Source organism: Symsagittifera roscoffensis, chromosome 2 (genome assembly GCF_963678635.1).
Source record: "Symsagittifera roscoffensis chromosome 2, txSymRosc1.1, whole genome shotgun sequence".
Taxonomy (NCBI): Eukaryota; Metazoa; Xenacoelomorpha; order Acoela; family Convolutidae; genus Symsagittifera; species Symsagittifera roscoffensis.
This window is the reverse complement of record NC_087063.1, coordinates 62,696,610-62,757,876: the sequence shown is the minus strand read 5'-3', so window position 1 is coordinate 62,757,876 and position 61,267 is coordinate 62,696,610. Positions and strand designations below refer to the sequence as shown.

The 61,267-nt window shown below is 40.3% G+C and overlaps 2 protein-coding genes across 2 annotated transcripts; both read left to right on the top strand.

Moving 5' to 3' along the window:
- Positions 1-35,423: 35,423 nt before the first annotated feature.
- LOC134840119 (ubiquitin-conjugating enzyme E2 S-like) lies at positions 35,424-38,579 on the top strand. The gene is made up of 3 exons (XM_063855810.1): positions 35,424-35,574; positions 35,666-35,859; positions 38,042-38,579. The coding sequence occupies exons 1-3, from the start codon at positions 35,424-35,426 to the stop codon at positions 38,405-38,407; spliced, it is 711 nt and encodes a 236-aa protein (XP_063711880.1). The 3' UTR covers positions 38,408-38,579.
- A 67-nt stretch (positions 38,580-38,646) lies between these two features.
- Positions 38,647-40,219, top strand: LOC134840118 (RNA-binding motif protein, X-linked 2-like). The gene has a single exon (XM_063855809.1). It carries the CDS (start codon positions 38,681-38,683, stop codon positions 39,416-39,418), a length of 738 nt encoding a protein of 245 aa, XP_063711879.1. The 5' UTR covers positions 38,647-38,680; the 3' UTR covers positions 39,419-40,219.
- The last annotated feature ends 21,048 nt before the right edge of the window (positions 40,220-61,267 follow it).

The following is a 61,267-nucleotide window of genomic DNA, read 5'->3' as shown; positions in this document are numbered from 1 at the left end:
TATCGGAAATTACAAGTCAACAAAGAATAACTCACTGCCATAAATTTCGGTATTTAAAAGCAGAATTCAATGTCATAAAATACGCAAAACGGAACATTAATAAATCAATTTTATATACAGCGCCTGAGCGATTTGTAATCTTGGTTTCGATCTTTCCGTTTTCGAATTTTTTCACACACTGTTCTTCATTCACCAGAAAAGTTCATTAGTTACAAGCTTGGTTTTTCTCGCTATGAATTCTAGCGAGAACATACTCGCCCCCCAACAGAAAGAGAAGAGTTGAGAGCTCCACGGTTAGCCGGGTCAGCTCTCAAATCCAAGAACTGCTCCTGTCCGGGTTGGCGGACCATATTTCTGCCTCGTTTCGGTTCTGAGTCACAAAAGAAATTTAGTGACCAAAAATAAGATCAAAGATATCGGGTGAACCCTGCGTTTCTTTATCAGAAACACGTAGAAAAAATCGACTGCTGGATATAAATATAAATTGCCTGCTGCTAAGTCTATCCTTATTGAGAACACCAGTGGTCGGATGGTACGGGGGTCTTATGGGGTAGTGACTACCTCGATGATTGTTAGACGCCCATCGAGACAAATCAAATAAAGAGTGTGAATAAACCAACCGAAGTAAAAACTAACCGAAAATTGCCAGAGCATATAAACCAGCCAAAATTTCATTTCATATGAATGAAAATTGCATCAGTTTCGTCAAAGTTTCATAATCGTTGAATAACTATTTATTAACTCTTACGTATTCTTGGCTAGTTTATACTTCGGCTGCTTTATACTTCAACTTCTTCGTACACTTCCAGAATAGATTTTGCTTTTACTTATCAGATTATTACAGAATAGAAAACTTGACTACTAATGAAAAAGTAGTACTAGTAGAAACTACTAGAACCCTGAATTGATCACTACTAGAAAAATGTAGCTGGACTCAGCTGTAAGAGAAAAACACTATGATTGCCTACGCGCAAAAATCGCCCAGACTGGAAGGACTGAGCCCGCTCACTTCAGAAACAGCGAGCTCAATAAAAAAACGGATAGATTGTCAAAATTCCAAAAAAAGGAGATAGAAAAGAAACAAAGATCAACGGCGGGACATCAACTGGGAATGCATTGGCAGGAAGAATACGCTTGCTCCATTTCGCTCTGCTGAATTTACGGCCGGCAGGAGAGGATTATGGCGCGTGAATCATTTTTCTCATATACTGTCTATTTCTGCCTCGTTTCGGTTCTGAGGCAGATCGCTTTAGGGTAGCTGGCTGATTGACAACATTTCATTTCATACGTAAATTAAACGTAATTATCGGAAATTACAAGTCAACAAAGAATAACTAACTGCCATAAATTTCGGTATTTAAAAGCAGATTTCAATGTCATAAAATACGCAAAACGGAACATTAATAAATCAATTTTATAAACAGCGCCTGAGCAATTTGTGATCTTGGTTTGGGATCTTTCCGTTTTCGACTTTTTTCACACACTGTTCTTCATTCACCAGAAAAGTTCATTAGTTACGAGCTTGGTTTTTCTCGCTATGAACTCAAGCGAGAACATACTCGCCCCCCAACAGAAAGAGAAGAGTTGAGAGCTCCACGGTTAGCCGGGTCAGCTCTCAAATCCAAGAACTGCTCCTGTCCGGGTTGGCGGACCATATTTCTGCCTCGTTTTGGTTCTGAGTCACAAAAGAAATTTAGTGACCAAAAATAAGATCAAAGATATCGGGTGAACCCTGCGTTTCTTTATCAGAAACACGTAGAAAAAATCGACTGCTGGATATAAATATAAATTGCCTGCTGCTAAGTCTATCCTTATTGAGAACACCAGTGGTCGGATGGTACGGGGGTCTTATGGGGTAGTGACTACCTCGATGATTGTTAGACGCCCATCGAGACAAATCAAATAAAGAGTGTGAATAAACCAACCGAAGTAAAAACTAACCGAAAATTGCCAGAGCATATAAACCAGCCAAAATTTCATTTCATATGAATGAAAATTGCATCAGTTTCGTCAAAGTTTCATAATCGTTGAATAACTATTTATTAACTCTTACGTATTCTTGGCTAGTTTATACTTCGGCTGCTTTATACTTCAACTTCTTCGTACACTTCCAGAATAGATTTTGCTTTTACTTATCAGATTATTACAGAATAGAAAACTTGACTACTAATGAAAAAGTAGTACTAGTAGAAACTACTAGAACCCTGAATTGATCACTACTAGAAAAATGTAGCTGGACTCAGCTGTAAGAGAAAAACACTATGATTGCCTACGCGCAAAAATCGCCCAGACTGGAAGGACTGAGCCCGCTCACTTCAGAAACAGCGAGCTCAATAAAAAAACGGATAGATTGTCAAATTCCAAAAAAAGGAGATGGAAAAGAAACAAAGATCAACGGCGGGACATCAACTGGGAATGCATTGGCAGGAAGAATACGCTTGCTCCGCTTCGCTCTGCTGAATTTACGGCCGGCAGGAGAGGATTATGGCGCGCGAATCATTTTTCTCATATACTGTCTATTTCTGCCTCGTTTCGGTTCTGAGGCAGATCGCTTTAGGGTAGCTGGCTGATTGACAACATTTCATTTCATACGTAAATTAAACGTAATTATCGGAAATTACAAGTCAACAAATAATAACTAACTGCCATAAATTTCGGTATTTAAAAGCAGAATTCAATGTCATAAAATACGCAAAACGGAACATTAATAAATCAATTTTATAAACAGCGCCTGAGCAATTTGTGATCTTGGTTTGGGATCTTTCCGTTTTCGACTTTTTTCACACACTGTTCTTCATTCACCAGAAAAGTTCATTAGTTACGAGCTTGGTTTTTCTCGCTATGAATTCAAGCGAGAACATACTCGCCCCCCAACAAAAAGAGAAGAAGTGAGAGCTCCACGGTTAGCCGGGTCAGCTCTCAACTCCAAGAACTGTTCCTGTCCGGTTTGGCGGACCATATTTCTGCCTCGTTTCGGTTCTGAGTCACAAAAGAAGTTTAGTGACCCAAAATAAGATCCGAGATATCGGGTGAACGCTGCGTTTCTTTATCAGAAACACGTAGAAAAAATCGACTGCTGGATATAAATATAAATTGCTTGCTGCTAAGTCTATCCTTATTGAGAACACCAGTAGTCGGATGGTTCGGGGGTCTTATGGGGTAGTGACTACCTCGATGATTTTTAGACGCCCATCGAGACAAATCAAATAGAGAGTGTGAATAAACAAACCGAAGTAAAAACTAACCGAAAATTGCCAGAGCATATAAACCAGCCAAAATATCACTTCATATGAATGAAAATTTCATCAGTTTCTTCAAAGTTTCATAATCGTTGAATAACTATTTATTAACTCTTACTTATTTTTGGCTAGTTTATACATCGGCTGCTTTATACTTCAACTTCTTCGTTTACTTCCAGAATAGATTTTGCTTTTACTTATTAGATTATTACAGAATAGAAAACTTGACTACTAATGAAAAAGTAGTACTAGTAGAAACTACTAAAACCCTGAATTGAGCACTACTAGAAAAACGTAGCTGGACTCAGCTGTAAGAGAAAAACACTATGAGTGCCTACGCGCGAAATCGCCCAGACTGGAAGGACTGAGCCCGCTCACTTCAGAAACAGCGAGCTCAATAAAAAAACGGATAGATTGTCAAATTTCCGAAAAAAAAGGAGATGGAAAAGAAACAAAGATCAACGGCGGGACATCAACTGGGAATGCATTGGCAAGTAGAATACGCTTGCTCCGCTTCGCTCTGCTGAATTTACGGCCGGCAGGAGAGGATTACGGCGCGCGAATCAGTTTTCTAATATACTGTCTATTTCTGCCTCGTTTCGGTTCTGAGGCAGATCGCTTTAGGGTAGCTGGCTGATTGACAACATTTCATTTCATACGTAAAATTAACCGTAATTATCGGAAATTACAAGTCAACAAAGAATAACTAACTGCCATAAATTTCGGTATTTAAAAGCAGAATTCAATGTCATAAAATACGCAAAACGGAACATTAATAAATCAATTTTATAAACAGCGCCTGAGCAATTTGTGATCTTGGTTTGGGATCTTTCCGTTTTCGACTTTTTTCACACACTGTTCTTCATTCACCAGAAAAGTTCATTAGTTACGAGCTTGGTTTTTCTCGCTATGAATTCTAGCGAGAACATACTCGCCCCCCAACAGAAAGAGAAGAGGTGAGAGCTCCACGGTTAGCCGGGTCAGCTCTCAAATCCAAGAACTGCTCCTGTCCGGGTTGGCGGACCATATTTCTGCCTCGTTTCGGTTCTGAGTCACAAAAGAAGTTTAGTGACCAAAAATAAGATCCGAGATATCGGGTGAACCCTGCGTTTCTTTATCAGAACCACGTAGAAAAAATCGACTGCTGGATAGAAATATAAAATGCTTGCTGCTAAGTCTATCCTTATTGAGAACACCAGTGGTCGGATGGTTCGGGGGTCTTATGGGGTAGTGACTACCTCGATGATTGTTAGACGCCCATCGAGACAAATCAAATAGAGAGTGTGAATAAACAAACCGAAGTAAAAACTAACCGAAAATTGCCAGAGCATATAAACCAGCCAAAAATTCACTTCATATGAATGAAAATTGCATCAGTTTCGTCAAAGTTTCATAATCGTTGAATAACTATTTATTAACTGTTACGTATTCTTGGCTAGTTTATACTTCGGCTGCTTTATACTTCAACTTCTTCGTACACTTCCAGAATAGATTTTGCTTTTACTTATCGGATTATTACAGAATAGAAAACTTGACTACTAATGAAAAAGTAGTACTAGTAGAAACTACTAGAACCCTGAATTGAGCACTACTAGAAGGATGTAGCTGGACTCAGCTGTAAGAGAAAAAACTATGAGTGCGAAAGTCGTCCAGACTGGAAGGACTGAGCCCGCTCACTTCAGAAACAGCGAGCTCAATAAAAAAACGGATTGATTGTCAAATTTCCGAAAAAAAGGAGGTGGAAAAGAAACAAAGATCAAGAGACCATACTGTCTTTGAGAATTCCGCTGAAGGCCACCTGCACTTGAAAATACTGTCCCAGAATGCGAGATCACAGAGGAGTTTTCACTTAACCCTTTGCAAATGCAGCACTAGTTGCAAAAATTTGATCTACAAACTCCTGATCAAAGAACTAGTGAGGTAGAGTCTATGCTAATGACTCAATCTTACCAGCCAACTTAAAAAAACGATAAGAATCGGGAAAAATACAAGCGACTGGATACTATTTGTATCAACAAAACTAATAACATTGTCGAAGCCCAGGAAATTGTATAAGTGGAAAAGAACAAAACAGCAGACTGATTTTGACAAGTTTTAACAAATCTGAATGAAAGCAAACTAAGATAGGATAACATAAAACTTCAGGAGCTGCTTGCTTTTTTGACCAGGACGGAAATTCATCAACCAAGGTCTGTAGCCACAAGTAATCCTGAGCAGAAGAAACGTAATACGCCGAGAGTGAACTTTTAGGACGACAGCGGACTCGATGCCGAACAAAACGTCCTCATTGTGACCAGAGCCTGGCCTTAACAGTACTCGAACGCCCCAGAAGACTGCAAACAGCTTCGGAGCTTCTCAAGGACGCTTGTCTGTTCGCTCTGTTCACTTGCCTAAAAATTTTTGCTCTTCCAAAGTTTCTTTCTATCCCATTTCTACCGTTTTTGCCATACCCAAAATGATGATATGAAGTCTCCTTAATCAGCTGTTCCTGTCTCTATCACTGTAATTAAGCGTTTTCTTTGTTATCGTAGGTGCTTGATTGCACTATTGAAGATTCAATGAGTCAGAAATCGATGTCAAGTGAAGGATTCCAACATCATGGCTCGGAGAACGGCTTCAGAAACCAAAAGGAAAGTCTCAAGAATGTTACGAACGGTTGTAATAGTAGATGGATTGATATTAGGATTTCCGTACCTTAATGAGGAAATCTGGCCGATGCTCAGGCTTACTGTACAACCATTTCCAGAAACTGAATTATGGGACACTGCTCAGTTGTGTGCTGACAAGACACTGAAAGACCGCTGTACCCCATATCTGATAATTGACGTACTGCTGAACCACTTTGTCTCGGGCTCGAAAGTTCATCAATTCAATGATTGCTTCCAGAACAGAGAGGTAAGTTGATACCATAGATAAATTCCTGGAAGACCTGGAAAAACTGCCCGGGTCGAGATCCCGCTCAAAAACCGCTCAAGATTTGAGCGGTTTGAGCGGTTTTCCAGCAAGATTTGAGCGGTTTTGGCGGTTTGGGCGGTTTTGGCGGTTTGGGCGGTTTTTTTGGAAAAACCGCTCAAACCGCTCAAATCTTGCTTGAAAAACCGCTCAAAAACCGTTCATTTCTTGCGGTGATTTTTGAACGGTTTTTCAAGCAGGATTTGAGCGGTTTTTGAGCGGTTTTTGAGCGGTCTTCCCGGGTCGAGGTCCCAGACTCAACGTTACTCTTCAGTTCCCCCCCCCCCCCCCCCCCCAACGTACCCCCCCCCTCAACGTACCCCCCATCCCACGACGTAACCCCCTCACGTTTAACCATCCCCCCACGAAACCCCCAACCACGGCGTGCCCCCTCTCTCTCTAGTTAGGGGACATCTAACTCTAGTAAGGGACATCAACTCTAGTAAGAGGTGAGGGGGGACATCAACTCTAGTAAGAGGTGGGGGGGGGGGGGGGTTGGTGTGCGATCTTATAATCGATTCTTTTTGTTATTTTGTAGAGACTGACAATAAAAATCCTGACAGTATATTTGTTGTGCATGTCTCAAACATTGAACATATTCAGTAGAGCAAATACAGCGAATATTAAGCTTCCAGCAAGTCCGCATAGACTAATGGATAAGTCGTCTGACTTAGAATCAGAAGATTGCGGGTTCGAATCCCTCTGTGGTCGAATTTTTATTATTAAATCTTGCGCGGTTTTTGAGCGGTTTTTTTTAGATAAACCGCTCAAAACCGTTCAAATCTTGCGCGGTTTTTGAGCGGTTTTTTCAGATAAACCGTTCAAAAACCGCTCAAACCGCTCATTTTGAAGCAAGATTTTGAGCGTAATTGTCTAAAAAAACCGCTCAAACCGCTCAAATCTTGCTTCAAATTAGGTGAAAAATCTCGACTCGGGTGAGGCTCAGGAGCAAACCGACAAACCAGCGAGCTTCTGCATAGCCTCGCTGAAATGAAACTGCGATGAAAATGAAACTGACACGTATGTATGGACGTCCGCTGGAGAAGGTTTTGAGGTATGTTTTGCTGGTTTGTGATATTGATACATGATACAACAAGAGTGGTTTATCGCAAGCTTAAAGATATTCAGGAACCGGAATTTATCGAACGATAACTATTTCCACACTGCAAAGCCTTAACGACAGCTGGAGGAGGGTGGAGAAGATCTCTAAATTCAACCAGGAAGGAATTTGATAACAGAGCATCTGTGAGGGGCTACATATTTAGATGTCAATCATTTCAGTTGATACCTATCATTATTTATATTCTTGAGAGTTTCTCATATCATTACCACGTGTTAGCTGGTACCTGCCTGTCAGTCAATCTAAGTATGTATAGTTGTTGGGGTCTGTATAGTTGTTCAGTGTTTTGCTGACAAAACACTGAAAGACCGCAGTACCCCATATCTGATAATTGACGCACTGCTGAACCACTTTGATAGAAGACACTGAACTATAACTGCGACCTCTAATTCAGTGTCTGAATTTTATGAGTTAGAATCAAGTTGAATTTAACCTTAACACTCGTATCGTTTTTACTAACACTTGATATGGCGCAGCCAGTGGATGGAGGGTTGAAAAACCCCTTGGTTTTGTTGCATTCTGGCCTCGGAATCAGACGGAGCCACAACTACTCTGGGAACATTGGACGCAGAGATTTCATTGGGCGATGGTGGCGAAACATGGATTAGTTTCGTCCGAGTACTACTTCGATGAGACTTTAACTGAAACACAAATTACTGCACTGGGAGATATTGGAGGAAAATTAAGGTAAGAGGGAGAAAGGACACTCATCTCCAATTTGTACTTATGTCTAGGACACGGGGGACATCGGGCACTGCATAATCAGCACCCACACTTGGATATCGAAACGATCCGATACCCGCGATTTTTACAAATTTGTGTAGCTCTTTTCAACGGAATGAGAGCGGAATGAGACATACGAGCGGAATGAGACCTACGAGATGTACCAAATATTGTCCAGGAAAAGAAATGAAAGAGAGAGTTTGAAGTCTTTCTACGCAAAATTCAGTGGAACTCGCATTCAATGGCAACAAGATGTAATGGAACGAAAAATGATGAGGGACACATTTATTTTTAAAATGCGGAACAGGGACGCACAGAACGAGCTTTACCGGGCAACAAAAACCCTCGAGGAAGCACTGAAGAACTTAATGTCATATGAACGAGGCGACAAATACGCCAATACGTACAAATGTGCCAGGATCTAGGGGAAGCGCCTACACGGCTCCCGGGGATTTTCTGCAAATCAAGGCGGAACCTGTCAGTAACATTTGTGGACCAAGGGGACGAGGAATCCAGAGGGGACGTGTAACATACCAGAATCGGGGGGGGGGGGGGGGTGATCCGAACGCCAGATCTGAGATGCTATAACTCCGACTAGCCGAATATCACTCCAGAGCACCGACAACGATGCCCAGCAAGATCCGTCACATGCAATTTCAGCAAGAAAGTGGGTCATTTCGAGAAGACTTGCAGGGAAAAGAGACTGTGATGTGGGGGTCAATCAATCGGACTTATCCAAGGGGATGAGATATTTGAAGGAGTAGATACTCCCTCGGATGAATTTGGTTCGCAACATGCTGCCAATTCGGTAGGGTTCGTGAAAAGGGAACACCGCCGCTGGTCAGCGGAGAGCTCCGATGATTATATGGTCATGGCAATAAGTCGTAAGAGTGAGACATTTTTAATGATTGCCGGGCCACTGCTATAAATCTGCATTAATGGAGACCCAAAAAATATCTGGATTGATAGCGGATCGCCTATATCCATACTAACACTGGAACACTTAAAGAAGACATTGAGAAGAACTGGAATTGACCTGAAACAGAACAACACGGAAGACGACGAATTTTGGGACTACAGTAACAATCGCATTATCTTGTTGGGAAAATTGGAATTGGAATTAGCATCAACGGGTGGAAAACACGAGCAAAAGTCAGAATCATCGGAGGAACCAGACCCTCAATCGTGGGACGCGACCTCATGGGGAAACTGGGCCTACAACTTATGTAGGCAAATCCAAGGGGAGCAGTTATGAGAATCCAAGGGGCGGGAAGCGCAAGCGGGAGTGAGCAAGCTTTAGAATCAGAGGAACAGGACATGGACCCCTGGCAACAATATTTTAGTAAGCTTTTTTCAAAACTATAAGGTCCAGGCCGAGTTTATCAAAAAGCTCGTACTGGTGCAACAAAAAGGTCGCAGAGTGCCGGTGACACTCCAAGACATAGTGGTTAAGGAGATCGACAAGCTACCGACCCAGGGGCACATAGAAAATTTGCAGGAATGTTCGGATCGATATTTTGTTTCGCCAATTGTGATTACCGTAAAAAAGGACAGCTCCGTAAAATTAGCTCTTGAATCGCGAGAACTTAAGAAACCGTTGAATAAAAATAACAGATGTCGAACAAAGAAGACCTTGTAGGTAAAATCGGACAACTTATTTCCGAGAAAAAACAAGGATACGTGTATTTTACCACAATGGACTTAATTATGCGTACGGGCAACTTCCACCCAGTGAAGAAACGAGCGTGCATCGTAATTTCTCACTCGTGGGCGGGCGATTGACCGGAACGTACCGGTTTCGGACGGGATGTTACGGATTAACGTCGTTGCCGGCCTAATTCCAGCAGGTAATGGACTCAACTTTAAACGAATATCCTCAAGCAAACGCTTTTATTGATGATATCTTGGTTACAACCAAAAGAACCGAAGTGGAACACATATCCTTGGTTGAAAAGATTCTTAGAAAACTAAATTGCGACAACAGATCATTGAAACTAGCCAAATGTGAGTTCGCCAAGCGAGAATGCGAGTGGCTCGGACACAGCATGATGGAATTGGGAATAACACTTTTGAAACGGAAAACGGCGACAATCAACGCACAGCCGGCCCCAAAAAACTATAACGCAATTGAAATCATTTATGGGCTCAATCTACAGCCTTCATAAATACCTACCGGCAATAGCAGAATCAAAACATTTTGATATTTATAAGTACATTAGAATTGTGTGTGACGCGAGTCATAATAATTTCGGAGCGGTACTTGAACAATTGGGTACAGAAGGGTGGCGCCCAATCTCATTCGCATCACGAATTTCAGACCCAGCCAAAAAGAAATACTCCACTAACGAGCTGGAAATGTTGGCAGTTGTGTGGGCCGAATACTTCAGAACTTATATCTTAGGAAGACCATTTACCATAATAACAGACCATAAAGCTTTATTTGCACTACTCAACGGAAATAATTAGAACTATTTTCGAGACTACTACGATGGCTAGACAGACTAATTCCGTGCAATTTCGTCATACAACGTAAACCAGGCGCAAAGATCAGATTTGCAGATTATTTGCCGAGACACCCAAGTGAAACCTCAAACTCAGTACGACAACTTACTCACCGTTGCTAAACTGAACTCTACAAGGGAGTGCCTTGGTTTCAAGTTCAATTTTCAACCCCTTGGTGAACGAAATCGCATTAGAACACAAGAAACTGGTTCTAATCAATGTAAACAGGACTCTTCCAATCAGAATCGAGAGCGGGAAACATGCATCCACGCATAAACATTCGAGCGCGGAAAGTCAAGCATAAGAAAACTGACCACTAAGAATCGATCAATTTACATACGGCATACATCAACAAAAATCAAGCGATATTCAGTGTGCGCAATATATCGCTCCCTTGGAAGACGGTTGGTTAAGCCTAATTTACAATAGACAAAATGGATGAAAGTTCATATTGTTCCTTTCCAGTCATCAAAATCAGTTCAAAGTTAAATTTTTCAACCAGACTAGATGATAATCTCGATAGGAGCGATGAAATAACTGTTTTAAATCCAGAAATTGAAGCCATTACTAAAATTACACGGGATTCGAAAAATAAAACAGTACTGTCCGTTCCTTCTAAATTTCCTGTTGAACTATTTCCAACTAAAAATCTAATCAACGAGTCATGTCAATTATTCCACGCAATTGTAAAATTATCAAGAAATTTACAGCTTTACCTGAATTAATTAACTTGGAATTGATCGCTTCAAACAAACTTTCGGATATCAACTGGTTTAAAGTCAAAGAAGCCTTACAAAAAAAAAACTTGAAGGAGGAGCTGATGAAGGTGGGGAAGTAGTGGGCTCAATACGCCAATGATCTCTCACTCAAGGACGACTGTGTTTGGTTAGGTGGACGACTGGTCATTCTTCTACCACTCTAAGTACCAATCGAAGCACGAATTACTTCTAACTCCATGGAAAGCGAAACATGTTCGAAGCGGCGCAGGATGTGTGGTATCGCTACATGTACCGTAGTCTGGCGGCGAAAGCAACGTACTCAGTCAACAGTGCACGTATGCGGGTAAGAACTTGAAAACGTTGCTACCCAAGGGAGATATTGGGAAGGTTCCCAAATCAAGAAAACCGAATGAATATTTACAGTTGGGCTTCTGGGGCCCCATGAGATCTTCAAATGAACAGAAAAAATATGTCTTGGTGGCGACAGACCGTTTTTGGAGGTGGGCATCGGCTCTGGTTACTACCACCAACAAGTCAGATGAAGTACTAAATTTTTTGGATAAGTAAATCTATCAACACGGAGTCCCTCGTAGAATCCACCTAGACCGAGGTCCATGTTTTACGCCCAAAACGTTTAAAAACTTCTGTAACAGCGGAGACATCGAGCTAATATACTCCCAGTAAACGATCAACGGGGTGCACCTTTTGAAGCAGACCACGGCCGAGAAGCAAATACCGTTTTACGTAATCTCACGAAAAAACCAAGTCCGAAAAACCTGAACTGGTGTACCGTCTTGGTAACATATCGTCGGGAAAAAAAGCTAGGTTCTAAAAACGACTGGCTAGCGTCTAAACACAGCTCTACATGCTTTTCACCGTCTCTGCCCAAGCCAGTTCTTTTGGTGGTCTTTCTATCATTGGCTCGACAAAAACGTTACTGTTTCCGGCTTCGATCAGAACGATCAGTTAACTTAATTATATGCAAAATAGCGAGCTCATGGCTGGGTCTCAGTATCCCCAGACCATGAGGTCACTCCTGAAAACAGGGCTACTACTTATATATTATATTACTTTTGTTTTTAATATCGAAAATGTATCAACCCTTTCCCTCAACTCCTAGCTTCTTATGATCTGAAAACGAATTTGGTATTAGTTAAATTCAACTCAAGACATTCCGGGAAGCTAAAAATTGTTAAAATAACGAGTTACAGTTCTCTCCCGAGACTTTCCGGATTCTGATATCCGGCAAAATAACGCTCTTATTTCTTCTCGGAAGGCTGGACAGGTCGTCCCAACACCCTTCCTTGTTCTCGTGAACTGCTCAGTAACAATTGTAGCGGCACAATCGTTACAACTCGGAGCGGTTTCTGACAATTACTAGTCACAATCTCAATTTTCTATCGTTTCTCCGTTGTTGTTGTCACTGGGATTTCACTCTTTCTGATTTCTCAGTTTCAGTTTGTGCAAAATAATAGAAGGTTACGTGTTTTTCACGTCGAAATCGAAAGTTTAACAACTAGCATGTCAGTCAAAACTAAACCTTCCCGATTTGTCTGATCGTTCAATTAACGTCACTAATTCGTAAAAACCATCAATCTTGCCGGTTAGATGTTCCAATAAAAATTCGATTGCGAAATTGTATTTTGATCATTCTGGTTGAATGTCTTATTTAAAACAAAAATTTTTGTGTTTAGTGAAAATGAAAAGGAGATGAACACTGTAGCGTACCCACAGCACTCGAACCAGTCGGACCTCGTGTGAGCCCCAGCACTAAGAAAGGCACCCCCGATTCTAGATAGAGATCAGCAAATGGAAGTCGACCAAGGGGAGGGTCAAAGACTAAGCCGTCTCACCAAGGGAGTGGGAGAACGGAGAAACCTACCACTAGCCGAACTCTAAACCGGTATAAACTATTGAAATCTAATGTAGTCTCTGAGTCTAAACATAACATCAAATTGAAAAGTGGGGCTGTGCTTAGGAAAAGTGATTTCCCCGACAAAACGTAAGCAGACGACAGTGACAGAGATGCTCGCAAGCGCGAAACGAGTGGTGATTCGAAGCCCTAAATCGAAGCGGCCTAAAACTGTAAATACTAAGCCATCAATAGTCGCCGAACCATCTGACAGCTCGGACAGTGAGGATTATCTGCCATTGCATTCGCTACCATTACGACTACCAGTCAAACTTGCGGCGCGGGAGGAGGCAATGGCAGCGGGTCGAGGGACAAGTGGCACGATGACACAAGAGGAACGGGAGCTAAAGTAAAGAGTACAAAATCAAAACGGGGAAGGAGAGCTAAAACAGGCCGGTATTAGTCGCTAGACATTGCCTGTCGAACAGCAGCCAGGAGGAAAAGACACAGAGCGAGAGTTCGGGCTAGCGAAGAAGTACGAGGCGACAAAAACCTGTGGATAAGTTGGGATGAACCAGTCACTCACTGAAAATATCCACGGGGCGGCAAACAAGTGGAAGTATCCAGGGGAGGACAAAAAGTAAACCTCAAAAAACTCATACCCAGGGAGAGGAGTGGCCATACGCCTAAGACTCAAAGTTTCTTCGTGTTGCTAGTTACAACATCATATTTAAAGGTTACTACTTAAGTTAAATTAGTATGTGTTTAAATTTTACATCCTTAGGGAAATGTGAGGGCCTACATATTTAGATGTCAATCCAGTCAGTTGATACCTGTCAATGTTTATATTTTTGAGAGCTTTTCATATCACTACTAAGTGTTAGCTGGTACCTTCCTCTCAGCCAATATAGGCTCTTTTAGCCTAATTGTTGTGATAAACTTATTAATAGATTTGTTATGTTTGATGTTGGTGCCTGTTTGTGGAGCGCCCTCTGAGGGATTTTAGAGACAGGTCTGTCAAGTGGCTTTCTGTGGGGAGGTGTGAAACTGGAACTGGGTTGAAGAGTCTGGTGGTGCACCGCTGGACCTACTGAGCTCGGGTGAGATTGTTCCTTGTTTTTGATTTTTATAATTCGGTTTTAAAATTTAAATTAATTTAATTGTCTTTTAATTTTTTTTATCTGCTGATTTACAAAATTCCCACTAACCGCTTAGCATGGGTTAGTTCAGTCCCCTAAAGTCCAGTCAAAATCCTTTTTTTTACCTTTATGCTGCGTCAAGATGAGGAAAAACAACAAAGATGACTTGAACTGGATGACATAAATCATTAATAAGCTGTTATCATAAAACAAGTCTCTTCAATTTATCAAATGCAATTTTACTATCAGTTTCTCTCAATTCACCAAGCTCATGATTGTTAACATGTGTATCAAGAGTCATTTTTTTTACATCCCCTGTTTGGTTTCCTTCATTATGTTATATCCAAAAACTTGAAAGTTTCAATCGAAAGTAACTGAAATGGGTTATTGGCTCAATGCTCTATAAAGACCAGCTATTTCTCACGAAAAATCTGCGTATCTGTTACAAATTTTTTTTTAACGATGTGTTACTGTTTTACAAAATGTTACATGGTCTTACAGAGCTGCCATTTTCTCCATATTTTTTCTATGGTGACCACCATCCGGAAGTCCACCATCCTTTGCACAATTCGAACATCAAAGAAGTGGCAGATTGTGCCAGTCGGTCATATCTGGAAGTTTGACCTTGAGGAATACGAAATACGTAGTTTTGGGATGAAGTTTAATTTTTCAAAAATTCGAATTGAGCTTGTCATGCTCAATTTCTCGCGACAACTGAAAACATCAGAAATAAAATCAGAAAAACCGAATTGCAATTGCGGGAAAGTGGCAGATAAAACAGCGGGAAATTGCTATTCGCAATTTCCGGGATTCTAGTGAAAAACACGAGAGTAGAGCTGTCCTATCTTGATATAGAAGACAGAGTTATCAAGAGAGCAGATCGAAATCCAACTGAACCAGAGTGAACCTTCAGTGGAAAGGTGGACAATTGAAGTCTCCCAATGGTTCAGACCCCAGAAATATATTCTCAAGTCAAAACTCATTTCCTTTGATTGGAATTCATTGATAGCAACCTTCTCAAGTTATATTCAATCGTATTCATGCTAGAGTTACTAATTAGCCTAATTACTCTAATTCTCAAGTGTGCTGCTATGTAAGTACCTAAATTAATTTTCCCGAGTGTATTTTGTGATAGTTATGTTGAGATAAGGCAAGTTTTAGGTTGTCCTTTTGAAATGGATCAAAATTTCACTGTCCAATAAAAAGTAACTTAACGGATATTTCCGACCCTGTTTTTAACGGCGTTCGTGTATTTTGGGTATTTTGAGACCTAAGTATGGGGGTGTTCTTATTTTCTAGAGTGGGGGGTGTTTTGGTATTGGCCTTTAAGCTGTAACGGGTTTTAGTCTCATGTCGCAAGTGAACCGAATTGGCTCCGACCGTTTTGAGGTAGAAAAACACAAGATATAGTGTCCCTGACTCCTGAGCCAATAGTTATAGGGCCTATTTTTCTTAAGCCTCATATGTGACCGAAGTAGACGAATGTTACATAGTGTTTTTATGGCGCTCCTGGGTGTTTTTACGACATCATGACTACGGAGTCGAACCCACTTGACGCAGCTCCGGGCTACATGCCCATTCTAGAGTACCGGTGGTACGGTTCAGCGGGAACGTGTAAACCTTCCGATTGTACCGTGATAGCTTTTTAAGAAAACTCGAGAAAACTTCCTGGTACGCTCTCCGAACGAGGCTTAGCTAACCGAAAACGGGGGGGGGGGTAACTAGGGGGACAAAAACACGAGCAAAAAGGCAAAAAGCGAAATAAAAACAAGAAAAAAGATTAGAAAAAGGAACAAAAACCAAAAAACAAAAAATGACCGTGACTTTGACACCAGATTAGTTGGATCAAACCTCTATATTAGTTAAATAGTATACCCAAACTGTTTTATAAGACCGATCCTTTCGATCAACCTAGCAATCTAATCCAGCAACCTCAATAAGGTGCCCGAGTGGGGGGCGTTGTTAAGGGTTTTCAGATAGCTTGCAACTTAGCTGGACAACTAGGAGACTTGACTGGAAGAGGTGACCAGCTGAGTGGGAAAGTGGTTCACAAGGATTGAGCTGAACCACTAGGAGACTTTGACTGGAAGAGGTGACCAGCCGAGTGGGAAAGTGGTTCACAAGGAATGAGCTGAACCGCTAGGAGACTTGACTGGAAGAGCTGACCAGCCAAGTGGGAAGATGGTGCTGGTGACAACTGCAGTGCACGTCAAGGAGACAACCAGCACGGGACCGGTACAACAAGAGGAGGACGCGCAGGGGTGTTCTCAAGTTGGTCGAAACGGGTATCGTTGAAATCCACATTTCATTATAGGAGATAAGTGTAGGATTAGATAAGCGGAATCCCCCGGTTTTGAGGAACGTTTTTGCACAAGCAGGCCTGGAAACAGGTTCTATGGTTTTCTCTCGAGAGGTTTAGCACCCGGAGCTTAAGGTAATTTTCGGCTTAAGAGGGGGGCTAAAGAGGGGGAGGTTAGACGGGGGGCTGGTTAGGTTAGAGGTTGACGGTTGTAAAATGTAAAAAGGGAGGACACATTAGAGTAACTAATTGATCGACATCTTCGATTTAGTTACATTAGAACTTTAGACGCGTCAATTATAAGGAGCGGATATCCAAATATAAGATCGAATTAAGGTAGGTATCCCGGTCGGATCGGGTGGGGGGAACGGAAGTAGACAGTTTTTGGGATACCCTATAAGATCGCTAGCAGGGGGGAGGATAACGCGTGGCAATCAGGTACCAGACGTTTTTTTCGGACAAAGGTTGACATCTGTCAGCTTTGAATTTTAGGTGGGTTCATCTCTCTGTTTTTATAATTTTTCCTGTTTAAATTTTTACGTTTTGGTGAGAATTTGTTATTGGTATTTGAACAAACAGGTGATCACAAAATACCTGCGAAGAAGTTGGGTTTCAAATTGCCTGAAACAACGAAAGGGAGATAAATACAAAGGGGGTCAGTATTTGAAGCTTTTGGCCATTAAGATAGGGTTTTTGGGAAATTTTTTTACTAGAGCTCAAGTGGTGGTACACGGTACAGTTGTTCAAGAGTCCCCACAACGAAGAGGAAGAAATCCTACTATCCAGACACTTGGTGACGAGTCTTGGGACAGTACCGAAGAATTCCTGGGAAAGTGCAGTCTGGGGACGGTCTTGGGGCAGTGCAGTCTTGGGACAGTGCAGTCTTGGGACAGTCTTGGGACGGTGCAGTCTTGGGACAGTCTTGGGCCAGAGCAGTCTTGGTACGGTCTTGGGACAGTACAGTCTTGGGACGGTACGGTCTTGGGACAGTACAGTCTTGGGACGGTACGGTCTTGGGACAGTGCAGTCTTGGGAAAGTGCAGTCTTGGGACGGTGCGGTCTTGGGACACTGGTCTTGGGACAGTGGTCTTGGGACACTGGTCTTGGGACACTGGTCTTGGGACATTAGTGTTGGGACAGTAGTCTTGGGACAGTGGTCATGGGACAGTGGTCATGGGACAGTGGTCTTGGGACAGTGGTTTTGGGACAGTGGTCTTGGGACAGTAGTCTTGGGACAGTAGTCTCGGGACAGTAGTCTTGGGACAGTGGTCTTGGGACAGTAGTCTTGGGACAGTAGTCTTGGGACAGTAGTCTTGGGACAGTAGTCTTGGGACAGTAGTCTTGGGACAGTAGTCTTGGGACACTAGTCTTGGGACAGTAGTATTGGGACAGTAGTCTTGGGACAGTAGTCTTGGGGCAAGGGTCTTGGGACAGTGGTCTTGGGACAATAACAAGAAGTACTGGGACAGCACCGAGTAGTCTTGGGACAGTAGAGAGAAAGCTTGGGACAGTACATAGAAGAGTAGGAACAGTAACGGGAAGTCTTGGAACAGTATAAAGAAGTAGGGTGACGGTACTAAAGATACTAAGACAGGTTGAAATAACTAATCGCCAAATCAAAAGCAATAAGACTAGTCGGAACGTTAAATCGAGATTGATCCGGTACTGTGGGAATCACGAATAAATAAATCTTTCATAAAGCTTAAAAGGGAATAGGAAACGTTGTTTTTATTCTATTGTAAATTTCTTTTTACTAATTTTATCATAAGAGATTTTATCCTTAGAGTAGAATTTTGTATATAGTAATACTGTAAATAGTAATAATTGAAAATAAAAATAATGAGACGAAGTAGGGTACCGATAGCTGAAAAAAGAGCTACAACAAACACGAGTACCTGGACAGCTATTTCAACCTGGCCAGGGCAACAGAGGAAAAGCTTCCGCAGATGTCAGACAAGGTAGACGCCACTGACGAAGAACGAAAGAAGAACGTCAAAAAAGACTTGCAAGAAATGAAACAACAATATGATGCTGTCAACAGCCAGTTGGGAAGTCTGGAAACGAGAATGGACACAATGAATAGGGACCAGGCTGAGAGTTCATGTGCAATACAGGCAAAACTAGACGCCATCTTGAGAAACTCTACGTCACAGGAAAGGACGACAGCGGATCGAACGCAAGGCAACAGAGTTGACTTTGTGGAACCACAACAGAACAAACGGCAATTATCACCGTTACCATTACCCCGGGATGCGGCGAGCACAGCACCGGGGGGGAGCAAAACAATTACGAAAAGGGGAACAGCAAATACGACGAGTGGTCCAGGAGATTCCACGACTCACAATAACGTGGGACCGGATGCTATGACGTGGGCAAGCACCTGGGAGATGATGAACAGGACACTAGAAGCCTTCGCCCCGAGGAACACCGACTCGAGTGACAGAGGAGGTAGCAAATTCAGGAAAACTTTCAAAAAACCGAAAGAATTCAAGGGTGATTCAGACGGATGCATTGATACTTGGGTAGAAGTCATGAGATTACACTTGGAACAAGACAACTTGAACGACGGGAGACAAGCATGCACAGCGATACTCAGCAACTTAGAAGGCACGGCATTGAAATGGGTAGTTGCAAAGAAGAAAGAGGAACGCGACACTGCGGATAAAATCTTCGAGATATTGTTGAATCGATTCGGGTCAGGCATGAAGGGTCATCAAGCGATGATGCGATTTGAAAAGAGAAGGCAAAGGGACGATGAATCGATCGATCGGTTCCTAGATGATCTCGAGAGCTTGAGATGAAGAAGTGATCCTGAAGAGTCAAAGAACAGAAGAAACTTGGGACAGTAGTGTTGGGACAGTAGTCTTGGGACAGTGGTCTTGGGACAGTGATCTTGGGACAGTGGTCTTGGGACAGTAGTCTTGGGACAGTAGTCTTGGAACAGTAGTCTTGGGACAGTAGTCTTGGGACAGTGGTCTTGGGACAGTAGTCTTGGGATAGTAGTCTTGGGACAGTAGTCTTGGGACAGTAGTCTTGGGACAGTAGTCTTGGGACAGTAGTCTTGGGACACTAGTCTTGGGACAGTAGTCTCGGGACAGTAGTCTTGGGGCAAGGGTCTTGGGACAGTGGTCTTGGGACAATAACAAGAAGTACTGGGACAGCACTGAGTAGTCTTGGGACAGTAGAGAGAAAGCTTGGGACAGTACATAGAAGAGTAGGCACAGTAACGGGAAGTCTTGGAACAGTATAAAGAAGTAGGGTGATGGTACTAAAGAGTACTAAGACAGGTTGAAATAACTAATCGCCAAATTAAAAGCAAAAAGACTAGTCGGAACGTTAAATCGCGATAGATCCGGTACTGTGGGAATCACGAATAAATAATTTTTTCATAAAGCTTAAAAGGGAATAGGAAACGTTGTTTTTATTCTATTGTAAATTTCTTTTTACTAATTTTATCATAAGAGATTTTATCCTTAGAGTAGAATTTTGTATATAGTAATACTGTAAATAGAAATAATTGTAAATAAAAATAATGAGACGAAGTAGGGTACCGATAGCTGAAAAAAGAGCTACAGGGTCAAAGACAAAACATAACTCATCGCAGCAATAAGTGAAAACGACGGGACCTATCATAACAAGAACTTTTCAGTGAGCATGGTCAACACAAGAAGTATGAAAGAGAGCGCACAGGAGAAACAAAGGGAACCTGCCATTGAGATCGATCTAGAGACACCAGACCAGAGTGTTGATGAGGTGGAGAAGAAGACAACGGAATCAACACCGATGCCGAATGCGGAGGAACAAAACCAAAAGTCGATGGAATTCTCACCGATATACACAATGGAAGACACGACGGGAAAGACGCCAGAAACAATAAAGGACGAGTCTCAAGTAAAAAGAACGTCGTTTACAGAGAGGATAGCGATGATGGTCGGAATGAAGTCGAGAGACGTAGCAGCGGAAGAACCGAAAGCCGAGAAAGGCAGAACATTTGGGACAGCTTCCACGATAACAACAGAGGCGAACCAAGACGATGACTAGGTCAAGCAAGGGGCAGCAGACACCGATGGAGCAACACCTAACTATGAAAAAAACAACTCCTCTTGAGCTGGGCGATTTGATGGCAAAGCCAGATCAGATCGACAAGAAACTGAAACACAGTGAGGAGGATAGAGTGGTAATAAAGAAAGAATTAAGATACAACAAACACGAGTACCTGGACAGCTATTTCAACCTGGCCAGGGCAACAGAGGAAAAGCTTCAGCAGATGTCAGACCAGGTAGACGCCACTGACGAAGAACGAGAGAAGAACATCAAAAAAGACTTGCAAGTAATGAAACAACGATATGATGCTTTCAACAGCCAGTTGGGGAGTCTGGAAACGAGAATGGACACAATGATTAGGGACCAGGCTGAGAGTTCATGTGCAATACAGGCAAAACTAGACGCCATCTTGAGAAACTCTACGTCACAGGACAGGACGACAGCGGATCGAACGCAAAGCAACAGAGTTGACTTCGTGGAACCACAACGGAACAAACGGCAATTATCACCGTTACCATTACCCCGGGATGCGGCGAGCACAGCACCGGGGGGGGAGCAAAACAATTACGAAAAGTGGAACAGCAAATACGAGGTCCAGGAGATTCCACGACTCACAATAACGTGGGACCGGATGCTATGACGTGGGCAAGCACCTGCGAGATGATGAACAGGACACTAGAAGCCTTCGCCACGAGGAACACCGACTCGAGTGACAGAGGAGGTAGCAAATCCAGGAAAACTTTTAAAAAAACCGAAAGAATTCAAGGGTGATTCAGACGGATGCATTGATACTTGGGTAGAAGTCATGAGATTACACTTGGAACAAGACAACTTGAACGATGAGAGACAAGCATGCACAGCGATACTCAGCAACTTAGAAGGCACGGCATTGAAATGCGTAGTTGCAAAGAAAGAAGAGGAATGCGTTACTGCGGATAAAATCTTCGAGATATTGTTGAATCGATTCGGGTCAGGCATGAAGGGTCATCAAGCGATGATGCGATTTGAAAAGAGAAGGCAAAGGGACGATGAATCGATCGATCGGTTCCTAGATGATCTCGAGAGCTTGAGATGAAGAAGTGATCCTGAAGAGTCAACGAACAGAAGAAACTTTAGCATCGCCTCAAAGTTCATTGATGGGGTAAAAAGTGATGACTTGAGAACAATGTTAGCAACGTACTATACATTGTCGAAAGACAATGCACCGACTCCAGAAGATATGAGACAGAAGTCCAGAAGTCAAGAGAGTACATGCTTATGAAGCCCAAGAAAAACACATATTCGGATAACAGGAACATGCAAGGGGGAAGCCAACCACAAAGGTAGTCATGGTACAAGCCTAGAGATGACATGGACAAACGTAGATCATGCGCGAACTGCGGGTCAGCTGATCATCACGTGGCGGATTGCACAACATACAAACTGGGCATGAAGAGTCTGGGATATGCACCAGATGAGGAAGATATGAGCCAGATGGAGGAGCACGAGTACTATAGTGGCTTAATCCTCAAAATAGGTTCAAGATGCTTCTTCTGCAATCAAGAGGGGCACTTAAGGATGGACTGTCCTTTGTTTTGGGAGGCAGTCAAGAACCAGAGTCACCCCAAGCATAAATTGGCATTACCGGCGGTGCAGAATCGGAGAAATAGACAAACTGAGTTTGAAACAAAAAACTTGGAAGCACCGAGTACGGAACTGCCAACGAAGACAGTGAAGGCTGTAACGCAAGTTAATAGTGCGATAGAGGCCACGGCCAGGAATGCCCTAGAGATAAATTATGAGAAAGCGGCGTCAGAGGCGATTAACAAGGTGAAACAGGACCTAGCGACGAAGGAAATAGAGCAACGGTTGAAGCAAGAGATCGACAGACAGAGATTGAATGAGACGTTAAGTTGCTCGGTGCCAGTGCCAGAAGCTGTAGCAGGGTCGAAAAAGAGTGGAAATTGCAACACTCTGAAAATGGTGACGGGAAAGCCATTCGGCATAACGAAAATCGGAGCCAGGATAATGTCAATGATCACTGTAGGTGGCCATGAGGTGACAAGGAACTTAAGCGAACCCAGCGACCAGACAATTATGCACATCGAAGTATACGCAGATTACTTGAGTGCGATAAGCCCACAGACGACTTCTAGAGTCTTGAGGGCGCTACTCACGAGAGGTGGCAGCAAGTCGGTCCGTGTGGACAACAGATATACAGAAGCTTATGGTCCGCATGAGGTGATGTTGAATATAGATGGGATAAACATCTACAGGAAAACAACGATAACATGTGATGAAGATCTAGTGGGGCAGATCTACGTGGGCAAAGAAGAATTAAAGGTGAGATCGATTGGACACTGTGCCATACTGGAGGAAGATGCAATGCACATCGGGACAGAGGCAGACGTATCAGCACATGTGCTTGACATAAGTGGCAAGAAGACTCAGTTGCGTGGGTTACTCGATACTGGAGCGGTCTTGAGTGTTATACCAATCGAAACTTGGGAACGAATGGGCTTCAACAAAAATGATTTGATAGACTCGAGAATACGGTTGTCAGCTGCAAACAAAGGGGCTCTGCGGGTGCTGGGCAGAACGCCAATAATAGCCCTAAATCTGGGGGAACGCAACCTGTGGATGAGCTTTCTTGTGGTAGAAAACCTAGAATAATCTGACCAAATCTTTTTAGGCAGAGACTTCATCAGGAATTTTGATGTAACGATTGATCTAAACAACGCAATGTTCAGGATACGGAACCCGCATAGGAGGTACGCAATTAAACCGGTAAATTTAAAATTAGCGAATAAAAATAAAGCACCGATATTCTTGAGTAGGAGGGTGAGGCTGGAGGCGAACGAAGCGGCAATTGTAAGCTTGCGAATGAAAATTTACAATGAACTAAGTGACAACAAGCAAGTATGCATAGTCCCAAATCCTAATAGTCAAAGTGCTGCTGTTTTAGGAAGATCCTTCTCGATAACCAAGAGCGGTCTCTGCGACAGTGTCTTGTTGAATACTCTTGATATACCCATCACGATACGGAGGGGGAGGAAGCTGGGATATGCTTTACCTGTTAAAACTCGATATGAAATGACTGAAAATTCAAAACAAAATGAAGTTGTTGATTGTCCCAATCATAGGGACAAAATTTGTATCTTGAGACGATTGAAGAAAATAAAAGGTTCATCAGGTCTTGTGAAATCACTTACGTCAGAGACAGACGATGGGCTATCGAGCTGTTCGAATTTTCCGGAACGGCCCACACTAGATGAAATGCAGAGTGATAAACGGGTCCTACCGGAGATCGAACATTTAAGGGGCAAGATAACGGACGAACAGCTCGAAGCCATCAAGGACGTACTAGAGCGAAACGAGGAAGTTTTTTCGAGACATAAGGCAGACATCGGGTGTTGTAATTTTGTTGAGCATGAAATAGAACTTGAAGAGAATGCGGTACCACACAGGGAGGAGTTGAAGCGCATGACCCCACACAAATCAGAGGCATGTAGGAAAGAAATAGAGACATTACTAGAGTATGACATGATAGAACCATCCAAGTCACCGTGGGCGTGTGGAGTAGTCATGGCCAAAAAGAAAGGCTACCAATTGAGGTTTTGCTGTGACTTTCGTTATCTGAACTCGGTCACGGTGAAGGATGCCTATCCTATACCTAGGATTGACGAGAGCCTCTCGAAGTTAGGTGACGCAAAATTTTTTTGCGACTTTTGATTTAGGTTCGGCCTTCTGGCAGTCCCGCTGAGGAAGCAAGACAGGGACAAAACAGGGTTCGCTTGCGAGTTGGGGCTGTTTCAATGGAAACGGATGCCGTTTGGTCTTTGCAATGCCACAGCTACATTTCAACGGTTGATGGCACATGCGCTGATAGGTGTGACAAAGAAGTACGGCAATCTGGTAATGTGCTATGTGGATGACGTGGTAAAAGCGACGCCCACACTAGAAGACCACATCGAGCGACTGAACGAGGTGTTTGCATGTATGAAGAGGTCGGGGCTAAAGTGTAAACCATCAAAGTGCGAGATACTCGAGGATTCGATAAAATACTTGGGCAGGATGGTGGACAGGCACGGCATCAGACCGGATCCAGATGCGGTAGAAGCAGTTCTAACTTGGAAATTGTCAAAAACGGAACACCAGTTGATGAGCTTTCTGGGTTTTGCGAACTACTACAGGGAATTCATCAAGGGGTATGCGGACAAGGTATACCCGATGCAACAATTAATGAGACACAAAGGCAAAAAGTTCACATGGAACAACGCAGCAGAAGAATCATTCCAGAGAATATAGAAAGAGTTGTGCGAGGCACCGGTATTAGGGATGTCAACGGAAAAAGAGATGTACGTGTTGGATACGGATGCGTCGGTAGTCGCGATTTCTGGAATTCTCCATCAAAAACAAGAATGGAACGGGAAGACAGTCTTAAGACCAATAGCATACGGGAGCAAAGTCTTGAATGATACGGAAATGAAATACGGGGCGCCAAAAGCAGAGATGTTTGCGGTGGTTACCTTTGTCTAGAAATATAGAGCATACCTAGGCAGTGAGCCATTCAAGCTGCGAGTCGAAAATAGGGCACTCAGCTGGCTGAAGACTACTCAATGGATCAGAGCTACATTGGGAGGTGGATAGTTCGCCTGGACTGGTACAACATGATAATTGAGCATAGAACAAGAGACAAACATCAAAATGCTGATAGCTTGAGTAAGAAGACGGAGTTCTACGAGAGACAGGAACAGAGGGAGGCGGACAGGCCTGAAATCAAGGATGGCTTCTCCTTCATGGATAAGGAAACGCATGACAGTCTTCCACTCACGAAATAGCTCGACAAATCAGGCAAACCGATAGAAGATCACCCCGAATTACCAAAAGAATCTCCAGAGAAAACAATCTTGAAGAAGACCCGAGGGATGCCGATAGGGGTAGTTTTCAAGTCAAAAATTGTGAGGGAGACGCTCAAGGCAAAAGGCTCTGATCTCAAACAGGTAGAGACGGGATATGCACAAATAGATGAGGACTTGATGAGGTTACTCGAGAAACTAGCAGATGATAAACCCGTGAACGAAATAAAGGGTAGGGAGGAACAAGAAGTCACGATACTGCAAAGGATTGAAACAGTTGGCAACGCAGACTCTTTAAGAGGAAGCATTACAGATAGCAAAGAAGTCGTGCGGTCACTGGTTGACAAAATCCCCGATAACATACTTGAGCGGACTCAGGTTAGGAAAAAGAAAAAGGCGTTCAAGGAAGAAGCTGAACACCTGGGACTAGGTCAAGAGTCCGGGGAGTGGTCCACGTCCACGGAGGAAGAAGAAACCGGAGAAGAGAAATTGTCCGGGGAGTGTGAAGTATGGGATGAAGATTCGGAAAAGAGCAGCGACGATCAAGATAGTTTATGCATGATATTGGCAGATGAGAAGATGAGACACCGCGACAGGGAACGACAAAAATATCCATCCTCAGGAACGTACAACTTGGACGAACAAGAGGTACAAGGAGGTGAAGAACTTGAGAAAATTGCGGTATCGAGGAAACCATTCAGGAAACTATCGTGAAACTCAAATGTTAGAACAAATCTGGTGCCGGAAGAGGATAGGAAGATCATGAATAGGATAGTATGCGTGAAGCTGAAGGATGACATCCAAAATCCTGGAGAAATGAATGGACAGATCATGGCACTAAAAGAGCATGTCAAAGCGAGATATAGGCTGTCGGACCTGATAAGGGCACAAAAGAATGACAAAATGACAAGCAACCTCTCCTAATGGATCCGGACGGGGTCCAAAGAGAAAGCGGACCTGGAGAAGACAGCTACAAGATCTTGAGCCAGTTCTACAAAGAAAGAAAGGAATTACTCTACCACACAGCTGATGGGGTGGTAGCGTGCAAGAGAAAAGATGAGGAGAAGATAATACACAAGCATAACCTCATCATACTACCACAATTGCATCAGACTGAAGTGCTATTCAGATTGCATGATCAAATGGGGCACCAAGGGATAGACAAAGTACAACAGAGAATACTTCACAGGTTTGATTGGCCAGGATTAAGGAAAGCTTGCGAGAGATGGGTAAATGCATGCCTAGCATGCCTACAAGCGAAAGACCTAAGGAAGATGAAATTCCCACTCAAGTCCGTTCAAAGCTCTGAATTTAATGAGGTGGTGCAGGTAGACCATCAAAAGATCTGCATGACAGAGTCAGGATACAACCAGATACTGGTTATAATAGACCACTTCACAAAGTTGGCAGAAGCGGTGCCGTGTCAGACAGCCTCGGCAGAGGAAACGTGTGACCACCTGATAAGGCATTGGATATCGCGGTATGGTTGTCCAATGACCTTTCAGTCCGATAACCGCAAAGCCTTTCTAGGGACTTGACGAAAGAATTGATGAAGAGGTCGCACAATGCCCAAGCGCACTCAACGACCTACCATCCGCAGACAAATGGGTTGGTGGAGAGACAAAATAGAACGTTGGTGAACATGCTGAGGGTGTACTGCTCGAGATACATGACGGACTGGGATAAATATCTGCCGCAAGTGGTAGGGGCGTACAACAGTACGCAACACTCAACAACGGGCATCAGTCCTTTCATGATGTTAACAGGCAGGGAGAGAGCAATGCCCCTGACATTCTTTTACCCGGAATATGAAGGGAAGAGGACGTCGCCTCAAGCTTACGTGAGAGAGGCGATCAGGAGACAGCAGGAATTAAACGAGCACTGCAGGAGGAACACTGCGCAAGCACAAATGAGACAGCGCTAGAAATATGATGAGAAGATATAACAAGCGAAACTATATGAAGTGGGTCAGTACGTGTGGGTCTTCCAGAATGTCATACCGCCCAAGGGGACAAAAAAACTACTCAAGAAATGGAGAGGACCATTCATGATAACGGAAGTACACCAACAAGGACGGTTCTATCGCTTGAGTACGGGGCGAGTAGCACATTATGATAATCTGAAGCCTCATGTCCCATCCCCAGAGGACTGGTGCATACCACAGAACATGAAGGGACTTGAATACCTACTGGTGGAACCAGCGTGTGAGGTAAACGAAAAAGGCACCAGAGAAAAGAATGATGGCAACGATAACTTGAGTTTGGATGACAACGAAAAGATAGAAGTGGAATCTGAGGCGGGATCCTTTGTGGAAGAAGACTCGAACGACCCGGAGCAGAGCGAGCTGCCAAAGTGGACGGAACCAGACTTGCCAATATCATCTGGGACCAGGAGTGGTAATCGTAAACGGACAGACATGAGGTACAACAGATACGGGGATGACTTCTTGATTGATAAGATACAGTCAGATGAATTAAGCGAAGAGCTAATACGTGTGGGCGAACTAGCAGCCGACGATGAATGGCGAATTATCAATGATGGTGAACACTACCCGCAGAAGGACTACTCCACACAAGAACTAGAGACGGACCTGGAACAGAGCGAGATAGAGAGGAGGGAGAATACGAAGTTGAAAATATTACAATGGATGCGCGATGTCAAGAACGGAAGCGGCGAAGGACAAAGCATCCAACAAGTCGACGTGTCAGCGGGAAAGCACATGAAAACGGAGGATCCCCTCTTCGGCTGGACAGCAACAGACAGGCCGCTCGAGATTCCACCAGATAATTTGGACCCAGCACCATCGACGGGGACGTCGATAAATATTTTTGTCCGGGGATTGGGGGTAGGACTTACCCACACCGAACATTTGATGATAAAGAAACTCAGGGAAGTGAGAGAAACGAGCGAACTGGAACTGGATGAGGAGGAGGCTGAGCCTATCATAGGACGGAATTTCAAAACGAAGTTTGAAATACCCAACGATAACTCGGAGAACATCCTGATAACGGATAGCGACTTCATTCTGTCGGACATGACTAGCGCAATCTGTATCACGGCGGACATGAGTTTCAAATCAAGACTGGAGGCCGACTTCAAGAGAGAATACCAGAACGTGGAGTTTCTATTCAGACAGAGACCGGGGCTGGGAGGAATGGCTGCGCTTCCACCATCAGTAGCACAAATCCCAGGCAAATACCTGTGCTTCTTAGTAACGAGGGTCAGCGAGAAGAGCACTATCGATCCTGAACACGTGATGTTGGCACTAACGAGACTGCGAGACTTCATGATCGAAAGAAGAATAACGGAGGTCTCAATGCCGGTCTATGACCCAAACAGGGGCAAGTTGAGCCCAAGGGAACTATATGCTATCCTACACGTGGTCTTCGCAGAGACGGAGATAATGGTACATCTGCACAAGAAATACTACTTGAGTATCGCCTGAGTCGGGTACATGGGGGTCTCGAGTTGAGCATGAAGGGATCTCAAGTTAAGTATTGGGGCACGGAACAGGTAAAAGGATCTAAAATGCGATTGGCATGACAATTAAATTTTAAATAATTGACGGTGCTAAAACTCAAAATGAATCTGCATGCTCTTAAAAACTTACAATTGAATTATTCTAGTAGAACGAATGTAAATACAGCTCTACTCTGAAACAAAAAACTGTCAATAAAATAGTTGTAGGTGTAAGGGGGATAAGGTTGAGACTAGTAATATAATTAAATGTAATAATATACTTAAGGCTCGAGCAGGGGGAGGCAAGAGTTGGAAGGGTTGGATGGAGACAAAGAGGTCGAATCAGTGATGATAACGGCAACGCCCCCAAGTAAAGACGTGAAGTCTCGCAAGAGAAAGAGAGAGGTAGAAGGGTTGGGTAGTCCTTCGGCGGACGCAGTCTCAGAGAAAAATCTGAGAGAGACGGCTCCCATGGTTCTGGCACGGTGGAAGACAGCAGCCTACAAGAGAGCTCAGAACCAAGGAAAGTGTTCGAGGTAGAAAAAGAGATGGAGGTTTCCACCAACTCGACAACGGAAGAAGACTTCAGGCTCCAGAGGACGAATATGAAAAGAGGTTCGACGAGTGGGCAGACATGGGAAGTGGATGTTGGCAAAGAGTGGGTCTCAAATGAACACCAGGCCACTGGGAAGCAAGTAACTAGTGATCCTCTTGTGAAGAATAAAACGAGGAACACCTCCCGGCCGTGGTGGGTGGTCCTGGAGACATTGAAGGAACTGGAAGACTGCCTAAAGAAACTCGACAGTGGAGTGTCACGCAAGCGACGCAACTGGGCTACCCAGCAGAAGGCTGAGATTAACAAACTAGAATTGGGGAGCCAACTGAAGAGAACTTGACAGAACTTGTTAAGGGATCAATTTGAAGAACCGATGAGGACATCCTCATCGGCGTCGCCGTTGATGGCGAATCCCTTCGTTAGAACAGCGGGACAACTGATATTCGCGTGGAGCCTGGTGGGAATAGAATTAGAAACGCTGACCTCGCATGACAAGTTGAAATTGGGTGGAAAAAATCTAGAAGTATATCAGACATTGATGCAACACATTGCTAGGGATAATTCAGGCTTGAGCCTGGCAAGGAGGAAAGACGCTACTTGAGATGGATAATGTCGGTGATGACCGACAGTACCATCCTAGCATGTCAACAAAGAGCAATCGGAAGTAAGACAGTGGAAAGGAGAATCTCAGCAGTCATCTTGAATGTATACCAGAGTACTGGGATAGAAAAGGAGGATGGTTCCAGGCAGTCTCTAGAGAGCCACAGAAAGTTAGACGAGATACGGAGATTCTACAACAAGAAGTTTGAGGAGGGACACGACGTACACCGTAACTTGGCCTCGTCAGGGGAATACTCGAAACCCAATAAGAAGGGAGAATATCAGTACGTGTCTGGAGTAATGGGGATGGCGTACAACCCTTTCTTGGACTCGGAAGCCGTAGGCGCTCACAGGAACTACGAGGTAGCGGAGCTACTAAAGTTTTGGACAGAGAAGATAGTGGAAATCGACACATTAGAGAGAGAGAGACCGAGCTTGGGCTTGATTCTCGAGAAAACAACAGAGGTGATAAGCGTGCGGCGCTCAAGTAAAAGAGTCGAGCTGAAGATGGGTAACGGGAACGGCATGTTAGTCACGAATCTGGGAGTAGTGTGGAAATTGCTAAGGCCCTCCTGGTGCCCACATCCCCACGCGAGCCTGATCGAGGAAGTCACAGAGCGAGTGAGGTTAGCACCGAAGGAGGACGAAGATCTGGCAACATTGAGTATAGTGCACAAGCTAATCTTGCCTCAGGTGAAGGGGTCAGGCGAAGCGACGAGTAAACTAGGGTCGGCGAAGAAGATGGAGCCGGGTAGTTGTATTGATTCGACGTGTGGGAGTGGCGAGCACACCTGTGATGGACGGTCATGCGTTAGGATACAATCCTTCCAAAAAGAAGATCTAGTCACTTGGTTTGAAGATATCACAGAGAGGGAGAAGGGTGAGGTGCAGATAGTGGCTGAGTGTTACGCGAGTACCACTGTGAATATAACAACAGCTCTGGGATTCTTCTCAAGGATGTGTAGTCTGCAGTCACTGGAGAGGCTAGAGTCTGAACACCATTTGGTGACCGCGTTGAGCGTGGAGTCATGGCCCGGGGTGTTGCAGGTAACTCAGAAACACATCAAAAGCTGGAAGGTCGGACGACTTGAGGCGGAAATGGGATTTCCCATGAGCGAAGCCTATGGTGTGCCTCTAAATGCGAAGTCCCTAGTGGGGTCAGCGATGGCCAACCTGTGCGGCAGCCACTACTCATTGCACATGGCGATGGTGGAGGTATCCAGCCAAAGGGTATTAAAAGACAAGGCCCTCTCAGTGCCCAAGTGCGTAAGATTGGCTCGGATGTCGCATCACTCACACAGGTTATTGAGAAAAATCCGAGGAACAGTGCCGAGAGAGCAGAGGGATGACTTGAGTGAAATCTGGGGGGAAGAACTTTTGGGTTTGGAAAGTGAAAACACAAGTGACCACGAGAGACAAAATGTGATCGGGAAACCGATGGGTGGTGCTCCAAACATGGAGGAGAACGATACGATACACGAGAAGATGATGGAACTTGAACCTCTCCTAGAAGCCTCGGGAGAGCGCAACCTTAGGAGTATTGACATCACACATGGGGAATGTCCATGCCACTGTCTGGCACAAACGGTGTGGTATCCGGATCACGCAAACCTCTGCCTGGTATGGGATGTGGAAGAAATTCGGTCGATAGGATTACCGGACCACAGGCAAAAGGTGACGCTCTTAGTGGTTAGCACGATGCTGGCTCTACGATGGATTGAGGAAAATGTAACGAAATATCGGGAGTCGAAGACGCCAACGGCGGAGTCGATATACGCGATAGATTACAGCAGGAAACTTGAGTTGTTTGAGACTGCATGCAAAGTATTCGCCATACCAATGGAGGTCAGGCACGTATGGAGCTGCATAAGGTTCTTTCCTTGGTTTCGAGCGAATTTGACATCTTGCTTGTACATGGTAACGAAGGATCACATGAAGAAATATCAAAAGGAAAATCCGCAGTTCCTGGCCGAGATAGGACCGGAAGCTTTCAAGAGACCTCTGCTGACCCATCGAAATGCGATCACGACGGGATGGAAAAGAGTTGGTAGGGTGTCAAGAAACAATACTAAGGCGAGAGAGTCGATACTGGAGGAAGACTTGGCGAAGAACGTGAGCATGAGTCTGCACAATTCCTTCTGTTTGAACCGAGAGTCGAGGGTGAAGAGTTTGCTCAACCAAGCAAAGAGATTGCAGGAGCAAAGGGAATGGATGCGGTTCTATGAACAGCTGAAAGCCTGGGAGGAGATCGTGATTAGCTCCGATGATGAAGAGGCACTGTTGAAACAGATTACGGTGTCAAATACGTCTGGGTCTGGTACCTCGAAGGCGAAGAACGCGAGATGAGCAGGTGGCTCAATGGGAAATTCTAGAGTCTTGATTCTTGAGAGGGAAGGAAAGGGGCTCGAGGGTGAACTTGGATGAAATCTGGGTTCACGAAAAAGAAGTTTTAACAAATGAGATATTGTTATTATTATGTTATATCTATTATATAAATCAAAATGCTGCATGACAATTTCCTGATTGAATAGGACAAAAGAAATTTTGAATTACTAGCTAAAAAAGTGAAAATTCAAAGGTGCAGGTGTGTGCAGATTTTGATTGCTGTTCAAAGATAGTGTGAAAATTTTACATGGTTGTGAAATTTGGGGTGTAGATAAACTTAAGTCTGCTGCAAACTTCTGTAAATGACCACTGGCACTGTACCTTGAGCAACACTCGGTTTTCTGGGGATCCACTGACAGACAACAGCACAGGATGAGGACATCGATCTTGAGTCCAGGGAGTATGTGCCAGTCGGTCATATATGGAAGTTTGACCTTAAGGAATACGAAATACGTAGTTTTGGGATGAAGTTTAATTTTTCAAAAATTCGAATTGAGCCTGCCATGCTCCACTTTCTCGCGACAACTGAAAACATCAGAAATAAAATTGGAACGACCGAATTGCAATTGCGGGAAAGTGGCAGAAAAAACAGCGGGGAAATTGCTATTCGCAATATCCGAGATTCTAGTAAAAAACACGAGAGTAGAGCTGTCCTATCTTGATATAGTAGACAGAGTAATCAGGAGAGCAGAGCGAAATCCAACTGAACCAGAGTGAACCTTCAGTGGAAAGGTGGACAACTGAAGTCTCCCAATGGTTCAGAACCCAGAAATATATACTCAAGTCAAAACTCATTTCCTTTGATTGGAATTCATTGATAGCAAACTTCTCAAGTTATATTCAATCGTATTTATGCTAGAGTTACTAACTAGCTTAGTTACTCTAATTCTCAAGTGTGCTGCTATGTAAGTACCTACTTAAATTTTCCCGAGTGTATTTTTTGATAGTTACGTTGAGATAAGGCGAGTTTTAGGTTGTCCTTTTGAAATGGATCAAAATTTCACTGTCCAATAAAAAGTAACTTAACGGATATTTCCGACCCTGTTTTTAACGGCGTTTGTGTATTTTGGGTATTTTGAGACCTAAGTATGGGGAAGTTCTTATTTTCTAGAGTGGGGGGGTATTTTGGTAGTAATTTTCGCTGAAAAAGTAAATTTCAAACGTTTTCGCAACTATGTGCATCGTCAGGATTTTTACAATAAACTAATCTAAATGACGATAAAACATCAGTTTACAAATGTTATTTTTCAACAAATCACATACAATTTGGTTCTAAACCATCATTAAAAAAGTTAGCCAATCACAGTTGACCTCTAAATTATTATTAAGATTAAAATACTTTTAACCTCTAAAATTAATTAAACATTTTAAAATTAATTTGTCTGGAAGTTTCTGAGTCATAATTTTGATTTAGAACAGTCTAAACGGTGGCCTCTAAGCTGTAACGGGTTTTAGTCTCATGTCGCAAGTGAACCGAATGGGCTCCGACCGTTTTGAGGTAGAAAAACACAAGAGATAGTGTCCCTGACTCCTGAGCCAATGGTTATAGGGCCTATTTTTCTTAAGCCTCATATGAGACCGAAGTAGACGACTGTTACATGGGGAGTCATGAGCCCGTTTGTCCCAAGGTCCCGGGAGCAAAAACAATTAAAGAGAAAGCGTAAAACCAAACAAAAATAGTGTATAACCAAGAAAAAGCCAAAAACAATTTTTTTGAAAACAAAAAAGAACAAAAAACTGTTACAGACGGAAAAGTTCTGCTTTCATCGCATTGAGAAAACCGTCAACGAGTTGATCCGTCTTGGTGTAGACATCTTCGCTCCCCTCGAGTCTTTCAAGAGAAGAGTCCAGGAACTTCTTTTAGAGAGAACTATATCAACTTTTGATCAACTGAACTCTTGTTCATGGTTCTCGTAGTGCACCTGTTCAAACTGTCGATCTTGACTATGTTTTTATTTTTATTTTTGCCTTAATTTATTTAAGGGAATTAATTCTTTCTTCTTCATACGAATACATCGGCAAAATTGTATAAATCAATCAAGTCAGTTTTAAAGCATCCAGAGAATTGTCAACTAAAATCTACCCTCCTCAATAGCACTGATGGAATTGTCTACGTTGTATGTATTTTTCAGTTTTTTGCACCTCGTGAGAAGTGCAAAGTTTTTTGTGTCGGAGTATGATTCGTTCCGTTTTTCGCTCAATTTTTCTGCTAGTTTCTGTTTGGTTTTTGTAGAGCCTGGTGCTGCTTCTCCAGTACACGCTAAAATTAGTTGGTAAAAGCTGCTGTGTTCCAGATCCAGAATTCTCTGTTGATATTTTACTGTTTTGACACTCATGATATTTGTAGGCGTCAGATATAGAGGGCAGGATTCGGCATGGGGGTTGAAAATTTTGTACACCGATTAGGGTTCGGCCTGCCCAGAGTCCTTCATCGGTTATATGGTTTTTACCTATAACACTAGGAAGTAGCTGCTGTCCTACGTTTTTCTCATTTTTCTCAAGTTTTTCTCTTACCTCTACAGGCCTTCCTCTACAATAGCGCTGATAGAGTTGTCGATAATGATGCTGTCCTTAATGATTTTTAAGTAAGCTGACATTTTAATTATATATGAAGAATTGTGGTAGTTTAGAGTCTAGTTTCCCAGAGGTTTCTTTAAAACAACTGATTTCTTCCAAATCTACTAACTTTTTCCAAATCTTCTGTTGTCTATGAGTCCTTATTCAAGATTCCGTAACATCGAACAGACTTAGATAATTTCGTTTTCGGACACAATATTACATAGTCGTTCTGAGACATATTTGAACTGACATTTTCTCTCGGAAAGCGGAAATGCCGTAACTGACCGGCTGGCGGAAGCGCTGTTTTCACAATCCTTGTAATCCCTGTGATGTTAAGAACAGTTTATAACGGGATGCAAGTGACCTACAATTACATCATCTTAATGGCTATCCTATTGCAACTGAAGTCCTTGATTCTGTTTTTTGATTTTCAGAAAATGGGTACTCAACAGGAAAATTTGCCACCGACGGTGATCAAAACTGTTGCAAAAGAGTTGTCCAATCTCTCAAAAGATAGTATAGATGGAATCAAAGTTCAGTTTGACGACTCGAATTTGACACTGATTACTATATTTGTAGACGGCCCAGGTAAATATCTTATTTCTTTGTCAATATATCTAATCAGATACCATTGGGTATTATCTTTTTTTTTCATCATAACCCCGACTATCTCATTTAGAAGGCACACCTTTTGAGGGCGGAGTTTTCAAAATATCGCTTTCGATATCGAAAGATTATCCTATGTCACCTCCTAAAGGCCTCTTCATAACCAAAGTTTTCCATCCGAATGTGAACGAAGATACCGGAGAAATATGCGTGAACACACTTAAGAAAGACTGGACACCAAACTTGGGAATCAAACATATTATGCTCGTAAGTAATGTTTTACTGAACAGATAGTTTAATATATCATAGAATCGATTATTCAAATTTTACCCTAGCAAATAGATATAAAAGGAGATTTGTACAGAGATTAATGTTTAATTGAGCAGATTTATTCAATGATTTCGAAATTTGAGAGAATACTTAAATGAGCCAGGGATAAGCGATTTTCTTTAAGCCTGGGGTTTTTCTCTCTCTTTTTTTCCGGGGGGATGGAAGAGTTTTGATTGATCATTTCAATTTAAAGCAGTGTTGCACTTGAGTTGTATCGAAGAGTGTTTTAGTGCTGCCATATTTTTTGTTCGGCTTCAGGGGCGGATTTGGGGGGGGGGGGGGGGGGCGGGGGCGGACCTTTGATACTTTTTCAGAAATTCATTTTTGGCCGACCGACCCTAAAGTTTTTCCAAAGGCGGGGGGAGCGCGCGCCAAAAAAACGCGATTTTTTTGTCAAAATTCCAGAGGGAGCGCGCGCCATAAAAAAACGCGATTTTTTTGTCAAAATTTTTCAAAAAGTGCCCAAAAACGTCTTTTTGCCCCTCCCCCTCGAGAAAATCCTAGATCCGCCCCTGTTCGGATTTAATGTTGTCCTATTTATCACTTATTAAGAGTCGATGAACATAGGTCGTGATAATTTTTTTCTGGGGAAAAATCTTGAGATGCTCTTATGTTTTACAGATGTGCATCCATACATAATAATGCATTTATGAATGCTGCTAGGTATATATGCACTATTTGGATTCAATTCGTTTGCATCGGCTAAAAGTTAGGCAAGTTGCGCTTTCCACTTAAGAAAGTGTGAAAACACGAAAAAGGTGGACGACGTCTGGTTTTGTGAGTAGAATTAAATTTTCAGATTTCCCAGCTGAGTGAAAGTTTACCCTTTGATCCAACTTTCTCAAGAGTTAATTTATCAAAAAAGTGTCGATCATGAATTGATCTAGAAATTCAAAGAGCCGTAAAGTGGTAACTTCGAAATGGTAAATTTGAAGATTTTTCAGAAAGAGTCAGGTTGTTTTTGTTCTGTTTTCTTGCGTTCATTGACTCTTTTCCAACTGTCTGTTGGCTATGTTTTTTGCGTTTATGTGAAAGATCGAACGAATCCAATTTCAAGAGGTCAAATTTTATCGTGTTTTTGCGAGAGCGAGTGTGCGGTTATCGTGAACTAATCTTGATCTCATTTTCTTTACCCTTGCTATCAGCAAGGTGTTGCAAGCGCGTGCTAGACTTGTTTTCCCCGTAATCAAATTTTTTTTGCAGAGTTCGTACGTGAAAACGTTGCACGTGTTGTACTTTTTTGATTAAAACTCAAATTCAAGGAGCATTCTGCGCATTAAACGCATTTTAACACACATGCTCGAGACGACAAATCCCTGGAGCTCGATTCCACTCTGGACCTATTTTTTTTGCAAGCTGAAGATTTTTGGCTGTTTTTTTACGATCGTCTGTCGGTTTAGTTCTCGCGGACAGGGCTTTTTTAAGGGTTCGGCTCCTTTCTAACATTCTGAATGCTCCGTTTAAAATTTACAATGGTGCAGGTAGTTGCGTTCCTAAATTTGTTTGCAATGTTCTAAGTGTTATGACAGAAACGATTTTTGAAGGTTTTTTTTATTTTTTTTACTTTGTTTGCTTTTAATCATAGTCGTGCATTTATGTATCGCAAGTTGTGCGAAGCGAGCAGTTGGTTTATCAATTATAGTTGATTTATCAAAGTGATTTAAAATCAATGAAAGTTGATTTTATGATTTATCAATTAAAGTTGTGAGTCTGACTTTAAGTGCTTTAATAAAGATTGAAGGTACAAAGGACTGGGATTCGAGTCCGCGCCTTCTTTTTTGTCCATGTAAGAAAGAATATAGTTCTTTCATTTCTTGGTCTCAATTCTTGGCGGCTTACTCTATTTTTAAACGATCAATTTAATCCCTCTTCATTATAATGTATATGTTGGGCTATAAAAGGTTCTTGAAGTTAAAAAACTGAAAAATGTTCCAAAAAAATCAATCAGGGATTTTTTCGGTTTTCTTGATTTCATTGACGCTTATCCCACTTTCTTTTGGCAATGTTTATTATAAAGTAGTTTTTTGTTTAAAGCTCTCAGAATTAAAAGGTTTTTATGTCTGTTGTCCTTATATTGGATTGTGGAATTTTGTCTATTTTGAGCTTGTCTGATATTTAGACAATCCGATGTCTGCTAATCAACCCCAATCCAGAATCTGCCCTAAATACAGATGCTGGAAAATTACTGCTGGAAAATTACGAGCAATATTTCGCACGAGCCAAAATGATGACAGAAGTACACGCTTTCCCAGAATCCAAAATGAAGCAGCTATTGTTTCCAAATTTAAAGAGTAACACAAAAGACAAGGAAAACAATGGAAGATCGGAGGGTGTTTTAAGTGATCAATCGAATGCTAACTTAGCCGACGGTACTGCTGGACCCAGTGCTGCGAAACAACAGAAATCGACCGCTTTGACAAACCCTTCAGAGAAGGCAAGGTTAAAGGCGATGAAGGAAAAGAAGCGTCTCCTGAAAAGACTCTAGCCTCGAATCTTGTTGATTATTTAACTAGTAGGCTATACGTCACGAATAAACTACGTACTAAGTGGCGATAGAAAGAGACTTTTCTCCTTCGGTTTTCATTCGTGTAGGGTTTGTTGAAGCTTTGTTTTGCAATGTTTTGTTTTGTATTTTATCAATTAAATCGAGCAATTTTACACTATTTAACTTTTCAATTTACCAACACATTTTGTTGAAAAAGACAAAAACTGAAACAATTTTTTTTTAGATTACTAAAAAACTTTTTTTTTCAGATAAATGAACCCCTTGACGAATGCACGCAACCAACAAGAATTATCTGAACGGGAGCTTCATTTAGGAGTTGCAAACTCAAACCAATCGTGGCATTCGTTGCATAAAAACAGTGCCTATGTTTATGCAGGAGGATTACCCTACGATTTATCGGAAGGTGACATAATCTGCGTGTTCAGTCAGTATGGAGAAATTGTGGACATCAATTTGATTCGAGATAAAGCAACGGGAAAGTCAAAGGGCTTCTGCTTTTTGGCCTACGAAGACCAAAGAAGTACAATTTTAGCGGTCGACAATTTGAATACGGCTAAAGTGTGCAATCGACAAATAAGAGTGCAGCATGTATCAGATTATAAGGCGACTCAGTTGAAGGAAAAAGATTTGAAAGATAGTGAGAAAAGCGACTGGGTTAAACTTCAATTGGAAGGAGTTGCTCCAAAAGCAATTAGCAATGGGCATGGAAGCTCGGATTCAGATGCCGAGATAGTTATCGCGAAGAAAAAGAAGTCGAAAAAAGAGAAGAAAGAAAAGAAAACGAAGAAAAATAAAGACGAACGAAAGCAATTAAAGAGAGAAGCTTCTCCGAGTTTTATTAAAGGTGAGGTTAAAGTTAAGAAAGAAAGACGTGATCACAAGGAGTACGAGAGACCAGAAAACTACAGCCATGAAAACCGATACAGAAATGCAGAAAGAGTAGAAAAAGATGGCAAAATTAAAAAGAGGAAGCGATCTAGATCAGGATAGCTCGAACTCATGGGGTCTTACTGCTTTGATAAGATGGTGAGGTAGATTATGGCAATGAAAGATGGGGACCCAAAAGAAATAGCAATTTTTGAAAAGATGGAGTTTGAAGAACTTTCCGATGGCATTGCCGAGGTTCAATCGAAATGCCGAGGAACTTTCATAGTGACTGAAATTACTGGTCCATGAAGCCGTGATCAATTAAAGCAAAACTATGCGTTTCTTCTCGTATTAGAAAAGAAAATTTCGTGTCACAAATTTTTGCAGTGGTGTTGAGTATAGAGCGAGCTCACATCGTGTCATTACACTAGTGATAGACATAATTTTTGTGCACTGACATGCTAAACTCGAGAGTTAGAATTTAACTTCGTGGAAATGTGCTACGTCATCTTCTACTAAAATTTCATTTTTTGATTTCATACTTTCTTTTCAATATGTCTTCAACAAAATAATTCAGTTATATTGGTTTTTGGTGGCGTTGTGTCAATTTCTGTCGGCTTAGTTGCCGATATTGCTTAGATCAGACTAGTTCAGACTCTTATATATGTCGTTATGATTTTTTTCAGAAAAAGTCTTGAAAGAGTTCGGGCTGAAATTTTTTTTTGCGGTTTGATTTTCGATTTCTTTTTTAGTTCAGTTCATTTCCTTTGTTAAAAGGAATGCAAACTCCATCATCGAACAGAAAAAGTGTAAAGGTCTTGAAAAACTTCGAGTTTCGATAGCGGAATTAAGTTTTTAGACTTTTCAGGTAAATAAAAAAAATAACTTTTTAATACATTTTATTCAAATTGGCAAACATAAATTGTTCTAGAATTTCAGCAAGTTTTGAGGCTATATAGTTTTTTCTTCGAAGTTTGAGTTTTTCAAAAAACAAAAGCAGTTTTTTTGTTTACTTGATTTCATTGATTCGCTCTCATTTCTCTGTTGGCTATGTTTCAGAGTCATGAACACAGTGAGTACTCTTATTTAGTTCTGAGTGATTTTTTGCTCGTTTTTTTTCAGGAAAAATCCTTAAATTTTGTTCAGGCTCAAATTTACTTTTTTGCAGTGTGACTTTTGATTTCTTTTTAAGTTCAGTTTATTTCCTTTGTTAAAAGGAAGGAAAACTCCACTATTGAACAGCAAAAGTTTAATGGTCACGAAGTACGTGATCGACTTCTAATTTCAAAAAGCGAAAACAAAAAGCTAATTTCAATAGTAAATTGTTCAATAAATTTTCAATCGTAAATCGTTATTGAATTTCAAAGAGCTGAAGGCTATCTATTCTCTCTTTAAAATTTGGTATTTGAATTTTTAAAAAAAAAAGTTTTTTTTGTCTTTTGCGTTGATGACTCTTTTTCAATATCTGTTGGCTATGTTCTTAAATGCCAAGATAATGGTGATGCAATTCAAACTCTACGTAAATTGTTTTTGCAGATGATTTCAATTCTTTTTACGTTGATTTCAAATTCATTTGCTATTTAGCTCTTCAATACACCATAGTGCAATTATTGCAAAAGACACATGAATGATTTTTAGTTTTGAAAGTGGATTTTAATCTTAGATTTCTCAGTGGCATAAAGGTCTTACTTTTTACCTAATGATCTATTTTTCATTATATTGCAGGTATAAAAAATCTTTGGTGATAGTTTTTTTTTAAATATTCAAAAGCCTTAAGGCTAATATTGTTTTCTTGTCAAGCTTCAGAAATTGGCTCATGCATGCTCTGCTTTAGGAATATGAATTCTTAGAATCTTTGAAATAGGATGATAGGAAGAATTTGAAAACAGCTACCTTTTTATCGGCTAAGGTTTTTGAACTAAACTACTAAATACCTCTGTTCCATTTGCTTCTTTTTTTTCTGAAATCTTACTAAAGCTTCAAGAGACGTGATGAAACATTTGATAATTGTAAAAGTAGATGTATTGAAATAACAGTGTTTGAATATTTTTGGCTGATACATGTTTTCATAAAATTAGTTGTACAAATCAATTTATATGCTGTGTATCTGTACCATATCTTTGCCTTGATTTAAAAGTTTTAGATTAGAGTTTGATATTAAAAAGTTTTGCTTTGAAAAAAGTTCATATTATTACTTTCTCGTTTTTTGTCCACTAATTTTGTTATTTTTGTTTTCGCACTTATTTATTGTTTTTGTTGAATTGTTGAAGTGCTAAACGGGTTTGAACTCTGCCAGTTTTGTTGTATTGGGCTTCGAATGGTATGTTAAATTTCGTATTCGAATAGTTTTTTTTTCAGACTTTTCGGTATTCTAAAATGAATTTTGTTGGGAGTATCAGCGCTACTGGCGCAGCAACGCTCTGTATTTGTTTCTGTTTGATCTCGCTTTTGCGTGCGTTGAAAAATAATCATGTTTGTATCAGGGAGTTATCCACATTTTTTATACTTCGTGTTTTTCTTCGTAATTTGCAGCCGTTTTCTATATCTCTGCATTGAGTATCCTGAGAGCTCATGTATTTGAACAATTGCTTTTTTCTGACTCAATTTTCTGATCTGACTGATTTTTTTATTGATTCTTGTGATCGCGTATACTTCTTTTACTCTTGATGAAACTGTATTAGTTTATCGTAAACTAGCAATTTGTGATCTTTCTGTTGCGAAAGTGGTGCGTAATTCAGCGTCGCCTCTGCGATTGCAACTATTAGGTTTTGTGTTCTTGTGACATAACCATTACGTACTTGTCTTAAAGGATCGGTACATAGGTATATTTTTTGCAATCAAAGAAGCAGCTTTTCGTGTTCAATGTGTTCAGTTTTTGTGTACTATTGGCTCATTTAATTGGTTAGTTTTAAGAAACGGCTAATTTTTTAAGCTACTGAATTTCGTTGAGGTTATATACTATAGGTTATTTCTATGACTTCAACTCAAAAGATCAAAAAATTTTGAAAGAACCGGCATATAACCCAAGTAGAGGTTGGGTCGTCGTTGCCTAAACTGTCTTTGTGCTTCTTGACCTTTCAGAAATGTAAATTTTTGCTTTTGTGTCTGCATCATTGTAGTGGATTTTTCCGCCTAGTCCCCATCTTTTTTTGACTCGGTGTGTTTGGTTTTTGTGCTTAGTTTTTTTCCTGGTATCTGTTTTCTACGTTGTTAAGAAGGACGGTTTTGTGAAAAAATCCCTATCTTTTTTTGCTTCGGCGAAAATCGCCATCTAGAGTCCTGCCGTCTACTTGGACCATTTCACTGGCAGTTCGGCGGTGTATTTGTGCCAGAATGATGGAATATTGAGTGGGTTCCTTGATCCTGTGTTGACTGCGCCATTTTATAAGTTTTATTTACCCACCGCCGTGTTCGCAGAGAAAAAAGATAGCTTCAAATTTAGGAAACTTAAGATAGTTCTTGGAAACATATGGAATGATCAAATGAAGAAGGATGATCAAATAAACTGGATGTTTTTTTATCGCAAAAGACAAGTTAATATGATTCGTGGGAAATAGAATTAGCTTGTTAATAGTGGAAATAAAATAATAAATTCGAATTTTTCCAACTTGTTCATTAACGCTATTCGCACTTCCGGTTGGGTATGTAACTTTTTTCTTCTGACCATGCAAAAGCCTTTTAAATACTGATAAAACGGCAGGGCGACAGTTCGTAACAGGCGGCAATTCGTAACAAGGCATTGACAAGTAGCGAATGCTTGCTCCGCTCCGCTTATGTTCGGCACGTGCGGATTAGTGCGCGTAAATCAGTGTTTGACGCTAAATATACTGCTAAGAATTGTCATTTGTTACGAGTTGTCACCTGTTACGAATTGTCACCTCACATGCTAAAACTTCTTAAGAATTATGGGTATGAAAATTGAGATGTGGTAACGATGTTCAGTTGAATAAACTGTTTTTTTTTGTGGTTTCCATCTACGGTTTTCATGGTTTGTTGTGCTGAAGCTGTGGTTGCCTCTTTTTTTATTTAGTTAGGAACCTATCTATCTGCTAAGTCTAAGTTGGTTTTCCGTGTGCAATTTGTTTAATGAAACTGGATCTTTGAAATCGAGTAAACGAAATGACACTAGGATTGTGTACGTGAGAATTTTTTTGTTCTTTTTTTAAATTTAATCTTCTAAGTTGAGCTACATTTTTCCCCAGCATCAACAGTGAAAATGACGCAAAAATCCCATTTGTCAGTATGTGTTCATGATTTCGATTCACTTGATGGGAGACTCTCTGCGTCGCCTCTGCTATCAAATGTTGACATTGCTACTGCTTCAGGTTTATGATCATATGCAATGAAGTCAAATGCTATCCAATTCGGTCACCCAGTTGCAATGCTGTTGGGACATTTCGCTGTCAGAAATGATTCTCTAACATTTGAAGATAATGAAACTCAGAAAAAAGAAGGCATTGATATTATCAACAGCCAGTCAAATGATAAAAATTTCGTTGAGCAATACGTAGAAGCCGTAGATACTGTTTTGAGAGTGCAGCAAAGGTGCGATCCGGAGAAACTCAAACTCTGGCGTTCCATCCTTTGCGCTGTTTTGTACGAATTGACAAAAGGGGATCAAACCTGTTCAGAGCAAGGAACCAAAAATCACAAGTTTGATTTCACAAAACATGAAAGCCAGAATGAAATGACTTATCTGTGCGAGTTTTTGCCCAGCTTGAGAGTCGAAGAGTTTCTGAAAATATGCTTCAAACTTCAGTTTTTTGCGGAGCTCGGAAAGATTGTGTGTCATTCGGAATATGAAATTCTTGTAATAGTTGAGCAAATTTGGTCGAATTATGACGAAAATTCTGAAGATACGATTAGAAACCTTGCCAAGTTTTCTATAAACTTGTGGAAAAGCAAAGCCGATAATCTAGAAGATTACCGTATCTCCCTGGATTTTGTTAAAAATTATCTACACGCCACTGATGTGGTTGAAAAATTTGAGGAAGAGCTGCTTAAACTGCTAGCAGGAGATCTGAAGTTGATGCAAGCTGAAATTGATCAATATAAAAAAGAATTCAAACCATATAGTTATACTAGGAATCCAGAAAGTTTCAATAAAGAAACTGGCCAAAAACTGAAAAAGTTAGTTAAACTCACCAAAACTATCGTTAACGAGCTGAAAAATAATTTTGGCGTCCAAGTAGAATCAGTTGACCTTATAAAAATGGAAATCGACAAATGTTGTTTTTTGATTGGCTTTGACCAATGCGAGATGTTTAACAGCAGGGAAAATGTAATCGATCATTTTAAAAATGTTGATGGTTGCCGGGAAATTGACATAGCTGTCAATTCGGTCAAATACTTTCTCAATGATAATTTGACACAATTTTGTTATGTCATGGATTACTTCTCGAAGCTTGAATCATCTCAAAACGATAAAAATGAATTCGAAACAATTCTGGGGATTGTCGAAACTTATTTGCCGTTAATTTGTTGTCCTGAGGTAATGAATAAGTTGCTGTATCTTACTTTGGCTCCCGGTCCTTGCGAAAAATTGAACTGTGTTGGAACCAAAATGTCCAGCGATTCTATTTGTCTGCTGAGAAATGTTTTCTTCGAGAACATGATTAAGTTAACTATTGATGATATCGAAATATTACGAATCAATTTATACGAAGAATTGAAAAATTTAGGTACGTTTAACGAATGGAGTATATGTATAGCAGAGGAAATGGGATTGACTCTAAGTAAATTGACAGAACTTTTCAACCGAATCAGTCCGAAAGACTTGCATGAGCAAAACGAAACAATGAATTATCTGTCGAAATGTTCCTTTGTCATTCCTGATAAAATCATTGAAAAAGCTGTGCATGATGCGTTTGCTACCAGAGGAAAGACCATGTTGATTCAGTTGCTATTCCAGAAGTTACCATCGTTACTAAAACTAACTAGAAAAGAGTCCGAAAACAAAATTCCGTACGTTATTGAAGTGATAGCTACGACTAATGTCAGTAACGCAAATAGTGCTTGTCAATTTGTTCGGTTTCTAGTCGATACTATGGAAGTTTCGAGTGATATGATGTTTGTTCGTGGAATAATCCCAAAATTTTCTGGCAACAAGGTCAATGCAGTGAAACTATTAACTAGCATTTTACCATTATTGAAAAATGAAAAAGTAGTTTATGCATCAATTCTGAACAAATTTTTTAACAAACAGATGCAAAATCATAACTTGGACTTGAATGATAAATGGGTTTTGAATTTCACAAAAGTCGGATTCGCAGAGCTGATCGATATCGTCACTATTGAAGATACAATCATCGATTACCGGAAACTGATGATCCAAAATGATTCCGACAAGTTCCTGGCCCTGGTTGAATATTTCCGGATATCTTGTTTAGTTTTGCCTAAAGTCGAATATAACATGGCGAGATTGGAACTGAAAAATATTCCCGAGTTTTTGAAATATTCTGCTCAGGAAGTATCTTTGAGTGCTTTGCGGTTCATGACCTCAGATGTAAAATCACTTGACATTAGGGCGTTTGCGGTTAGTCTGAAATTACTAATTGCTCAGTCATTATTCGATAGACGCCAAATTGACAATGTGAACAAAAGTGTCAATATGGTAGTGTGGAAAACGATTCTGAGAGTTATCAAACTGTGTTTGAGTTGCGAGGACGTAAGTTATCATGCAAACTTACTCGAATCACTGACAGCAATTGTAAAAGGCGTTCTGAAGTGGCTGAAAATGGAAACCGACCTAAATGAGGGGGACATTTTTGGACCCTTTGACTTATTTTTCTTCTGCGTTCACATGTTAGATGATATTTTGCTTTGTTGTTTGCTCACTTTGAACCAGCAACAGGAAATTGTGTTTCGAGACTGCTTTTATCTTTTGATTGACCAAATGCAGCTCTTGGGGAAAATGCTTTATGAAAATTTGCAGCGCGGGAACTACAAAGATTATCTGCACAAAGACGAAGAGGGAACTAGTACTGTTGTTACCTGGGTCGAACTGAAGACTATGTACAATGACAGCGTGTGTAAAACAGCTAAGTGTTGTTCATACTCACTTCCACAGAATCTGAACAGCTTCCTCAATTCAAACTAAGAATTCACAAATTAAATTAGAATGTTAAGTTTCAATGTTCAGTTTAGCTAAGAAATTGTTTTATGTTGGTTATATCTGTGCAATCAGGTCAGGGGCAGATTTAGGGGAGGGGGGACGCCCCCCTTCTAGGATTCAACCCTTTACCGACCCAAAGGGTCCCCCCTTAGAACTACTTTCAGATATCCAATTTTGGCTGACGGACCCTAAATTTTTTCTGAAGGCGCCTTTGGCGCCAATATATACTTATTTTAAGGGGGGAACGTGCGCCGAAAAAACGCGATTTTTTGGTAAAATTTTTCCAAAAATTGCCTAAAAATGCCTTTTTGGCCTGTTTTTTGTTCCAAATTTAGCATGCGGCGCAGAAACTTTGGCCAGAGCAGGGACTATTTAGACCTCGGGAAACCAATTTGGTCGACCTAAAAAAAAGGTCGGCAAAATTTCAAAATTTTTTTGAAAATCCCTCCGCCCGCTCGTGAAATGCCCCTGAATCAGGTACTAGATAGTATTTTAAAAACAGACTGAGCTTGCTCGATTTTTTAAATAGCTGTTTGATGCGAATCTATTATATATTTAAATGCGGGCTTCACTATCTCGCCATGTTAAAGCTTTTTCAACGTATTCTTTTTGCATGTTTAAGCTATATCGTATATTGCAATGGTTAAGAATTTTTTTCGATTTTCCAATTCCAATTTGATTTTAGTGATTATTTTACCGGTTTTAAATTAAGCAGCCCAATATCGAATTAGGGGTTGCGAATTTGGCCTCCAATTTTGAATGACCGAATCATTTTAGTTAACGAGATAAGACGATTTTTGAGATTTTTTCAAAAATTTTCAGAAATTTCAAATAACAAAAAATATACAAAACTTGAAGTTCCCAACCCTGTAGTTGGGTACTGTCAGAGTACTCTAAGGGATTACAAACCTTGCCTCCAAATATGACTGTTCAAATCCTTGTAGTTTTCGAGATATGACGTTTTTTGTGATTTTTTCAAAAGTTTTCAGAAAACTTAAATTATTAATATTTTTTAAAAATCTGAAATTCCCAACCCTGTAGTTAGGTCCTGTCAGAGTACTTTCAAAGATTGCGAATCTTGTCTCCAAATAGTGACTCCTCAATTCTTTGTAGTTTTCGAGATATGACGTTTTTTGTGATTTTTTCAAAAGTTTTCAGAAAACTTAAATTATTATTATTTTTTAAAAATCTGAAATCCCCAACCCTGTAGTTAGGTCCTGTCAGAGTACTTTCAAAGATTGCGAATCTTGCCTCCAAGTATGACTGCTCAATTCTTCGTAGTTTTCGAGATGTGACGTTTTTTGTGATTTCTTAAAAATTTTCAGAAAGTTAAAATTAATTATTTTTCAAAATTTGAAATTCCCAACGCTATAGTTCGGTGTTGTCAGGGTACTCTATAGAGTTGCAAATCTTGCCATATGCGACTGCTCAAATGCTTTTACTTTCCGAGATGTGACATTTTTTGATTTTTTCAAAATTTCTCAAAGAACTTATCTAAAGAAATTCAAAAAAATCGAAACTACCAATTCGAAGATACAACCTTATTGTCAGTGCACACCCTGGCGTCTCAAATCTTGACTCTTAATATGAATGCTCAAATCCTTTTAGTTTCCGAGATAAGACGTTTTTTTCAATTTTTTTTTTGTGGGAAACTTAGGTTTAAAAAATTCACAAAATTTTGAATTCCTAACCCTATAGTAGGGTGCTCTCAGGGACTCTCAGTGGTTGCAAATCTGGCCTCCAAATTTCTGCAGAGGCCCATTAACTTTTCGAGATGACGCTTTTGAAATGGGAGTTTTAAAAAAATTAGCTACACGGTGCAGCTAAAGCTGCATTCTTAAACAAAATATTATTCTAAGCATTTTCAAATGAGTGCTAAAACAACTCTTCTCTGCTTGATTTCAGCAGTGGTTTTTGACTTTCAGCCAAATTGATAGCAAACATTTTAATGAGAGCGCATATTCCATTTGTTTTTGAGCAATTAAAAATTTTGAACGCTTTCTATTCAACTTTCTGCTGTTTTCTGTTACGATCAGATCAAACTTTTAAATATGGTTAAAAATGTAATTTTTAGAAAAAATCGGACATGTTTAAAAGCTTAAATGAAAAAGAAAAACAATATGTCCGCCAACTTTGAGTTCAGATTTTGCTATAAATGTTATCTTCTAAATTATTGAGCTATTTGCCATCTTCTTCCAAACCAAACTGTTTCGATGAACGCTTGCATAAATTTAAAAAAATATCCTTTAAATCTAATCATTCAATCTTTTTGGAAAACTGTTTCAATGAATTCATTACTTATTCCACAAATCAAGTAACATGCCAAGTAATTTTCTCATTTCTTTTTTAACTATTGATAACTGATTTAGCGATCAAACGTTAAACTTGGAAACGGTTACCTTTTCATCTACCTCATTATCCTACACTTGATTGCTGTTAAAAAATTCTGTATAAAAAGGATTCCTTTATTTCTGAACAACTAACATCCTGTGAAAAAAAACTGAAAAACCTAATTTTTACGTTAACAGTTAGAAAAATATTTTTTGTTCAAACCAGTTTATAAACTTGTATTATATTGGAGGCATGTATCCTGTTAACTTTTTATCTACCTCATTATCCTACACTTGATTGCTCTGTTAAAAAACTCTGAATAAAAAATGATTCCTTTATTTCTGAACAACTAACTTCCTGTGGCAAAGAAACAAACTGAATAACTTAACTTTGACAATAACTTTCAGAAAAAATAACTGTTCAAACCAGTTTCAAAAAATTTCTTGTGTTATATTGCAGACATGTATCATAATATTATATCTCTATAAACGATATTTTTTGTTTTGAGCTCGCCGTCATCATTTCGTACGAAAATTTTGATATTACTTGGATCTTTTATTCTAGATGCAGCAACATAAAACTGTCCGTGGGCAAAGACCATATCCCAAAGCCACACTAAGACTCGATCAAGACTTTGTCCCTGACGTTTGTTGATTGTTAATGCAAAAGCTGGCTTCACAGGAAACTGTCTTCTCCTCCATTTGAAAGGAACAGTTTCACTCTCCTCAACAATAAGATAAATCCGAGGAATATAGTGAAGCTCCTTATTGTTGAGTTTCCGCGCGACAATTAAACTTTTCCCGATCATATTCACGACAATGAGGCGAACTCCATTACAGAGACCATTTTTGGGATCAAGGTTTCAAGCATAATTGGCATCCCAATTTTCAAGGTTATTTGATGGTCAGATAACCCTGAAACTTCGATAGAGTTAAGAAACTCTGACGGATACCTGCATTGATCGTCAGGGGTCAAGCACTGCCTGCACTATAGCATTCGATGCCGTTTCCTAATCACATTAACAAACTAATTTAATTGCTAACACAGTTTGAACAAACTCAGTATAACTACCTGAAAACCGTTGGCAGCAGTGCTTATTAATACGAGTGGTCGTTGAATTTCGAACCGTGAATATTGCCTTCGAAAGATCTTCATGTTGCTCATACTGCTAAAAGTACTTAAGTTTCTTGTCAAACCTTACAGAGATTAAATATCGAAAGTGAAAAAAAAAACTAACCTCAAAACTATCGAAAACCCAATCCACCGCTTTCTTTAGGGATGAACTTGTAATAATTTCGGTTTTTTCTGATGGTAGAGCCACAAAATCGTCCTTCAACTGATTTGTTCCATCGCCAATGGACAAAAGCCAATTATCATATTCCACGGCAGCTGCTTCATTCTCAGCTCCTTTCATCCGCATATTCTCTACAAGTGCGAATGAAGTGAAATGCGACCACAAAAATGATTTTTTTAGGCAAAAAGCAACAGCATCCCGAGCATTTCTTGATTTTACAACGGGAATGATCTGTCTAAAACAAAAGTAAGTATAACACTACTAGCTTTCAACAGTGGGCAATAGTAAAAAAAAAAACGGTATCTCACCTAGAATCGCCAGCTAGCACGATAGATTTACCCCCGAAAACGACATCAGTATCCATTATGTCTCTAAAAGACCGATCAAGTGCTTCCAGTGAAAAGCGGTGGATCATAGGAGCTTCGTCCCAAACAACAACTTTGCTGACACGACTCAACTCCGCCAGAGCCGATTGAAATGATATACTCAAAGAAGACAGCTCCTGTATCTCAAGAGGAATTTTAAACCGAGAGTGCGCTGTTCTTCCGCCAGTTAATTTTGTTGCTGAAATCCCACTTGAGGCAACCGCTAAGGCAATAGAAACGATTTCATCTTCGAGTGATCGAGTGGCAGCTAGCAAAGTATTCAGAGCGTGCGTTTTACCAGATCCACCTCTGGCATTTAAAAACACAACATTGGTATCCAACTCTGAGTTTGTTCGTCACAAAACTCTCGCTGCTTACGATTCAAACAAGTGTTATTTTCTCCGCAAGAGCTTCCACAGTTTTTCGCCCACACAATCTGTCAATAAGGATTTTGTCCTCTTTCGTTACTTCGGGCAGAGCAAAAAATGTCATAGTGCGAGAATGAGACATCAGAAAAGTCTCGATATCTAAGAGCGCCATTTGCTTTAGAAGGTCTTTGCTCCAATCGGGATAATCACGCCGATAATCATCATACCATGAAGCGATATGCTTTTCAAAAAGTTCTTTCGAATTGGATATTTCACAGAAAACTAACAGAACTCCAAACAACTTTCGAATACTTCTCGAGCTCAACGTATATGAAGCATCACAAAGAAGAGACTCCCACTCGCGATCGGATTCTAGGAGACCGAGAGCTGCACAGACATCTTGAAAGGTTTCGTGCTATTCACTGCCATATAGTTTCAAGCTTTGAAAACACGTTTTGCCTGGACAGAAAAAAAACATACAGCATTAGACAGCTATATTCACAAAACTTCATCAAAAAAACCTTACCGGCGTATTGCTCGATGTAAAATCATTCGAAGATAAAATCTTTCGCCTGCACAGGGATGAACTGTGAAGACTCTACCAATAGTGTCTGATGTAAACTTTGGGGGACGCCTTCGCCTATTTGTTTTATCCCAAACAAGATAAGTAGGAAAATTAGAACAAATAACACGGTTAGAAGGATTGCTGGCATTAAAATCAAAGAACTCAGTCAGCTCTGTTCTGCTGTTTCTCTCGCTCCTAACGGCTTCTTCTACACAGTTTTCAGCAAACACGATTTACTGTTCTCTGGGCAAATGCACTGGAAGTGTTAGAAGGATATCTCTCCGATTGTGGAATGCTTAGTAGTCTTCCGCAGGCTTCCTGAGATCCATTATAACGCATATTCTGATAGGCCTGAATTTCATCTTTCACTTCATTGTCAATTCGAACCATTTGCCGATCAACTCCCTTCAACAAAATCATTAAATCAAGGACAAAAAAGTCAATTCTTCAACAAACGCCTTGGAAAATTAACTTTTCAACGGAAAAGAAAGCCTTCAAGCTGATTCAAGTGAACTAAAAAACCTCTTTACCTTATTTATTTACATGAAGATATACTTTGGAGAATTTTGAGAAACGCAAGCTTGATGTGGGCATCGAACTTTAATAGCAAGTAAGAGCTGTAGGGGACTACCCATCGGTTGTCCACGGAAAATTGGCCCACTACCGCTGTATGCCCACCATCGGCAGGAGACAGCCTATTATAGCTCGGATAATTGGCTTGGCTTGTTCATCCCAAAGAGTTCTCGTAGCAAAATCCTTAGGGAAGTATTTGCTGCATTTTCCATCAACCATACAAGGCGATCTGCGATTTAGCGGCCCACACGGTCCGTGAATCATGCATCAAAGAACGATGCTCTGTAACTTCTCAGCTTGTCGCTGTTTGTCTTCTTCAGTGAAGAAAGGAGCTGGTGGGGGAGTTTCTGCTGATATCAATTTGTCAATATCGGACGAATTTCTTAATCGATCTTGATTCGCCAGCATAAGCAAGATATGAGCATGAGGTAACCCCCGTTTTTGGTACTCGATAACGTACATATACGCAACATTTTTTCCGAAAATCTCTGAAACACACTAAAAAATGAAACACATAAACAAAACGATTGAAACTTCTTATATGTACTAAACCTTGGCGTAACAGTTCGTGCATCAGCGACTTGAGTTTGAGTCGAAAAACTCGCACAACAATATCTGGCCTTGATGCCACTGTTTGATTTGCATCGAGACAATTCTGAATTTCTGGCCACAACGGATTACAGGTAAACTTTATGAAAAGATCTGGTTTGTGATAGTGTCGACATATTGCCATTGCGTCTTGGTACCTGTTTAAAAATTACTTAAACTCAATAAATAAAACATTTTTTTAAACCATCGGAAAATTACCTGGCATGACGATTACGGTAACTTCCTGTGATGGACTTCGGACAAGTTTTGCGCTGCCCTAGCTTTCCAACGCTAGCATCGGCTGCCAGAACAGCGTCCTCCAAATTTGCAAGCACATCGGATCGCAGTGAATCTTGGTTGAAACGCGCGTACTTCAACCTCTGATTTTCTACAGAAGCAAAGGAGATACACAAATATTCTTGGAATAGCCTTTCTGCTTTGAATAAAACAGCTCGGTTCGAACCAGGGCGTTCATTTATTTGAAAGCAGTGATATTTCTGTAGGCTCATCGTTTGATTGGAGTTACTAAAAAACACAACTGAAATTTCGATACTTCACTCAACTGAAAAATCATGAAAAACTCTGCGTGCCTCAATTTCATGTTTAGATTCCACCCATCAGTTCCTAATGGGAAAAGAAGAGTAAAATGAAGCGGATCGTAAGAGCGATGAGTATCGGCTACTTCTGACAGCCCACCACCCCTTCTTCGAATGACGATATCATTTGACGAAGCTTTTTCATTTGAAAGAACAGCTAATTCCTTCACATTAAGATTGTGAACTCTTCTATGTTCATGTCTTGGCTTTGCTTGAGGGTTGATTATTATGCTTGCATTGAGTAATTCAGACTCGTTCAATTCACAAATTTGTACAAAATCGTGGACGTAACTGTTGCATTGTCGCAGTGTAATCTGAATATAAACCGTAAGTTTCAATACGCCGTTCAAAAAAAGTACGCGAATCTTAGCTTCCTCAGGTGCAAATCATGAAGTAGAATTTGCAATTGAGCATGTTCCGATGAAGATACTGTGCTGGGTAGTTTCAGATACTCCAACCGTAATCTGGTACTTTCATGGCTGTTTTGTGGGTCATGAACAAACAGCTGCAAGTAGCAAGGTGTACTGTTGACAGCAGGCTGAATTGGACGAATTAAACAGTATGCTTTACCCTAAAAACAGCCGAAAATGAAAACCACATTGTTAAAAAAATACACCTTAAAAAGATAAACTGCCCACATGAATCATAACTGTTGGATTGTAACCCTCGCCGACACTCCTGGAGCTTTCACCAATTTTCAAAGACGCTAAGCACAGTGCATTGTTCAATTGCCTACAATATTTCCGAAAGACTGTCGACCTGTAATCTTGACCATTCCACAAATTTATGAACAGCTGAGGCGAATTCGGTAAGTCTTCAACATGAACTTTCCTGCTGAAACAGCACATGTTAGGAGTTTCCCAAGCAAACTTAAAAGTTCCACAGTGGCTGCATCTCAGAGAAGGTGAACCAACATTATTTGCTGCAACTAAGGCTTCACCGTTCACAACAACCACCACGCTAGGAGCTCTACCTTTCGTCACATTACGTCTCATTATTTGATTATTTGTTCTGATATTTTAGACTCTCACAGGTCTTAATGATCCAATCCCTAAAACTATTTGGTTTTAGTTCTGATTCAAGTCTGGAGTTCTGAAGAATGCTTTCAATGTGGTTTCAACTTACCGGATAGTTGGGAGTAGTTGCGCACTGCATCTTGAATTGGTGGGAAAGCTGTCAAAGAAATCATGTCAAACTGGTTTAGAGATTTGAGCCAAAAACGCTCAGAATGTAATTGAGTGCAACAAGAACATATTATCTGAGTCAAAACAGCAAAACAATACCTTCGTTCAAAAGACGAAACATTTCTTGGTATTCGTTTATTACGCTTTGAATCGAATTGTTAACTAAAATGAAAACAAAAATAGGGTTAACGACGCATTATATTGCATGAGAACAACAAACACTGATTGCGGAAAAGCAGGAAGACTCATTAAATTTAAAAAAATTAAACACACCTGTTCCCTGACTAATTTCAAGAACACTTTCTCTCTCTGTTGTCTGTAAAGCTGTAATCAACAAATGGACTAAATTTGTCAAATGATTCCAGTACAAAAAAAATGAAGTAGGTTAACCTCCGATGCACGCTCGCTGTTGGTACTCCAAAATCCTGTCTTGCGCTCTGCTCCTTGCATTGTTCTCGTTATCTAAAAACTTCAAATTCAATTTTAAAAATTCGTATTTTTAATTAAGACAGAAAATACAAGCTTGTAGCCGTCTGTAATCGTCGATAACTCCCTGCACAACGTTTTGAGCTAAAAAGTCAACAAATTAAAACCTCAATTGACAATTATTAAGCTCCTTGATGCAAAGACTTGCCGGCGAGATGATCCATTCCTTCGTTCAATCTGACCGGTCTTGCTTTTTTTGACTTTTGTGCCCCTGCTTTCGCTAAATAATTATTTTTCATCAAGTTTGAGACAAGACCGATTTTACTGGGTTAATAGAACAATCCAAAACTTCATACCTTGATATTCATTGACAACTTGCTGAATTGGGTTCACAGAGAGAACAAATGCTGAATCAAAATTGTAAGCAGACTTTTTAGTTGCAACAAAAACCGTCAGTAATTTATCATTTGAAAACTATCTTATATTTTAGCGGGATAGCTGAGCGTAATTTCGTGAATAAATTGGTTTGTCTAAAAAAAGCACCTCGAGTTTCATGAGGAAATTAGCGTTTTCTTGGCTGCGTCAACTTTGATCTGACAACAATTCGCGAAGCAGCAAGACGTTTTAGTTCTAATGAAAGATAAAAACAAAAATGATCATGAAAAAATAGAACTAATTCAGAAAAAGCAAGCAATACTTCGAATGTTTGACTGCGAAATGCAGATGCTCTCTCCAGAACTGCTCAAATACAATGATCTCAGTCGACCACGTGCAATTCGCGCCGATTTTCTCTCTGAAACAAACCGCAAAACTGTTTTAATGAACACTTGTAACAGAATAATTCAATTTAGATTCTGATAAACAGAAAAATTATTATTTTGTACTTTGTGCAAAGTTTATCAAAAATCATTTTCAAGAGTTTTTTAAAAGCTGATCATGGCCGTATTGTCGAAAACACGTCTACAATAAACAATTTATATCCTTGTTTCAAAAAATGATGAGAGACGACCAACAAACTTAAGTATACATACCGGGGCTACTTTTGACAGGCCGGGTTTTCTTTAAGCTTTCCAAAATCATTTCTCTTTTTTTTTCGCGAGACAAAACAGAATCTCTCACTTCATCCAACATTACAACCAAGGTAATCTGAAACAAAAAATCAACTAAATCAGCTAGCAAAAGAACCCATTTCAAATGAACAAACTTCATAAAGATAGAAACAAAGAGAAGAACATCAGATTATTTTATCGATTCATGCAGTACGTCCGAGCAATACTTTTTCATTTATCCAGATCTTCTCGTTTAATATAAACCAGTTTTTCATCGTGCCACGAGTTTCCATCCAAATTATTTACGTTTCCAGTTATTTTTTGACTTGAATCTTCGATAGTCTCGGGCACTTCGCACAAGGCTTCATCAATAATTGTTATCCCGCTTTTAGCTGCTTCATCTCATCTTTCGAACAGTGTTGCACGCTTAACCCATTTAAACTTATACAATGTCAACATAGATAATGTTTTATCAAATCACATCAATTGTTTTATGAAAGTTTACCAGAATTTTTCGCAGTCAGATTATCGTGAATCGGACTAACGTTAACGTAATGACGCAAAGTCAGCTAATTTTTATCGATTTTGAACTCACTGCCACTGTTATTACTATTCTCAGCCTCTTGCAGCTCCTCTGCGTCGAGCTTTGCTGATTCTTCATTAAGAAACAAAGGAAACGAATTTCTAATCAAGTTCTTTGGTTCAGCTGTCAATTCATCTTTCCCATGTTGGCTCAGATCATCAAAGCCAGTACCAACATCTTAAAAAAACCATCCCTTTTCTCTGCTACGGAAGCATGTTTTAAATACTGCACTACTCACTACTTCGTAAGAATTCGGCAACGTCTTGCGTACTCAGAGAATTACTTCGCGCTGAAAAAGCTCAGCAGTATAACTTTGCATGCATTAGAACTTGGCAAACAATGGCATCATTTATCCAATATTTTAATGTTTGACCTTTTTTCCAGGTGGTATATTATGAGGATTGAATTCAATTTTAAAAATTCGTATTTTTAATTAAGACAGAAAATACAAGCTTGTAGCCGTCTGTAATCGTCGATAACTCCCTGCACAACGTTTTGAGCTAAAAAGCCAACAAATTAAAACTTTAATTGACAATTATTAAGCTCCTTGATGCAAAGACTTGCCGGCGAGATGATCCATTCCTTCGTTCAATCTGACCGGTCTTGCTTTTTTTGACTTTTGTGCCCCTGCTTTCGCTAAATAATTATTTTTCATCAAGTTTGAGACAAGACCGATTTTACTGGGTTAATAGAACAATCCAAAACTTCATACCTTGATATTCATTGACAACTTGCTGAATTGGGTTCACAGAGGGAACAAATGCTGAATCAAAATTGTAAGCAGACTTTTTAGTTGCAACAAAAACCGTCAGTAATTTATTATTTGAAAACTATCTTATATTTTAGCGGGATAGCTGAGCGTAATTTCGTGAATAAATTGGTTTATCTAAAAAAAGCACCTCGAGTTTCATGAGGAAATTAGCGTTTTCTTGGCTGCGTCAACTTTGATCTGACAACAATTCGCGAAGCAGCAAGACGTTTTAGTTCTAATGAAAGATAAAAACAAAAATGATCATGAAAAAATAGAACTAATTCAGAAAAAGCAAGCAATACTTCGAATGTTTGACTGCGAAATGCAGATGCTCTCTCCAGAACTGCTCAAATACAATGATCTCAGTCGACCACGTGCAATTCGCGCCGATTTTCTCTCTGAAACAAACCGCAAAACTGTTTTAATGAACACTTGTAACAGAATAATTCAATTTAGATTCTGATAAACAGAAAAATTATTATTTTGTACTTTGTGCAAAGTTTATCAAAAATCATTTTCAAGAGTTTTTTCAAAGCTGATCATGGCCGTATTGTCGAAAACACGTCTACAATAAACAATTTATATCCTTGTTTCAAAAAATGATGAGAGACGACCAACAAACTTAAGTATACATACCGGGGCTACTTTTGACAGGCCGGGTTTTCTTTAAGCTTTCCAAAAGTATTTCTCTTTTTTTTTCGCGAGACAAAACAGAATCTCTCACTTCATCCAACATTACAACCAAGGTAATCTGAAACAAAAAATCAACTAAATCAGCTAGCAAAAGAACCCATTTCAAATGAACAAACTTCATAAAGATAGAAACAAAGAGAAGAACATCAGATTATTTTATCGATTCATGCAGTACGTCCGAGCAATACTTTTTCATTTATCCAGATCTTCTCGTTTAATATAAACCAGTTTTTCATCGTGCCACGAGTTTCCATCCAAATTATTTACGTTTCCAGTTATTTTTTGACTTGAATCTTCGATAGTCTCGGGCACTTCGCACAAGGCTTCATCAATAATTGTTATCCCGCTTTTTAGCTGCTTCATCTCATCTTTTGAACAGTGTTGCACGCTTAACCCATTTAAACTTTTACAATGTCAACATAGATAATGTTTTATCAAATCACATCAATTGTTTTATGAAAGTTTACCAGAATTTTTCGCAGTCAGATTATCGTGAATCGGACTAACGTTAACGTAATGACGCAAAGTCAGCTAATTTTTATCGATTTTGAACTCACTGCCACTGTTATCACTATTCTCAGCCTCTTGCAGCTCCTCTGCGTCGAGCTTTGCTGATTCTTCATTAAGAAACAAAGGAAACGAATTTCTAATCAAGTTCTTTGGTTCAGCTGTCAATTCATCTTTCCCATGTTGGCTCAGATCATCAAAGCCAGTACCAACATCTTAAAAAAACCATCCCTTTTCTCTGCTACGGAAGCATGTTTTAAATACTGCACTACTCACTACTTCGTAAGAATTCGGCAACGTCTTGCGTACTCAGAGAATTACTTCGCGCTGAAAAAGCTCAGCATTATAACTTTGCATGCATTAGAACTTGGCAAACAATGGCATCATTTATCCAATATTTTAATGTTTGACCTTTTTTCCAGGTGGTATATTATGAGGATTGAATGGACCCTCACTCTCTAGACGATGTTTTGCCGCCTTCACTCTCTGAATTCCGGCTTTAACCACTTCGCGAAAACTTGAGGGAAGCTCTTTGCTTGTGCTCATCATCGGCTGATCCCCTTCTTGCATTAAGCTTACAAGAAAACTTTCCTTCAAACTTGTGCACGAACTGACTTTTTTCACAAAATGCGATTCCATAGCACTGCATTTTTGTCGCAAAACCGCCAGTTGCTTATTGATGCATACTTTGAAATTGGTTATTTCGCGTTCTGAGCGCTTCTCTGATAATTGCTTTAAAGCGACGTGAATTATCCTCTCAGTTTCCGAGAAGGCGGACTTCATCTGCTGTGAAAAGGGCATTATCTCTAGAAAAAAATTATGAAATAATTAATCAAGAAACGCGCTCGCAGAAACGGAGAAAAACAACACAGTAAAACTTTTCTAGAGAAAAAAATTTAACGCCAACAATGAATTTAGCAAAGACAAAACAAAGTAGACATAATCAAGGAGAACATGCAATCAGAGCACCACAAATATCTTTCTTGCCTTTTCACTTGTTCGACATTGAAGCAAACCTCTGATTTTTCTTTTTTAAATGAAAACTCTTCCGCCGTTGTTGTCTTTTCTGCTTGCCGGGGTCAAATTATCGCAGCTTTTTGAAACTCGAACCAAAATTAGCCCTAAGCAAAAAACGCAGATTAATTCAAATCTCCAAACAATTTTACAGACCACTGGAACTTGGAGCAGCGCTTGATAAAGACCAGAGTGGAAACGGCTTTCTTTTTGCGGATTGGTTCTTCTCAAAAACAAACTTCTCGAAGCTTTTACCTGGAACACTTTTGTTTCCATAAAATTCTTTTGCCACACCTACGTCATTTGACCGAACATTCCCATATCCGATACTGGTGCAATCAACCTATGCAAATCACGTTCTCCAAAAAAATTGGCATCCTTGTTTTTGCCATTTTCCACTTCAGAAGAACCAGCATCCGAGGAACCAACTCCAGAGAGTCCAAGAGTTCGCTCAGCAATTAGTTCTATTGCAACAAATTCGTTTCTCGAATTGACAGATGCAGCATCCGCAACTTGAAAAATGTGTGGACTATCAACCTTAAAAATCAAAAAATAGAAATTATGATATTTTGCAACAAACCTTGATGTTTTTTCCTCAAATTGAGGAATTGGCAGACTGAGGTTTTGCTCAGTTTTTCCATGGGCTTTTCGAGACTTTTTTCAGATCTTATGGGATCACTCGTTTCACTTGAATCGTCATTGCCCAGTGTAAAAAGATATGCAGGTGTCATGATTGGTTCGACGACTCCGCTTTGTTTTCGAATGATTGACATATTGTCACCGGATTGCACAAAATTTCCGCTTCCATTATCGGCAGGCATGCACTTATAAGAGCACATTGGTTTGTTCAAACTTTCTTGATTTAGATTTTTCTCTTTCTCTTCAATCTCCACGTCTTTAATTAAAAAAAAACACCACCTAAAAATGATTGAAGAAAATCTACAACTTAACAATTGAAACTTTCACGCTATCAAAACAAAAAAAAAACCTAAATTAAATACCTGACTTCTCAAAAGATTTCTTGCATGCACTTGCAGAGGCAGGTTTCGGAGTTATAATGATGATATCACTGTCAATTTTTCCTATTTTCTTTGCGAGAGGCTCTATTTCTTTTGAACATATCCTTTATATCGCTGTCGCGTTCTGAAACAAAAAAAATCATCACTAACGTGTTATTCTATCAAAGAATTTTTTTGACATACTTTCACTTTTCTGTACAGCCTTAACCATCGTGGCTTGCGAGTCAGTAGTCTGCATTGTTTTAATAGAGACTGAATTTCGTTACCGAGAAGTTTCGAAAGAGCAGGGTTTTCGGGATCCACGTTCATGACAAAAAATGGATGCGTTAACAGAGCACATTTCAAGCTTGCATGACTTGAAACATGAATCAATTTTGCCTTTAAGGGACACCAAGTCATTCGATTGACGAAGCTGATATATCAACTTTTCCAATCGTTTCTCAGCGGTGCCTTCCGACGAAACAACCTCAGCAATTTTTTTGTGGAGATCGTTTTCGTAGTCTTTGATTGCTTTTGCTGTTTCAATTTCTGCTAACGCAAACTTGTAATGAAAGACTTCAGAGTTCTAAGAAAGAGAGGACTCAAGCTGTTTTTCAGGAGAGGACATATTGAGTTATCAAAGTACCTTTTATTTAAAGTTCAATAAGAGAAAAGATCTATCGGATATAAATTCATCAGAATGTTATTGAATTGAATCCATTTTTGAGCAAAGAGTCCCGAGTGATGATATCATTGGGTGAATACAGACTTCAAACAATAAGATGAAATGAGATTTGAATCATTATTTTTTTTCAAAACTTAAGAAGTGGAGCATTCAAAAATTTTTTCAAGAGGTACAATTTGAGATATCAAACCAACTTGTATACAGGTTTCATTCGTAAGTGATGAAAGCATTGCTTGGTAAAAGACTCCAAATTTCTAGATGAAAAGAGATCTAATTCTTTGATTCATT

Bases quoted from the DNA above. Each gene is read 5' to 3' on its own strand.
- LOC134840119 (XM_063855810.1), top strand. From the start codon at position 35,424: ATGGGTACTCAACAGGAAAATTTGCCACCGACGGTGATCAAAACTGTT. The intron at 35,575-35,665 runs GTAAATATCTTA...TATCTCATTTAG, and splicing joins TATATTTGTAGACGGCCCAG to AAGGCACACCTTTTGAGGGC. The intron at 35,860-38,041 runs GTAAGTAATGTT...TCTGATATTTAG, and splicing joins GAATCAAACATATTATGCTC to ACAATCCGATGTCTGCTAAT.
- LOC134840118 (XM_063855809.1), top strand. From the start codon at position 38,681: ATGAACCCCTTGACGAATGCACGCAACCAACAAGAATTATCTGAACGG.